Here is a 72,089-nt window from a genome sequence, read left to right on the forward strand (position 1 = left end):
CGAATTCCGACTCTTCTTCCTCGGTGAGCTTATCGGGGAGCTTGAAGTTGACTGGAAGGCGGCTTGGCCTATAACCCTGAAGTTTGTTTTCGCCGGCAGGGGATGTTTCCTTGCAGTAGAACCAAGATTCACCCCAGCCTTTGGGATGGCTAGGCATAGTGAGTGCAGGGAACGGACTGTCCCTGCGACGCTGGACGTTGACCCCGCCGAGTTCCAAACTGGGGCCATTGTGGAATTCTGTCTGGCGATTCAAGTGGAAAAAGTACCAAAACAGAGGGACGGAAGGCTCGATCCGCAAATAAGCTTCGCAAAGAACTTGGAATTGACTTAGGTTGCTTATGGAATTGGGTCCCAAATCCTGGAGTCGGACGTTCATAAAATTCAGGGCGTCTCTAAGGAATTTAGATCAGGGCGGTTTAAAACCCCGTTCTAAGTGTTCCACAAAAACTACTATCTCCCCTTCCTTGGGGTTGGGTAGGTCTTCTCCTAACCCGGTGCGCCATCCAATGACGTCTTGAGGATCCAAGCAGCCCGCTTTCACGTAATTCGCCAAAACAGCATCGTCAACTTTGGTGGGGAGCCAATCACTCTTGAAAACGGCACCCGTGCTACAAATAGGCAAGAAAATGATATTACATGTCTCGAACATTTATTATGTGAGTCGGGACTAGCTTCTGCTTAACCCGCCGGATTGGGAGGCCGGGTTGGGCTGATGTGGCGACCTATCGGAGCAGGGCTATTCTCAGAAGCGACGCTACTGTGGGTGGTAAAATTTATTCTTTCCGAAACGCTAAGGGAAGGACGAGGTTTCCAAACAGCTTTTTGCAAACAGTGAAAGAGGAATGGATCTATTCAACAGATATAAAAGCTTACGGACGTGGCTAGAACATGAACGATGTGTGATCAGGATGGTGCCTTATGTTTAAAAAGACTAGTGTGTTTCGAAAATTCGCAAAGGCACAGATGGATAGCATTGTTCGAAGCACTGGGTGCCCTAATGGCGCTCGGACTAATCAGTTCGACAGCTAAGATGATAACGAGCATAGAGCTTCGGGACTATGGCAATGGCGGCAGCTAGAACAAAAAAGTAAATCTACCCTTAAAGAAGGGGAAACAACGGCCTGACCTGGTGATCTTGGTCGTGGAGGACCGGCGGTGATGGAGGCTGTTGGAGAACGAGGGGACCTTCAGCGGCGGTGGAGCCTGGCGACAGCGACGACGTGCGGGCGGCACTGGAGCTCCTCGAACGGCTCCGGAGTTCCTCGAACGGCGACGGCTTGCGGGTGGCGCCGGAGCTCCTCGAACGGCGACGGCTTGCGGGCAGCACTGGAGTTCTTCGGACGGGGGTGGAGTTCGCGGCCGGCGGCGAAGCCTTCGGGATGCGGAGCGTGTTCTTCTCGCCAAGATGATGGTGGAGGGATTGACGAGACTGGTAGGTGGCCGGTGTCAGCCCTGTCCCTTCCGCCTATTTATCAGGACGGGCGCAGGGATCGAGGCGTTATGAGCGGGAACCGTTGGGGTAAGGAAAGATTCGCCATGATGACGTCCGAAAATTTTGGGATAATGATGCATTAAAAGATCCGTTGGGATTGTGTTGGAGTTCCCGAAAATCGAGGGCTAAGGAAAGTACTGATGGGAAATGTGTTGGCGGCTTAGAGACTTTGTCCGGTACCAGCTGGCGAGTTAAGATTTCTGGTGTACGGAGGAGCACAGAGGGGTGAATCGCCTTCGACTAAAATGGAAGCATTGGCATGAAGATTCAAGTCAATCTGGGGCCTAATGTTGGGGATATTGCCTGTTAAGTGACCCGCCGAGCCTGGGCCGGGTTACTGTTAAGGCGATCCATCCTTTAGGGCTAGTTGGGCCTCAGCCTGGGCGGTTCCAAGTCGCAGGATGGTTATGATTTACGGAAGGACTCTGAGTTTTGCAAGATGGCGACTTAGAGACCGCGGTGGTCACGATTTGTAAAAAGGAAGGGACTCTTGTAAACTCTAAGGCTTCGACCTATATATAAAGGCGAGTCTGGAGGGGGAGAGGCAGGTTAGAAATCATCGAGTGCTAGGTTTAGGCGAGTTACGCTTTCCTTGTAATCGAATCCACATCAATACAAACAAAGCAGGACGTAGGCTATTACCTCTTCTCGAGGGGCCGAACCTGGGTAAATCGCCGTCTCTCTCTCGCTTAACCCCTTTGAGTCGCCACCAAGGTGCGATGGCTCCAGTACTAAGTCCTTTCACGAGGACATCTGCCGTGACAAAACCACAACAGTCTCCCTCTCCTCCTTCCCACCAAAGTGATTTGTGATTTGAGCAAGTTTTGAGCAATTCCCGTGATCTTGTTACTCTTGGAGGTTGGAGACTCCTAGGTGGTAGGAGTCTTCGGAGAGGAATCAAACCATTGTGATTTCCCCCGGAAAGTTTGTGAAGGTTTGGAAGCCACCTCAAGGCTTACCACTAGTGGTTGAGAAATGCCTTCATGGAGTTTTCTCAAAGGGAGAATAGGGTGAGCCTTCGTGGCGTTGGTGTGCCTTCGTGGTAACATCCACCCCTCTAACGGTGACGTAGCTTCCCTCCAAGGAAGTGAACATCGGGATACATCCTTGTCTCTCTTGGAGTTTCGGTTATTCCTAACCCTAACTCTCTACTTGTGTTAATCCTTATTACGTACTTGTATTTGATTATTGTTTACCGCTTGTCTTACTTCACTCTAAATAGCTTACTCCTTGTCGTAGCAATTATTAGGCCTACACTCAAATTCCACATTTTTGCCTAAAATTGCTTAGTAGTTATTAAAATTTGGAACTGTACCTATTCACCCGCCCTCTAGGTCCATCTCGATCCTTTTCAATTGGTATCAGAGCCTCGTGCTCTATTCTTGTGGCTTAACCGCCCTAGAGCGACATGGACGGGGTTCCAGCTACGGTAGCTCTAGTGCAGAGGGACCGGACTTCCGCGGAAGTCAAGTCTTTCACCTCTGAGGACCTGGAACAGGCCCTTGTCAAGCAAAAAGAGGAGCATGATGCTTCTCTTGAGGCCATGGTCCAAATGAGACTAGCATCACTAACCACGGGGACAACCACGTCCCCGAGGGCCTCAGGGCCACATGTGCACGGTTCTTAATTTGGCCAACAATCTCCGGAAAGGAACCAAACCAGTGTTCCATGGCTTTATGCTAGATCTCAAATTGAGAAACCTAAGTACAATCCTGGAGGAAAACCTCCCTTGCTTGATGACAATTCTGATTTTGCTTTGTGGAGAGTTGGTATGCAGGATCATCTTAGGTACGCCAATGATGAGATGTTGGACATCCTCGAGCATGGGTACAATCCTGTAGATCCAAGGTGCCTCACTCCCAGAGAAACTTATGACAAGCATCTCAATGACACTGCGATCATGTGCATAAGAAAAGGAATGAATGACAAGCAACGGAGACCTTACATTCACATCACAAGTGCCAAGGAACTGTGGGATAGCATTATAAGGACCAAGACCGGTACCTCCACTCTTCAGCTTGCTCAATATGAAATTGCCAAGGGGCAATTACAAAATTTCTGTATGGAAAAGGGTGAATCTCCAAAGCAACTACTAGAACGGCTCATGACTCTCGCCGCAGACATTGAGTCATGTGACTCTGACAAGACGCAAGGTGGTTTCAATCTGACCAAGAGATTTCTCGTGGACAAGTTACTTCATGCTCTTGCTCCATATCACCATCAAATGGTATGGGACATGAGGCAGCACCATGGGTTCAAAGAAATGACTCCATATGACATCATATCCACTTTCCAACTATTTGAAGAGTCAAAGGCAAATGCAACAAAGCACCTTGCCATGCATGGCACTTCAACATCAAAGATCAATCTTGCTTTGAAAGCCAAGCATGAATGTGACGAAGAAGAAAGTGAAGAAGAAGAGGGTGATGATGACTGCGAAGATGGTGATGATGTTGACTCTGATGAAAGCCCATCTTATGAGGACATTGCTCTCTTTGTAAAGAAGTTCAGTGCAGGAAAATTCAAGGGAAGATTCCCAAAGAAGAAGGTAAGGAAATGCTACAACTGTGAGGAAACCAACCACTTATCCAATGACTGCACTTATGAGAAGAGAGAAGACAAACCAAGGTTTCCAAAGACCTTTGTAAAGAAGAAATTGCCAAACCCTATGAACTCCAAGATCAAGAGGACAGATGGAAGAGCAATGGTTGCACAAGAAGAATCAGATCCAGAAGATGTTGGTGGGGTTGCCGGAGTAGCTCAGGATACACAAAACACCTTGAGGCTAGTCAACAAAAGTGGTGATGTTGTTCACTACAACTATATGAAGGACTACAAGGGCAACGTTCACAACTGTTTGATGGCAAAGACTGCCATGGGAGATGAGGAAGACCAAAGCTCCCATGATAAGGTTAAGGTAACTCCACGGTTAAACTCCTTCAGTCTGGCTTCTACCCCATCTGATGAGTATCTTGATGCGGAAGATCACTATGAGGACAATGACTTAGATCATCCCATGTTTGCTAAAATAAACAAATTTATGTGCTCTCTTAAAGGAAAGAAGCTCACTATGTTTCGCATACTTATGGAAATGGTGAATGAGCACACCAATACCATCAAGGAACTCGAAACCCTCATCACTGAGGAGAAGGAAAGAAATGAAATCCTTGAGCAGAAAGTCCTGTATGAGGAAGCACAGAATGATGCATTATGCTCAAAAGTAGGTGAAAACCTTGATAAACATGCTAATGATCTTGCCTCCTTGAAAAAGGCTGAATCTATGTGCAAAGAGTTACTAAATGATAAAAACCGACTAGTGAACTCTCATGCTTCCCTTACTAAGGACTGTGAGCGTCTATCCTTGTCTCTCAAATACAAGGAAGAGAAACTCACTGTTCTTACAAAGAGCTTTGAAGCACTCAAGGTTACTTATCTTGACACTTTAGCTAAGGCCTACTCCTCACCTATTATTAATGTTGATACCTGCACTACTAACTCTAGTAGTGAACTGACATCTATCCTTGAGGAAAACTGTTCGCTAAAGGCACAGCTAGACAGAGGCCTCATGACATGTGCACAAGGACAAAAGACTCTCAATGAGATCTTAAGTCGACACAATGGAGGCCTTGCCAAGGAAGGGCTTGGGTTCAACCCAAGCACCGCCAAGAAAAGTGCATCTCCTCTCAAGTGTACCACTCCGCTTAAAGAAATATTTGTATGAGAGGGACACAAGGAGAAAGGTAAGGTTGTGAGTGGGTCGGCCACTAGGGGTTCGCCTACTCACAACAAGACAACTGAATTCATGCCTCCATCCTATGTACTACGCAAATCAAAGGAAGGAGAGGTTTATGCTAAATTCGTTGGTCCCCGTAATGCATTCCGATTCTATGCTATTTGGGTCCCTAAGACTCTTGTAACTAATGTGAAAGGCCCCATGACGAAATGGGTACCTCAAAACAAGTCTTAATTCGTTACAGGCTGTTTTCTCCGGAGGAGCCAAATGGGTGATCGACAGTGGATGCACCAATCATATGACCGGAGATAGTAACTTGCTCTATGACTTCATGCAAGCCATTCGACCATACATGAGCATTGTATTTGGTGGAGGGTCGAAAGGGCAGGTAATTGGGTTGGGCAAGGTGGCAATCACTAATGACATGTCTATTGCAAATGTCATGCTTGTCCAATCTCTTCAATATCATTTACTTTCAGTTCGCCAATTGGCTTCCGTCGGTTATGACACATTATTTGGACTAACGGATGTGAAAGTCTTTAAGAGAGACACTCTCGAAGTGGCCTTTGTTGGAGAGTTGGATGGCAACCTTTACACGGTTGATTTCTCGAAACAGAGCACCTTCCATACAACTTGTCTAATGGCCAAGGCCGACATGGGATGGTTGTGGCATCGCCGGCTCGCCCATGTTGGCATGAAAAATCTTCAAAATCTCTTAAACGGCAATCACATCCTTGGACTAAAAAATGTATCTTTTAAGAAAGATCGTGTGTGTAGTGCATGCATAGCTGGGAAACAACATCAATCAAAACATCCACCCAAGAACATTGTATCCACTTCGAGGCCGTTAGAGCTCCTTCATGTGGATCTGTTTGGGCCTCCTTCATGGGCAAGTCTTGGAGGGAAAAAGTATGGCCTAGTCATTGTTGATGATTACTCAAGATATACATGGGTGTTCTTTCTCAAGTCCAAGGACGAGACAAAGATCACCTTCATTGATTTTGCCAAACAAGCCCAGCGGAAGTTTGACATGGAAATCAAGGCAGTAAGAAGTGATAATGGCTCTGAGTTCAAGAACTACACCCTAGAAGAATTTCTTAGTGATGAGGGAATTGAACATCAGTACTCAACACCTTACACCCCTCAGCAAAATGGTGTGGCACAGAGGAAGAACCGGACACTTGTGGAAATGGCAAGGTCCATGTTAGACGAATACAAGTCACCACATAGTTTTTGGGATGAGGCCGTCAACACAGCATGTCATGCATCAAACCGGCTCTTCCTTCGATCAATATTGGAGAAGACTCCATATGAGCTTCTAACTGGGAACAAGCCCAATGTTAAGTACTTTCGTGTCTTTGGATGCAAGTGTTTCATCCTCAACAAACGGGAACGGTTAGGAAAATTTCAATCCAAAACAACTGAAGGAATTTTTGTTGGCTATGGGTCAAACTCTCACGCCTACAGATTCTACAACAAATCCACTGGATGTGTTATAGAAACCTGTGACATGATGTTTGATGAATTTAACCGCTCCCATGGGGAGCAAGTTGATCTAAATGATGCAGGTGAAGAAGACTCCCCACAAGATATCTTAAACATGGGTGTAGGTAAACTTCTTCCCATGGAACAAAGACCCCATGATGATGATGAAGATGATGAGAGTATTTCTCATCCTCAAGACAGTTCACTGCCCGTACCTCCACAAGATACTAGCACACACATCATGCCAGTTGTTGAGGATCAAGTGGGAGAACATGTCTCTCACTCTCATCACACTCAAGAACAAGTTGATCTTCAAGAGCTAGACCAAAGTATGGGTATGTTTGATGATGAACCTCAACAGGTGCAACGCGAAGAGGAATATCTTCCTCCGCACATAAATGATCCATATGTTGAGGACGTTGATGATGGAAACGAAGTCGAACCTCGTGAAACCCTGACCTCCATCATGCCACGTGTGGCCGGTCGTGTTGATATTGACCAAATCCTCACCGGCGTGTCAGAAGGTAGAGTGACTCGTAAACAATTAACAAACTTTTGTGCTCACTTTTCGTTTGTCTCTAGTACCGTGCCACACAGGGTTCAGGATGCATTGTGTGACAATGACTGGCTCCTTGCTATGCAAGAGGAGTTAAACAGTTTTACACGCAATGAAGTATGGTCATTGGTAGAACGACCAACTGAGGAACATAATGTCATTGGAACTAAATGGATTTTCAAGAACAAGGAAGATGAGAACGGGACTGTCCTACGCAACATGGCAAGGTTAGTAGCATAGGGGTACTCCCAAGTTGAAGGTTTGGACTTTGGTGAAACTTTCGCCCCTGTTGCTCGTCTTGAGTCCATTCACATTTTATTGGCCTATGCTGCTTTCAATGGTTTTACTTTGCATCAAATGGATGTGAAAAGTGCTTTTCTTAACGGTCCTCTACAAGAAGAGGTATATGTATCACAACCACCTGGGTTTGTTGACCCTCACCACAAAGACCATGTATACCAACTTCACAAGGCTCTGTATGGCCTCAAACAAGCACCCCGTGCTTGGTACGATCATCTTAAGAAGTTCCTACTCGATGATGGCTTTGTGGTGGGGGTGATCGATCCCACTCTTTTTACTAAGAGGGAAAATGGTGATTTGATCTTATGCCAAATCTATGTATATGACATCATTTTTGGTTCTCCTAACATCCATTTATGCAAGAAGTTTGCGGCTTCCATGACCAAGACCTTTGAGATGTCACTCAACACGAACTTGAAGTTCTTTCTTGGTTTTCAAATACAACAATTTCAAGAAGGGATTTTCCTGTCTCAAACTAAGTACCTCAAGGACATTCTTGAAAAATTTGATATGACAAATGCTAAACCAATGAAGACACCCATGGCCACAGATGTAGTTCTAAATGAAGACACAAACGGTATTCCTTTTGACCCATCTACTTACCGCTCCATGATTGGTTCGCCACTTTATCTTTGCGCATCTGGACCGGACATCATGTTAAGTGTAGGCATATGTGCTAGATTTCAAGCTTCCCCTAGGGAAAGCCATCATACGGCGGTTAAGCATATTCTTAGATACCTTGTTCACACCCCAAAGTTAGGCTTATGGTACCCTAAGGATGCAAAGTTCAATCTTATTGGGTACTCCAATGCGGATTGGGCCGGTGACAAAGTGGGACGGAAATCCACTTCCGGTGCATGTCAGTTTCTTGGACGCTCCTTGGTAAGTTGGTCCTCGAAAAAGCAGAACTGTGTTTCTCTCTCCACGGCCGAGGCCGAATATATTGCAGCCGCAAGTTGTGCAACCCAACTGCTATGGATGAGGCAAACACTAAAGGATTATGGTATCACGTATCGACACGTTCCTCTTCTCTATGATAATGGAAGTGCCATAAAGATCTCCGAGAACCCCATTGATCACCCTCGCACAAAACGTATTGATATTAGGTATCATTTCTTGAGAGACCATGTGCAAAAGGGTGACATTGATATTACCCATGTGGGTACCGACATGCAGCTAGCCGACATTTTCACCAAGCCACTTAGCGTAGCTAGGTTCTGTCAACTTAGGCGTGAACTTGGTATCTTGGAGCTTGACAACATAACTTGAAACCTTGCACACATACACACACTCACATTATGTTTGTGTCTTGATGTGGGCACGCATTTAGGGGGAGTGAGTCTTAATTTTCTGTTTTTGAGCTTACAAAGTACGCATAAATCAATTGATGTCCACAAGTGGTATATGTAATGCTTGTAGGCAACTATGTTCGTACTTTTTGTGAGAAACCATGAAAAATCATCATCTCATCATCAAAAATTTCAGAACCAGCCTCTGCCTCCTCTCTCTCGGTCGTCCGACGTGTCTCGGACGTTCGGCGGCAAATCTCATTCCGGTCGTCCGACCAGTGTGGGTCGTCCGATGGCACAATCCTCTCCGGACGTCTGACGCCTGTCGGACGTCCGACGCTTCGGGGCCTATAAATAGCTGGGCGCGGGGCTGGGCTTTGCCCTAGCCCTCACGCGGCCCCTTTTTCCCCTACCGCGCCGCCGCCAGCTCTGGAGCACTCGCCAGCGCCGCCCCTTCCGAGATCTGCCCGATCTCCTCCGCGGATCCTTCTCTCCTTCCTCTTCTTCCTCCGCGGGATCCCTCTACAGGTATCTCCTATGTTTCCCCTCGCGTTTGGTTCCCTCTCTCCCAAGTCTCCATGTTCGTTCCTATGGTTTGACCATGTTCGTTCCTCATTTGGGGTTTCCATCCGTATAGTTTGGTGTGCACCATGCCCAAGACCAAGCACGCCGCACGGAAGAACGTTGTTGGGTCATCCTCTCGCGCCCCTACTAGCACGGGGTCGGACTCCGACGGGCCACGTCGTCCCTTCAAATGGACTGCCCGGCGTTCTCCGCCTCCACAGCTCCCCTCGTCGTCTGATGGTGATGACTCCGACTTCGAGGATGAGCTTGCCGCCGAGGACCTTGCTGACCAGCCCGCCGATCGGAGGTCCAAGCCAAAGCCCAGGACTCGCAGGGCGTCCTACATGCGACCACCTCCTCCTGCTCAGCCCGCAGGTGAAGCTCGTCGCATCTCACTAGAACCCCCTGCTACCTTAGGTCGTGCAATCACGAACTTCACACACTTGCCAAGTCGTCATACCTCACTTTCCGCCGCGACATTGATCAATACGCTGTCGTACGTGACTCTACGAACTCATGTTTCCGCACACACGTCCAGGCAGACATTTTGACTACAGTCATAGTTCCTAAGGGATTATCTGTTCATCTCTATATAGATCCTGAACATATTCGCATGACCCGGCGAAATACCCGGGTGCCATTGAGCTTATTAAGGCATCGGGGCTTGCCGCTCCGTTTGCCTTTCATCGCGACTTTAATGCTGCTGCCATTCACCAGTTCTATGCCACATGCTTCTTTGCTCCAAACCACACTGTTAGCTGGATCACCTCTGATGTTCGCTTCACAGCTTCTTATGATACATTTGTTGCCGCACTTGGTTTCCCCAACTCCGGCTTCAAAATACATAGGGATGATCCTAACCATGCGCCTAAGTCCATTGAGGCGTGTGGGTATCTTCTCAAACCACTAAGTGAGCTTGATGCGGATGAACGCATGAAGGACCTTAACCAGGTATCCATCTGGCGCTCACCTTACTTCATCATTTTTAGTGTCTCATCCGCACCATCTATCCCAAGATGGGTGATAAGGGCTCTTGCGGTGGCTATTGTATTGACATCATGTCTCACTTGTACGAGCACCCCAAGAGGAAAATTAATGTGCCTCATTTTCTATGGCATGAGATTCGGCTTGCTAGCTTTCAGTACAACCGAGCCTTTCCTCATGCCCCCTTCATCCAGGCTCTTATTAATCATGTTGCTGATTTCTCTGTGGCTGTCACTCACACACATCGCAAGTGGGTCATTCCCGCTCACATGGCGGATAACTATGCTCCCAAGAAAACCCCATCCTCCACATCCACTCGCCGCACTGCTGCCCGGTCAGCCACCCCCTCATCTAGCTCCGCTCCTCTCGGTTGCATTGCCAAATTCCTTGGCAAGGCACATTCTGCTATGATGAAGGCCGTCTCTTTCTAGTGTGGTCAAACCCATGATGTGGTTTCTCGCTTAGTCTCCTCCAAGAATGCCCTCAAGGCTCGTGTGAGAGCCTCAGGCGCTCTTGATGTGAGTGATGATGAGGCCCCTCCTGCTGCTCCTCCTACTGACTTTGGCCTCCCATCTGGTCCTGAGTGGGCTGATTTCCTTGACGAGGCTGGTGGCAGTGGCCTGCCTGACGATGGTGATGATGCTGATGATGATGCTGATGAGCTCTGAGCGTGGTTGGTGCTGTTGGTGCCTCCCTTTTTGGTACTTGGTGCCAAAGGGGGAGTAATGTATCGTAGCTTTTTAGTCTTTGGAGATTTAATGTAATGGATAAACTCATGTATGGCTACTTATGAATGATTGTGATTGCTATGGATTGCTATGACATCATCATAGACTATTATGTTTTGCTCCACTACTTCTATGATGATCTATTGTCTTTCTATGATGATCTATTATCTTTACATGTTGATCCATTATATGTTCGATAAACACATTAAAGGGGAGCTCCGATATTTTATCATGCACATACTAAGGGGGAGCTCCGTACTAAATATCTCCTAGGCTATAATGTATGTTAAATCTTTTTGAGACCTATGTATATGTTGTCATCAACTCCCAAAAAGGGGGGGATTGAAAGTGCATGCTATGCCCCTAATCGACTTTTGGTGTTAATGACAACACATACATAGGAAACTAATCCTATTTGTTGAGTGTATCTCAGGATGGCAAGTACTTTAGTAGATTGAGAATTATGTGCCAAAGGTGGTCTGAGAAGATCGGGATTTATATTTCAAGAAGGCTCGGGATTGAGAAAAGATGATGTAGACTATCCTTTTGAGTTTACTATTATTGAGTATAGGGATCCTGCACTATTAAGAGGGGATCACAGGTTTTGCGATAAACTTGCTCATACCACATCTTCACTATCCTACCCAATACCACATATTCTCTACTCTGTTCCTATCTCAAAACAGGTCTATTGCCTCGGACTTCCGGCTCACTCCGGACGTCCGAGGGCCGGACGACCGGCAGGCTTCGGACATCCGGAGCCCTCCACCAGAAGAATTTGAGTCATATAACTCGGAATTCCGGCTCCCTCCGGACATCCGAGGGCCGGACGTCCGACCAGCTTCGGAAATCCGGAGCACTGCACCAGAAGAACATGAGCTCTATAACTCGGATTTCCGGCTCCCTCCGGACGTCCGAGGGCCGAACGTCCGTCCCCTTTCGGAAATCCGGAACCTCCCACCAGAAGAAGTTGAGTCGAATAACTCGGATTTCCGGCCTTCTCCGGACGTCCGGTCGCTGTTCAATTCACAGTGTTTCCAGTCATAGCTACAGCCCTCGGACGACCGACCCCTGTCGGACGTCCGACCCCTTGCGGACGCCCGGACTTTCGAGAACTGCCGGACGTCCGGACCCTGTGTGACTTAAAGTGTCCGCAACGGCTGTTTTACACTCCCCACTATATATACCCCTCACCCACTTCGTGAGAGGGTGTTCAACACAGCTAGAATACATCCAAGAACACCTTTCTTCTCACTCACTCTTGTCTACACCAAATCTTAGATCCCAAGAGCATTTGTGAGTCCCTTTGAGTGTTGTTCCAATCAAAAGATAGATCGTCTCCCTCTCCTCCTTCCCACCAAAGTGATTTGTGATTTGAGCAAGTTTTGAGAAATCCCCGTGATCTTGTTACTCTTGGAGGTTGGAGACTCCTAGGCGGAAGGAGTCTTCGGAGAGGAATCAAACCATTGTGACATCCCCCGGAAAGTTTGTGAAGGTTTGGAAGCCACCTCAAGGCTTACCACTAGTGGTTGAGAAATGCCTTCGTGGAGTTATCTCAAAGGGAGAATAGGGTGAGCCTTCGTGGCGTTGGTGTGCCTTCGTGGTAACATCCGCCCCTCTAACGGTGACGTAGCTTCCCTCCAAGGAAGTGAACATCGGGATACATCCTTGTCTCTCTTGGAGTTTCGGTTATTCCTAACCCTAACTCTCTACTTGTGTTAATCCTTATTACGTACTTGTATTTGATTATTGTTTACCGCTTGTCTTACTTCACTCTAAATAGCTTACTCCTTGTCGTAGCAATTATTAGGCCTACACTCATATTCCACATTTTTGCCTAAAATTGCTTAGTAATTATTAAAATTTGGAACTGTACCTATTCACCCCCCCCCTCTAGGTCCATCTCGATCCTTTTCAACAACAACATACAGCATATCAAAATACCGAACGAATATCAAATTCACATGACTATTATCAGCATGACTTATCCCATGTCCTCAGGAACAAAAGTAACTACTCACAAAGCATAATCATAATCATGATCAGAGGTGTAATGAATAGCATCAAGGATCTGAACATAAACTCTTCCACCAAGTAATCCAACTAGCATCAACTACAAAGAGTAATCAACACTACTAGTAACCTTACAAGTACCAATCGGAGTCGTGAGACGGAGATTGGTTACAAGAGATGAACTAGGGATTCGAGAGGAGATGGTGCTGATGAAGATGTTGATGAAGATGCCTCCCCTCCGACAAGAGAAGTGTTGGTGATGACGATGGCGACGATTTCCCCCTCCGAGGGGGAAGTTTCCCCGGCAGGATCGTCCTGCCGGAGCTCTAGATTGGATCTGCTCAAGTTCCGCCTCGTGGCGGCGGCGAAACCACAAAAAAGCTCCCGATTGACTTTTTCTGGAACGAAACCCTTCATATAGCAAAAGAGGGGGCCAGTGGGCCACCAGGGAGCCCACAAGCTTGCCATCCGCCACCAGGGGGTGGCCGTGGCAGGGCTTGTGGCACCCTGGTATCTCCCCTCTAGTACTTCTTTAGCCCAGTATTTTTTATATAATCCCAAAAAATTCCACGTAAATTTTCACGGCATCTGGAGATGTGCAGAATAGTGGACTAAGATTTGCTCCTTTTCCAGTCCAGAATTCTAGCTGCCTGAATTCTCCCTCTTCAAATAAACCTTGCAAAATAAGAGAGAAAAGGCATAAATATGGTACCACAAAGTAATATAACAGCCCAAAAAGCTATAAATATCAACATGAAAGCATGATGCAAAATGGACGTATCAACTCTTCAATCTCATGAAAACCAAGAATATCACATAAAGACTTTGGAATCGCGGAAACACTAGCACCCAAATCACACAAAGCATTGCATTCATAGTTTTTGATTTTGATCTTGATAGTAGGTTCCCACTCATCATGAAGTTTTCTAGGTATAGAGACTTCTAATTCGAGTTTCTCTTCAAGAGATTTCATCATAGCATCTACGATATGTGCGGTAAAGGCTTTGCTTTGGGTATAAGCATGTGGAGAGTTTGCAATGGATTGCATCAAGGAAATGCATTCAAACAAGGAGCAACTATCATAATTGAATTCCTTGAAATCCAAAGTGGGAGTTTCATTACTACCCAATATTTTGATTTCTTATACTCCACTCTCCACACCTTTATCATTAGGATCTAAAGGAGCGTTTCTACTAGCAACCAAATTCATCAACTCGTCCATCTTAGCACTAAGCGAGTTTATTTCTTCTATAGCGTGTACCTTTTTGCTAGCAGGTGACCTTTCAGTGTGCTACTGAGAGTAGTTGGTCATGATATTGTCTTGGAGTTTTGTACCTTCTCCTAATGTGATTTCCATGAACGTTCCATCTGAGGCGGAGTCCAAGATATTGCGAGAAGCAAAATTCAAACCAGCGTAAAAGATTTGTATAATCATCCACAAACTCAAGCCATGAGCGGGACAATTTCTAATCATTAACTTCATCCTCTCCCAAGATTGTGCAACGTGTTCATGATCAAGTTGCTTGAAATTCATGATATCGTTAGGGAGAGAGATAATCTTAGCCGACGGAAAATACTTGGATATGTAAGCATCTTTACACTTATTTCAAGAATCGATACTATTTTTAGGGAAAGAAGAAAACCAAGTTTTCGCACGATCTCGCAAAGAGAACGGAAAAAGCTTCAATTTAACAACATCATTATCCACATCTTTCTTCTTTTGCATATCACAAAGTTCAATGAAGGTATTGAGATGGGATGCGACATCTTCACTAGGAAGGCCATAGAATTGCTCTTTCATAACAAGATTCAGCAAGGCAGCGTTGATTTCATATGATTCCGCACTAGTGGCGGGAGCAAACAAAGTAGTAATAAAATCATTATTATTAGTATTCGAGAAGTGGCAAAGTTTGGTGTTTTCAGCCATGATGACTTCAACAAACAAACAAGAACACAAGCAAGCAAGAAAACTGGCGAAGGAAAATGGAAAAAGGCAAATTAAAACGGCAAAGGAGAAAGGGAAATGAAAACGGCAAATGTGAAGTGGGGGAGAGGAAAACGAGAGGCAACTGGCAAAAAAGGTAAATGCAAGAGATGATTTTGTGACACTTACTTGGATAGATCTTGACCTGATCTCTCCCCGGCAACGGCACCAGAAATCCTTCTGCTATGGCGACAACAGACCTTTCCTGGCAACGGCGCCTACAGGGATTTCCTTGGCAAATATGCAAAGGATTCCCCCGAGGCCTTGGAGCCTTGCGTTGATGTTCCCTTGAAGAGGAAAAGGGTGATGTAGCACTGCAGCGGTAAGTATTTCCCTCGGTTTGAGAACCAAGGTATCAATCCAGTAGGAGGATTGCGTCAAGTCACAAGTACCTGCACAAACACAAAGAGCTTGCACCCAACGCTATGAAGGGGTTGTCAATCCCTTATAGATTGTTTGCAAAGTGAGAACTGAAAGCAAAAAGTAAACAAAGCAAAGTAAAAGTAAAAGTGGAGACGATAGTTGTGAATAGACCCGGGGGCCATAGTGTTCACTAGTGGCTTCTCTCATGAAAGCAAGAAGACGGTGGGTGAACGAATTACTGTCGAGCAATTGATAGAACCGCACGAAGTCATGACGTTATCTATGGCAATGATCATATCTATAGGCATCACGTCCAAAACAAGTAGACCTATACTTTCTGCATCTACTACTATTACTCCACACGTCGACCTCTATCCAGCATGCATCTAGTGTATTGAGTTCATAAGAACAGAGTAACGCCTTAAGCAAGATGACATGATGTAGATGGACAATCTCAAATCTATGATGAAAGCCCATCTTGTTACCCTTGATGGCAACAACACGATGCGTGCCTTGCTTCCCCTCTGTCACTAGGAAAGGTCACCGCACGGTATGAACCCTAAACCAAGCACTTCTACCATTGCAAGAATCATAGATCTAGTTGGCCAAACAAAACCCAAGACTCGGAGAGACTTACAAGGATATCAAATCATGCATATAAGAAATCAGCAAAGACTCAAACATAGTTCATAGATAATCTGATCACAAATCCACAATTCGTCGGATCTCGACAAACACACCGTCAAAGAGGATTACATCAGAGAGATCTCCATGAAGATCATGGAGAACTTTGCATTGAAGATCCAAGAGAGAGAAGAAGCCATCTAGAACCTAACTACGGATCTGTAGGTCTGAAGTGGACTACTCACGAGTCATTGGAGAGGCGATGATGTTGATGTAGAAGCCCTCCAACTCCAAAGTCCCCTCCAGCAGGCCACCGGGAAGGGTCTCCAGATGAGATCTCGCAGAAACGGAAACTTGCAGCGGCGGAAAAGTGGTTTCGTGGACGCCCTGATTTTTTCTGGGATTTTAGGGAATATATAGGCCAAAGAGCTAGGGCAGGGGAGCTCCAGGGAGGCCACAAGCCTGGTGGCCGCGGGCCCCCCTGGCCGCAACGACAGGGCTTGTGGGCTCCCTGTGGGCCTCCTTCCTTGGCCCTCAAGTCCCCCGATCTTCTTCCGTTCTGGAAAAATTCATTTCGGGGATTTTATTCCGTTTGGACTCCGTTCCAAAATCAGATCTGAAAAGAGTCAAAAACACAGAAAAAACAGGAATTGGCACTTGGCACTGAATTAATAAGTTAGTCCCAAAATATATATAAAAGGTACATAAAACATCCAAAGTTGACAAGATAATAGCATGAAACCATCAAAAATTATAGATACGTTTGAGACGTATCAGGGGTGAGGCCTCAAAAGGGAAAGGGGCGCATCTAAACGTTTCGCAAGCGAGATAATCATAACATTACATAACTGAAAGAGTGACAAGTAGGGCATACACTTGCCATCTGATAAGAGTATAGCATTAAGCTTACAGACACACATTATTCAGAGCATAGTTTAGTCCCGCTACGGACAACATGAAACAAGTAAAACTATGACATCCCGCATGCTGGCCCACGATCACGACCACGGCCTCAGTCCTCTGGATAGGTCACGTACAGACGGCCAGAGTCCTCATCGAACTCCCACTTCAGCTGGTTGTCATTAGGATCTCCTGCGTTGGGTGTACCTGTACTTGTTGGTGTTTGTAGTAATCTGTGAGCCACGGGGACTCAGCAATCGAATGACCTTGGCATCGAATCTAGCCAAGTTATTGGGTGAGGAAGGTTAAGTGTATGGGTTTGCAGCAACCTAAGAATATATGATGTCTACCTTACGTTGATGAGAGTAATCATATGGTGGTCTACGCGAGGGATCGAAGACTAGATTGATCACTAAGTGATCCTGAACACCTACTTACGTCAGACATAACCCCACCGTGTTCTCGATCAGAGAACGATCTCTGAAAGAGACAGTCGCGGTTAAGCACACAGTAGGCAGTTTTACTAGAGTTACTTCAAGTTGTCTAGAACCGGATGTTAACAAAATATCCACATTTTCCACATAAACGCGGGCACGGCTTTCCGAAAGATTAAACCATGCAGGGGTGCTCCAACTAGTCCATCACAAACTACCACGGGCCGCAAAGTAATCCTCTATCACGAAACTCGTGATCTCGTCGGATTCCTTAGAGGAAAACCTCAACTTTGAGGAGAACCAAAGTTTCACCGGAATCCCTATACGCAAGATATATCGCTAAGGTAAGACAAATCTAGCAGGACCTCATACCTGCAACTAACAAACCTCAACTTTGCCATGATACCAAAATACCCATGTTATCAGATGTAACAGGTGGCACCTGCAACTAACAAAGCTACTCATTAGAGGTTGAGCAAGCCTACTTAGCCAAACAACATTTGCTAGGAGAGGGAGGTGTTTGGGGTTCATGGCAAAGACAGGTCGCATTATATCAAGTGGTAGGCAGCGAGCATATAACGAAGGGGACGTTATTCTAAGCATAACAAAGCTAGATACGGTGTCAAGGTCACGGTTATCTTGTCTCTGATGTCTTCGGCTTGGAACTGCTCTTGTTCTTCCTGCACGTACTCTCCAGAATCCACGTACTCGCTCTCCGTTCCTGATGCTACCCAAGATAAGATTACAACTAATGAACACCGGCAAGACATAATGCAACAATCAATATGATGCATGTGTTAAGAAGGAAGCATGCATCGCTATTCTAGTCACTTTCATATGCATTAGTTGAGTTAATTGTATTCTGGGCAGAACTTTATATTAAGTTATCTTGACATGCATGAATATGGCATGAGCATGTGCATCACGAGAAAACGATGCAAAAACATATAAAGAATGTAGATAACGGAGTCACGGATCAACCGAAAACTACAAAACAAGTTTCAAAGGCATACGGGCCAAAACAGCCGCAAACACGCCCTAATGGGCACTCCCTCGTGTTATCAGGTTGCCACATGATCAAGCAACAAATTATAAGTGGGGTGGTGCATGGGAACACACCACACCATCAACAATTCCCACACAAGCTTCAAAACAATACAAACAAAAATCTGTTTCCAACAGCAACATAGCAGTTTGTCTACAATATTTAAAGTAGCTACAACCCTCTAAATGAATCGAACAAGACATGCGACAGAAGCCATCCAAAATCTCTACAACCCTGTACAAGAAGCTAATGCAAAGGAATCACCCATGAGCAGATCTACAAACACTAACTTGGACAAAATATCACAGTTTCTGGGACTTAGTGGAAATCACAGATTTTCACCAGCTGCTTATGCTCCGAAGCATTTTGGCAGCCTCCAAAATGATATCCACCGGAAGTGTATTAGCATGAAATTTAACAGGGAGCTAAACAAATATAAAATCTCACAAACATTAGTGTATTGCATGGGCTAATTCCCAACACAAGAGCTAATTCACACAAGACAACACGGGAAGAAAATAACTCTAGTTTCCCTAATCTGTCACTTTCAGCCAAGTGCCCATTTTGACAGGGCACAATAGGTGCATACAAATCCCTAAGAACAAAACAAAGGCCCCATGCTGTAGAGGGGTTCACCTACTACCATTCCATCAAGGAATCATCCACAAAGGGCCAAAGCATCACCTAATGTAAAGGCCTAAACATGGCATCATATCAGAAAATAACAGTTTTATGAAGTTGCTCTAAAGTGAAATCTGACTGCACCAATGGATTCCTCGGATGATTCTACCCCAAAATCGTATATCATACATGGGTACTTGCATGTAAAAACAATGCACAAAGCTAGCTTGAAAATGTCACATAGAATCCTATAAGCTACAAATAACTTTCATCACATGTGGAAGCTATCACATATTGCATCACCTACACATGCACATACACTAGGACAAGAACAACCTATCTAGGCATAGCATGGATTCACTAACATGTCACACTAACATATAGAAATGTGGTCATCCACACACACACATGTGCAAGACATACACATGCACATGTATATGTGGACTCGGTCCACACACACCTACCACACACAAGAGGGTGGAAGCTATCACATATTGCATCACCTACACATGCACATACACTAGGACAAGAACAACCTATCTAGGCATAGCATGGATTCACTAACATGTCACACTAACATATAGAAATGTGGTCATCCACACACACACACATGTGCAAGACATACACATGCACATGTATATGTGGACTCAGTCCACACACACCTACCACACACAAGGGGGTTACTCACCCACATACACACATAGAAGATTCACCCAACAAATATATGTGGAGGTGCACACATACATATGGTGTGCTCACTTGCACAAGTGTGTGTGTGCAAACATGTGCACACATGCACACACACCTCCACCTACACCTAATCTACTCACACACAAGCCTACACTCTAGTGCAACATGGGAAAAGAAATGAAACCCTCAAGCTCATGCCCTAATAGTAAAAAAGAAACAACACAAAAAAAAGAACAACAAGAGAAAAAAATGAAATCAAAAAACTTTCATCACATGTGGAAGCTATCACATATTGCATCACCTACACATGCACATACACTAGGACAAGAACAACCTATCTAGGCATAGCATGGATTCACTAACATGTCACGCTAACATATAGAAATGTGGTGATCCACACACACACACACACATGTGCAACACATACACATGCACATGTATATGTGGGCTCAGTCCACACACACCTACCACACACAAGGGGGTTACTCACCCACATACACACATAGAAGATTCACCCAACAAATATATGTGGAGGTGCACACATACATATGGTGTGCTCACTTGCACAAGTGTGTGTGTGCAAAGACGTGCACACATGCACCCACACCTCCACCTACACCTAATCTACTCACACACAAGCCTACACTCTAGTGCAACATGGGAAAAGAAATGAAACCCTCAAGCTCATGCCCTAATAGTAAAAAGAAACAACACAAAAAAATAACAACAAGAGAAAAAAAATGAAATCAAAAAATAAAAGGGGCAAGCCTACACTCTAGTGCAACATGGGAAAAGAAATGAAACCCTCAAGCTCATGCCCTAATAGTAAAAAGAAACAACACAAAAAAAGAACAACAAGAGAAAAAAATGAAATCAAAAAACTTTCATCACATGTGGAAGCTATCACATATTGCATCACCTACACATGCACATACACTAGGACAAGAACAACCTATCCAGGCATAGCATGGATTCACTAACATGTCACACTAACATATAGAAATGTGGTCATCCACACACACACATGTGCAACACATACACATGCACATGTATATGTGGGCTCAATCCACACACACCCACCACACACAAGGGGGTTACTCACCCACATACACACATAGAAGATTCACCCAACAAATAGATGTGGAGGTGCACACATACATATGGTGTGCTCACTTGCACAAGTGTGTGTGTGCAAACACGTGCACACATGCACACACACCTCCACCTACACCTAATCTACTCACACACAAGCCTACACTCTAGTGCAACATGGGAAAAGAAATGAAACCCTCAAGCTCATGCCCTAATAGTAAAAAGAAACAACACAAAAAATATAACAGCAAGAGAAAAAAAAATGAAATCAAAAAATAAAAGGGGTGGGTGTGGGGATCGAACCCACAACCTCTGGCTACACACACACGCACACTACCACTCGGCTATGCCATCGAGGCTTACCAGAGAGGGGGCTATATGCAAGCTAACCCTCTCTGGCGCTGCACCTGCCACTTAGGAAAAAAAGAAAGAAAAAGGGAGCCCGAGGGAGACTCGAACCCGCGACGCACGACGCTGGCGCACAACTCGATTGCCACTGCGCTACGCTTACGTCTCTTAACAAAGAGGGCGCATGTCTCCTTTTGAACAGCCCCTCTGCACCTGCACACTACCACGGCGGTGGCCGGAACAGGGGAGGACGGAGGCAGTGCTACGGGCACTAATCCACGGGTAGCTACTGGTGGGGGATGCGGCGACCTAGGGGAACTCGTTACCGTGCCTAACTCACCGAAAGAGGGAACCCAACGGCGGCGCAAGGAGCTGCAGCTCCCGGCCATGGCAGACCACGACGGCGGCGACGCACTACGCACAGATAGGGAACAGGCACGCGGGGAAGGGGGGAAAGACGACGGCTCACCCAGTGGCACGAAGACGAGGACAATGCGGCTGCTCGAGGAAGAGGAAGAAGAGGCGAGGCGGAGGAAGAGCCACTGCCCCGCTCCGGCGACACCGACGCGAGGGAGGAAGATCCACCTCCCCTAGCGACGAAAATGGAATGAGGGAGGATCCAACATCCTCGCGGACGCCACAGACGCCGCGGGGGAGGCTGCCGACGACGAGGAGATGGAAGGGACGGCGGCGCTCTCTCTGAAGTCCTCTCTCTCTCTCTCTCTGAACCTCTCTCTCAGATCTTACCTTCTGAGGGGAAGAAGGATGGAGAAGGAGGTGGCGGCGGGGAGAGGGAACCCTAGGGCGGACACACACATCGAGGGGGTTAAGTAGGCGACGGGCTGACGGCCTCGACGTCCGTGAAGCCACGGAGGCTAGCTCTCTCTCACACGCGCGACCTCTCTAACGGAAAGAAGGGGAAAAGGGGAAGCGGCGTCAGAGGAGGAAGAAGAGGGACGGGGAGAAGGCCGCGCGGGCAAATCAACGAGGCGAGGCCCAGGTGGTGAAGGAGTAAGCCAGCCCACCTGGGCTTCTCTAGCACCTGGGCGAAAAGAAAAAGGGTTTCTAAAAAAATATAACAGCCACAAACAAAAATTGACAGAGACAAGTAGAGGGGTTTATTTAGAAAAATAAAAATAGCTAGGGGCTGAGGGATTTATGACCTATTTAAATAAAATATAAACCATATTTTTAGACAAACTAAATTACACATGAAACAAGGATTTATAAGGCTGTTTTTATAAAAAAAACAAATGACTTAAAGCTTAGAACAACAAGACAACTACCCCCCTCAACCACAAGTGAATTCACTGAATGTTTAACATTTTTAAAACAGGTTCCAACAAAGTTTAACACACAAGTTAAAAATAACAAAAGGGGAAGGGATTTGCATTGTTTGAAAAGCATTGTAGTTGAAAGCATGTTTGGAAACAATGTTGGAAAATACCACAACATCACACCACCCAAAGCAAGCTATCACAACCATGATGGAGTTGAACACAATGCAATTGAAAGGGATGTCATGATGCAAGATGATGACATGAAATGAAGCCACATGAAATGATAACTTTATATAATATCCAAATCATGGTTCCACAAAATAGGAAAGTATCCAAATATGGAAAGGATTACATCTGGGCTGTTACAATGTTCATCATTTTCCTCCTTGAATCCACCTCCAATTCGTGAAGATCGGGCCACCCTCGGGTTTGCCCCGTATCAATTGGTATTGTATTTGTTGACATATGATGAATAGTTACTTTATGCTCAGATCGTTCACTCGATTATATTGAATCTCTTGTGAATTTTGTGTTGCGTGATTGAGTAGTCAAATATGTGATCCGATCTATTTGTCAACTTTGGCCAAGTTTGATGGGTAGTTCTTCAGAGGGAGTAGTGTATGGTAGTGGGTTCAATCTTACAGTGATTCATCCTAACGAGGGAAGAGAACAAACGTGTATTATATTGTTGCTATCAAGAATAAAACGATGATTTCTTTATCACAACTTGATGATATTTTTGCTGTCCATAATATGCCATCTTGCTTATTGAAATGCTATGTTTGTTACAAACTTAGTACCTCGAGATGCATCGTGGATAGTGATCCTTAGGTGGATTAGCAGTTGTAGATGTAGTTCGATAACGTTCTACGTATCATAGACGTAATGCATATATAAGATTATGCCAAAAGTAATTATATTCATCTATACCTAATAATAAAGGGGCTATTGCTTTTTGTGGTACATCACTAAAATTCCCCTAGAATTGTAAATCAATGTCACCTACAAGTTATAAAAATGTTTCACACATGGGAATTCCTAGCCTGGGCGTCCCATGCAGTATGAACCTCCTATGCGGCGCTCTACGCGGTGGGAGAAGCGTAGCGCCCCCATTAGGGCCAACCCATGTTTGGGCGGCCTCTTTCCAAAATTTCATCTTTTTCTACTTTAAAGAATTTGGGACCTCGAAAAAGTTTTGAAAATTTAAATATAAGAATTTTGAAACAAATATTTCATAATTCATAATATATATATGTATTAAAAAATGTTTGTGATATTATAAAAATGTTTGGGAAATCAAAATAGTTTCATGATCTTTTTACATTTTGTCTATTAAAAAAGGTTAATGAAAGTGAACAAAACTTCGCCAATTCAAAAACATTAATGAATGAAAAAATATCCTAATAATTCAAACAAAATCAATCAGTCAAAAAATGTTCGCAGATTCAAAAAATGATCATGCATTTCAAAAAATGCTTGTTAAATTAAAAAATGATCGTTAAATCAATAAAATATTCGTATATTTCAAAAATTGTTCCACCAATTTCCAAAAAAAATGATGATCCTATATATGTTCGCCGATTCAAGAAAATTGTGCACAATTTAAAAATAATGTTTGCAAATAGTATAATTTTTTTATGAATTTAAAATGTTCTCGATTTTAGAAAATGTTCTAAAATTTGGATAAATGTTCACGAACTAAAAAACTGTTCACAACTTTAATTATGTGCACGAGTTTAAAAAACAGGTCATGATTTCAAAATTGTTCATGATTTCATAAAATTGAGAGTAATAGTGTATCTCGGCGATGTAGCAAAAATATGGTCATGGCCATTACAAATTATGTGTTTTTTCTTCCGCTGCAACGGAGGGAGACCACGAGGTGCCTCACGCTCTGGGCCTGGACTGCCAACCCCGACGCGATCCCGAAGGTCAAGTGGCTCACTTTGCCGGCGCGCGGCGAGCGCCGGCGTGGACGGCGGAGCCTACGACATCGCGTGCTCATCCTCCTCAACTTGCACGAGGATCACTCCAGGGAGCGTGAAGATGATGACAACTCTCCAGCCCCAGAAGTGAACGAGTTCACTTGGTAGAGTGGCATCATCGACGGTCGTCCCGCTCCGGGTGGCCGGCGCACGCTTCCTGCTGCACCTGCTCGGGATGACCGTCGTAACGAGCGGTGCGACGACGATGACGACCGCAACGACCATCGTGGTAGAGGGGGGTCAAGAGGCCAGCCTGGGCTGGGCGATCGCATTCGTCGGTCTTTGTCCCGCAATGCGTGGGAGCGCCATCGCGGGGCGGACTAGGACAGCTCCCGCGACCGCTCTGGTGCCAGCCGCCGCCATGACGTCGCGCCCACGGCTTCGCTTGCGCCAATCAACACCTTGGTCCAGGACAGGGGGCGCAGCCCCGTGCGCCAAGCATCGCCACGGTCTGCTCGTCCTCTCTCGTGTGATAACCTCACGCCGCCCAACTCCCCGACGTCGGTGCTGACATCTATGCGAGGCTAAAAGGAGGGGGCTTTGACCCCATCCCGGATGTTTGGAGCGGTGTAGGACGCCGTGCTATTATGCACTCCGGCTCGCCTAGTCTCTCCACTGCCATCACCTACTCCGCCTTGTCCCCCCGGCTTCGAGGCATCCCCAGCCACACCGCCCCTGCCTGCCGGAAGGCACGGCTGATCTATTCCAGGCGCGTCCAGATCCACTCATCGTGAATCCACGGGCGGCGCAACACAAGAAGACAATGGCGGGGTTGGACATTGCTCGTGATACCACTGGTGGTCTCACTCTCCGTCGCACCAGTGCTCGGCTGCGTATAGGTGGAGGCTGCAGGGCCATTCCGGCTGCCAAGGCAGCAGAGCTGCTGGTCTGCCGCAACCTGGGCATCCTCCAGGACAGCGAGGACGTCACTGAACAGGCTCTGTTGCAATTCTCAATAGTGTTCAAGGAGCAGCTACCTTTGGACGTGCTGGCGGCCCTGAGGGCCCTTTTCAAGGTAGATGATGAGAATGCAAATGCGATGGAGGACGCGCTCATCAGCCACGGCGGCGCCGATGGCTTGGCCCATGAGCCGGTCTCTGGAGAGGTAGCGGTGTAGGCACAAGAAGAATAGCCAGTTGCTTCAGTTCAGCTTCCGTGATTCTGTAGTTTGCAATGTTAGTTCATCTTCTGTTAGAGCATCTCTAGTAGAACCCTCAAACCCTTAAAACAAAAACCAGTTTTAAGGGTTGAGAATTGCACATTTTTGACACTTTTAAGGGTTGAAAAACAGGGGCAAAGACTAGAACCCTCAAACCCAACCCTTATAACGGAATTATAAGGGTTGGGTTTGAGGGTTCTAGTCTTTGCCCCAACCCCAAAACTTAAAACTGTCATTTGGCATTGCATAATTTTCACAAGACAAACATAATAAACCTTCAAACAAACACGGAAATAAAGATCATTGATGCATGGTTTAATAGTTTTTACATCACACAATCATCATCTTCTCCCTCTCATCGGCACCATCACCAAAAAGTTGCACTTGGCGCCATTTCCTAGACCACTTGCACGTCCATCAAGCACCTCCATTGGAGTCATCCACACTGCCATCGCCACCACCACTCATCGGAGTGTCACCTCGAAGAGTAGAGGACGCACCACGGAATATCCTCTTCCTCTCTGCGATGTCCTCCTTGTAGTCCTTCCACCATTGCAATTGTTCTTTATCCATGTCCTTCTTGGACATGATCATGTGCTCCTTCTCTTCCACCATGAGTTCTTTCCATACCTTTGCCTCTTTCATCTTGGTCATCCTCTCCTCCAAGTCGGCCTTGCGCTTTGCTTCTTCACGTTTTGCTTCAACTTGTGCAAGCTTGACCTCTTTCTTCTTCTCGGTGATAAGAATCTTCGTCTCCAATGTCTTCCTTGTCAATTCCTCTCTTGCCTTCATCATTTGCTCCATCTTCTCCCTTAGGCTTGATGCCTCTCCTTCCATCTTCACCCTTTGCTTGCCCTTCTTGGTTCCCTCGGGCTTGCCCAAGTTCCTCTCCTTCTCCTCATCTTCACTATCATCCATCCTAAGCATTGCCTACTTCTTGGGTGCGGTCTCCTGATCCCTCAACTTCCACTTGTCAAAGGTTTGAAGAATTGCCCAAGCATGCTTAAATGGGAATGGCTTGCCCTTGGAAGCGGCCATCTCCTTATACCTCATGCCGGCAATTGTCTCCTATCAACCACACATAATCACATAAGAACCCACATAGTACACACACATAATCAAAATAGTGAAGAGATATGTACTCACGCGAGGAGACCTTCGGCCGACTCTTCTTCGCGGGGGCGGGCTGGACGGTGGTCGGGGTAGCCGCGGTGGCCGGGGCGGGCGCGGCAGCGGCCAGGGTGGGAGGAGGCGGTGCGAGGCCCGCCCGCCGCCGCTTGGCCCCGACGTGGGTCGCCGCCACCACATCGGCCACGGTGCCCGGTGCGTGCGGGGCGGGGGCGGGGGCGGGCGGGGCTAGCGCGGCGGCGGCCTGGGCGGGCGGGGCCGGTGCGGGGGCGGGCGCGGCATGCGCGGCGGCAGCCTAGGCGGGCGGGGCAGCTGGCGCGGCGGCGGGCGGGGGCCGGGGGATCCATGGCGGCGGGAGGAGCTGGGAGGCGGGCGGTTTTCGCTCCCGCGCTGGAGAGGAACAGGAGCGCGGGTTGGGATTGGGTTTTCCCTCCCAACCCTCACTTCTACAGGCTGGGATTGGGTTCGCAGGTTCGACCTTTAAATTTTTTTACGGGTTTAAGGGTTTAAGGGTTCTAGTCTACGTCGTTTTGTCGACGAAAACTGTAAAAAAGCGGTTATTTTTAAGGGTTTGAGGGTTTGAGGGTTCTACTAGACTTGCTCTTAGACTTTTTGCTCAAGTGTGTCGGTTACCTTGGATGGGAACGTCCATGCTGTGCTACTGCTTTGCTCCTTGCTGCCGTGCAAACCTTCAGTATTTTCTGGCTTCTTTCATGCCTAGGTGCCTCCTTGGTTACAATATGGTAGAACAACCAGTGAACATCCTTAGCTAGAATGTTAGAGGACTAAATGAACCTGATCATCGGGCTGTAATCAATGAAACCATTGCCGCGTCATCGTGCCAAATCGCCTGCTTGCAAGAGTCGAAGCTCGACAACGTTGATAGCTACACGGCGGCCTTCCTAGGAGGGAAAATGCTTAAAAGATTCGCCCAATGCCCTGACACTCGAACGAGAGGAGGGATCCTGGTCCTTTGGGATGATCTCGTTGTGGATGTGAGCAACATCACCATCCCGACTTACTGCCTTTTGGCCATGATACACGTCAGAGGAACTGACGTGCACTTCAAACTTACTACTGTCTACGACCCGACCAATCACGCGAGTAAAGATGCCTTGTTCAACGAGGTAATCAACCAAAAGCCGCCCAATGGGGATTTCAACCAAATCATCCGTGCTAGCGACAAGAATAAAAGGAATGTTAATACGAGACACACAAACCGCTTTCGGGCTGCCTTGAACCATTGTGAACTGCAAGAGATCCATCTACAAAATAGACGTTTCACATGCAGTAATGAAAGAGAAAACCCAACTCTATGCAAGCTGGACACCTTCTTCTGCACCGCTGATTGGGATATCCAGTTCAGTACCCATGTACTACATGCCCTATCTTCTTCTCTGTCCGACCACTGCTCCCTTTTGCTTGTGGATGACAGAAGGCCACGGACGCTTAGGGTATTCAAATTCGAAAATTTCTGGACGACGATGCCAGGATTCTTTGTCATGGTGGACAAGGCCTGGAATGAGCCTTCAAACCACACCAAGCCTTACCACGTGCTTCATCACAAGCTCAAGAAAACGGCCCTCCGTCTGTCAGAATGGAGTAGAGGACTATTCTCCAAGGCAAAAATTCACCTCCACGCCGCCCTTCTTGTGATCCTCCGTCTTGACCAAGCCCAAGAAGAGAGACCCCTTTCCGTTGATGAGAGCAACCTGTGGACCAAGCTCAAGAGGAGGGTGGTTAGCCTTGCGGTATTAGAGAGAGCTCGCAAGAAACAATGCACGAAAATGACCAACCTCAAGGAGGGTGACGCAAATACAAAAAATTCCATTGACGGGTCAATGCTAGGAGAAGGAAGAATCACACCCATAGAATAAAACACAATCAAGGATGGGTTACAAAACATGAGAAGAAAGAGGAGATTATTCATGACCACTTCTCCAGCGTTATGGGGCAAGGGACCTCCAGTGCGTTAGACTTCAACTGGGGGCAACTAAATTTAAAGAGATTGACTTGTCCACCTTGGATGACTGTATCACCGAGGAGGAGGTGAAGGAGGCCATTAACGAGGTGCCAAAGGATAAATCACCTGGGCCTGACAGTTTCACCAGCATCTTCTTCACAAAATGTTGGGGCACTATTAAAGAAGACGTGTTGCGGGCAGTGCACCTCTTCCAGGACCTCCATCGAACCAACCTTCACTGGCACAACTCGGCGAGTGTGGTTTTGCTCCCGATAAAGGAGGGGCGGAGGGCATCACCGACTACAGACCTATTAGCCTCATCCACGGGTTTGCAAAAATTATTGCTAAGATCCTAGCGATCCGTCTACGCCCGCACATGGATGCTTTAGTTTCCAATGCCCAGAGTGCCTTCATCAAGCGAAGGAACATCCATGATAACTTCATGTACGTGCGTAACCTCGCACGTCGGCTACACAAAAGTAAGACCGCGTCACTCCTGTTGAAACTTGACATCCGCAAGGCCTTCGATTAGGTGCGTTGGGAATACATCCTTGATCTCCTACGTAAAAGGGGATTCACGTGCAATTTTCGCAATTGGGTGGCTGCTCTCCTCAACTCATCGTCGTCCAGGATCCTACTCAATGGGGTGGCCGGCCCCCCAATCTTCCACCGTTGTGGGTTCAGACAAGGGGACCCCCCCTTTCACCTCTACTTTTCGACATTGCTATCGACCCCCTCCAACAACTCCTTCAGTTGGCCACAAGAAAGGGGCTACTCCACAAGATTCGAGGTAGAGGAACTATGTTGCGAACCTCCCTATATGCCGACAATGCTGCAGTGTTCATGACGCCCATTAAGAGAGACATTGATAACCTAGCCGCCATTCTCAAAGGTTTTGGAGAGGTCACATGCCTTTAAACCAACTTTAACAAGAGCTCGGTCGTTCCAATCAAATGTGCGCACCTTAACCTTGAGCATATTACCCAAAGCTTACCAGCGGCTAGAACATCCTTTCCGATGAAATACCTGGGGCTACCACTCTCAGTGTGGCAACTCAAAAAAAGTCGACTTTCAATTTCTAAAGGACAAGGTGGCGGCCAAGCTCATTCCTTGGGAGGGAAACTACATCACCACCCTTGGGCGCACCACACTTGTCAAATCTTCTCTAGCATCGCAACTGGTTTACTATATCACGCCACTGAGAGTCCCCCCGAGCATCCGAGCAAACACAAGCAAGATTGAGAGGGCTTTCCTCTGGTCTGGAGCAGACAAGACATCTGGTGCCAAGTGCAAGGTCAACTGGGATATGGTATGCCGGCCTTTCGAGAGGGGAGGTCTCGGAGTTCTTAACACAACAAAATTTGCGAGAGCTTTAAGACTGAGATGGCCTTCGTTCGAGTGGAAAGAACCAACAAGAATGTGGGTTGGTATGGGCAAACCTTACAACGACATGGTTCTGAACCTCTTCTACGCATGCACAACAATCACGATTGGTAATGGGGCGCGAACACCCTTCTAGGAAGTTCCTTGGGTACAAGATCGGAAGCCAAAGGAAATAGCGCCCCTTATCTTCGAGGCTTCCACGAGGTAGAACTGGAAAGTCAAGGATGCGCTCCTCAATGATGCTTGGATCTCCAAGATCAAGCTCACAATGAACTTTACTATCGAGCACATTAGGCAAAATCTCTAGACTCTCATCAATGCCTTCCATCTTGAGGAGCACGTCGAGGATGAGATCATCTGGAAGCACACAGAAAACGGTCAATACTCGTCGGCCACCGCTTAGTTGGCCCAATTCTTGGGCTCCACATACTCTCCGATGCCGCATGCGGTGTGGAAAGCCTCGGCGCCTCCGAAAGTTAAGTTCTTTGCATGGCTAGCTATCCAAGATAGGATTTGGACTGTTGATAGATTGGCAAAGCGTGGGTGGCCAAATTGCGACCGTTGTCCCCTTTGCAAGAGAGTGCAAGAGTCAGGTGCTCACCTATTCTACAAGTGCAGGTTTACTCTTCGCCTATGGACTTTGGTCAATTCATGGCTGCATATGGAGCACAAGGACACGTCTACATGGCATCTTGAGCAATCGGTCCAAGATTGGTGGGTCAACCGCTCCAACATCACCATGCCAAACCGCAAGGCACGGGCCTCCCTCACTATGCTAATATCTTGGGTTGTCTGGAATGAACGAAATGCTAGGGTCTTCCGCAACAAGTTCACACCGACAACAACCTTGCTCAACAACATCAAGATAGAAGCTAGGCTTTGGGTCACCGTTGGCGCCAAAAAGTTAGGGACCATCATCCCGGGAGAATAACATCCTTGTAGTCGGCGGGTTTGTAACACAATAATTATTCCCCTCCTTAATTAGTATATGCAGCAAATCTTTTCCCGTCTTTTCAAAAAAATATTTTGATTTAATTGCTGCCTAATGTAATTTGTTCACCACATCTCCCCTAATAATAAAGCACGCATCGCTTCTGTAGTCCGTTGTGGCATGTTTGCAAAAAAACCCTCCTATTTTTGGTAAATCAACCCGCAGTCCTTTCTTAAGTGGTTCTGAGAGAACGCTTCATTGTTTCAAAAAGCCCCCTACATTTGTAAGAATTTCAATGGGCATCATGGCTTATCCATTCCCTTCTCCACCGTCGGGCCGACAGGCAAGGAGGCGATGGAGCTTGGGGAGCCTCCGGAGGGGCCTTCTCGCCGGCGAAACGAGGCCGAGGGGGCGGGCTGAGGCCGAAGCGGGACGGCGCGTGAGGCCAGCGGCCAGGGGCGGTGCGGACGGCCGGGACCGTGCGACCGCGCGGAGGCGGAGAGGGCCGAGCGTGGCGACGCGGACGGCCGGGCCGAAGCGGGGCGGCGCGGCAGGCCAGCTCGCCGTCGGCGTTCTCTTGTTTCCAATGTTGGGGAACGTCGCATGGGAAACAAAAATTTTCCTACGCACACGAAGACCTATCATGGTGATATCCATCTACGAGAGGGGATGAGTGATCTACGTACCCTTGTAGATCGTACAGCAGAAGCGTTAGTGAATGCGGTTGATGTAGTGGAACGTCCTCATGTCCCTTGATCCGCCCCGCGAACAATCCCGCGATCAGTCCCACGATCTAGTACCAAACGGACGGCACCTCCGCGTTCAGCACATGTACAGCTCGACGATGATCTCGGCCTTCTTGATCCAGCAAGAGAGACGGAGAGGTAGAAGAGTTCTCCGGCAGCGTGACGGCGCTCCGGAGGTTGGTGATGATCTTGTCTCAACAGGGCTCCGCCCGAGATCCGCAGAAACGCGATCTAGAGGAAAACCGTGGAGGTATTTGGTCGGGCTGCCGTGGAAAAGTCGGCACAAATCAGCCCTAAAACCTCTGTATATATAGGTGGGACAGGGGGCCTTGCCTTAGGGCTCAAGGAGCCCCAAGGGGGTCGGCCGAGCCAAGGGGGGAAGGTCTCCCCCCCCCCTCCAAACTGAGTTGGACTTGGTTTGGTGGGTGGGAGTCCTTCCTTCCCTTCCCAACTCCCTTTTTTTTCTTTTCTCTTTGATTTTTCTTCCAATGCGCATAGGGCCCTTTTGGGCTGTCCCACCAGCCCACTAAGGGCTGGTGCGCCACCCTCAAGGCCTATGGGCTTCCCCAGGGTGGGTTGCCCCCCCCCCCCGGTGAATTCCCGGAACCCATTCGTCATTCCCGGTACATTCCCGGTAACTCCGAAAACCTTCCGGTAATCAAATGAGGTCATCCTATATATCAATCTTCGTTTCCGGACCATTCCGGAAACCCTCGTGACATCCGTGATCTCCTCCGGGACTCCGAACAACATTCGGTAACCAACCATATAACTCAAATACGCATAAAACAACGTCGAACCTTAAGTGTGCAGACCCTGCGAGTTCGAGAACTATGTAGACATGACCCGAGAGACTCCTCGGTCAATATCCAATAGCGGGACCTAGATGCCCATATTGGATCCTACATATTCTACGAAGATCTTATCGTTTGAACCTCAGTGCCAAGGATTCATATAATCCCGTATGCCATTCCCTTTGTCCTTCGGTATGTTACTTGCCCGAGATTTGATCGTCAGTATCCACATACCTATTTCAATCTCGTTTACCGGCAAGTCTCTTTACTCGTTCCGTAATACAAGATCCCGCAACTTACACTAAGTCACATTGCTTGCAAGGCTTGTGTGTGATGTTGTATTACCGAGTGGGCCCCGAGATACCTCTCCGTCACACGGAGTGACAAATCCCAGTCTTGATCCATACTAACTCAACTAACACCTTCGGAGATACCTGTAGAGCATCTTTATAGTCACCCAGTTACGTTGCGACGTTTGATACACACAAAGTATTCCTCCGGTGTCAGTGAGTTATATGATCTCATGGTCATAGGAACAAATACTTGACACGCGGAAAAACAGTAGCAACAAAATGACACGATCAACATGCTACGTCTATTAGTTTGGGTCTAGTCCATCACGTGATTCTCCTAATGACGTGATCCAGTTATCAAGCAACAACACCTTGTTCATAATCAGAAGACACTGACTATCTTTGATCAACTGGCTAGCCAACTAGAGGCTTGCTAGGGACAGTGTTTTGTCTATGTATCCACACATGTAAATGAGTCTTCATTCAATACAATTATAGCATGGATAATAAACGATTATCTTGATACAGGAATTATAATAATAACTATATTTATTATTGCCTCTAGGGCATAATTCCAACAGTCTCCCACTTGCACTAGAGTCAATAATCTAGCCCTCACATCATCATGCGAATTACATTGTAATAAATCTAACACCCATACAGTTCTGGTGTTGAGCATGCTTTGGCCGTGGAAGAGGTTTAGTCAGCTGGTCTGCTACATTCAGATCCGTGTGCACTTTGCATATATTTACGTCCTCTCCTTCGACGTAGTCGTGGATGAGGTTGAAGCGTCGTTTGATGTGTCTGGACTTATTGTGAAACCGTGGTTCCTTTGCTAAGGCAATGGCACCCGTGTTGTCACAGAACAAGGTTATTGGATTCAGTGCGCTTGGCACCATTCCAAGATCCGTTATGAACTGCTTCATCCAGACACCCTCCTTAGCCGCCTCCGAGGCAGCCATGTACTCTGCTTCACATGTAGAATCTTCTACGACGCTTTGCTTGGAACTGCACCAGCTTACCGCACCCCCATTAAGAATAAATACGTATCCAGTTTGCGACTTAGAGTCGTCCGGATCTGTGTCAAAGCTTGCATCGACGTAACCTTTTACGGCGAGCTCTTCATCACCTCCATACACGAGAAACATCTCCTTAGTCCTTTTCAGGTACTTCAGGATATTCTTGACCGCTGTCCAGTGATCCACTCCTGGATTACTCTGGAACCTGCCTGCCATACTTATGGCCAGGCTAACGTCCGGTCTAGTGCACAGCATTGCATACATGATAGAGCCTATGGCTGAAGCATAGGGGACGGAGAGCATATGCTCTCTATCCTCATCAGTTGCTGGGCACTGAGTCTTACTCAATCTAGTACCTTGTAAAACTGGCAAGAACCCCTTCTTGGACTGTTCCATTTTGAACCTCTTCAAAACTTTATCAAGGTATGTGCTTTGTGAAAGTCCTATCAGGCGTTTTGATCTATCCCTATAGATCTTAATGCCTAGAATGTAAGCAGCTTCTCCTAGGTCCTTCATAGAGAAACTTTTATTCAAGTAATCCTTTATGCTCTCCAAAAACTCCATGTTGTTTCCAATCAGCAATATGTCATCCACATATAATATTAGAAACGCCACACAGCTCCCACTCACTTTCTTGTAAATACAAGATTCTCCAACCACTTGTATAAACCCAAATGCTTTGATCACCTCATCAAAGCGTTTGTTCCAACTCCGAGATGCTTGCACCAGTCCATAAATGGATCGCTGGAGCTTGCACACCTTGTTAGCATTCTTAGGATCGACAAAACCTTCGGGTTGTATCATATACAATTCTTCCTTAAGGAAACCATTAAGGAACGCCGTTTTGACATCCATCTGCCAGATTTCATAATCGAAAAATGCAGCTATTGCTAACATGATTCTGACGGACTTAAGCATCGCTACGGGTGAGAATGTCTCATCGTAGTCAACTCCTTGAACTTGTGAAAAACCCTTTGCCACAAGTCGAGCTTTATAAACGGTCACATTGCTGTCAGCGTCCGTCTTCCTCTTAAAGATCCATTTGTTCTGAATAGCCTTGCGGCCCTCAGGCAGTACCTCCAAAGTCCACACTTTGTTCTCATACATGGATCCTATCTCGGACTTCATGGCTTCTAGCCATTTGTTGGAATCTGGGCCCACCATTCCTTCTTCATAATTCGCAGGTTCATTGTTGTCCAACAACATGATTGATAAGACGGGATTACCGTACCACTCTGGAGCAGCACGTGGTCTCGTCGACCTGCGTGGTTCGACAGAAACTTGAACCGGAGTTTCATGATCATCATCATTAACTTCCTCCTCAACCGGCGTCGCAATGACAGAGGTTTCCCCTTGCCCTGCACCACCATCCGGAGGGATGAGAGGTTTGATAACCTCGTCAAGTTCTATCTTCCTCCCACTCAATTCTCTCGAGAGAAACTCCTTCTCGAGAAAAGTTCCGTTTTTAGCAACAAACACTTCGCCCTCGGATTCGAGATAGAAGGTGTACCCAACTGTCTCTTTTGGGTAACCTATGAAGATGCACTTTTCCGCTTTGGGTTCCAGTTTTTCAGGCTGAAGATTTTTGACATAAGCATCACATCCCCAAACTTTAAGAAACGACAACTTTGGCCTTTTGCCATACCACAGTTCGTACGGTGTCGTCTCAATGGATTTTGATGGTGCCCAATTTAAAGTGAATGCAGATGTTTCTAATGCATAACCCCAAAATGATAACGGCAAATCGGTAAGAGACATCATAGATCGCACCATCTCTAATAAAGTACGATTACAAAGTTCGGACACACCATTACGCTGTGGTGTTCCAGGCGGTGTCAACTGTGAAACAATTCCACATTGTCTTAAGTGAGCACCAAACTCGAAACTCAGATATTCACCCCCACGATCAGACCGTAGGAACTTGATCTTCTTGTTACGATGATTTTCAACTTCACTCTGAAATTGCTTGAACTTTTCAAATGTTTCAGACTTGTGCTTCATTAAGTAGACATAACCATATCTACTCAAATCGTCAGTGAAGGTGAGAAAATAACGTTATCCGCCGCGTGCCTCCACGCTCATCGGACCACACACATCGGTATGTATGATTTCCAACAAGTCACTTGCACGCTCCATTGTTCCGGAGAACGGAGTCTTAGTCATCTTGCCCATGAGGCATGGTTCGCACGTGTCAAGTGAATCAAAGTCAAGTGACTCCAAAAGTCCATCATCATGGAGTTTCTTCATGCGCTTTACACCAATATGACCTAAGCGGCAGTGCCACAAAAATATGGCGCTATCATTGTTAACTCTAACTCTTTTGGTCTCAATGTTATGTATGTGTGTATCGCTATCAAGATTCAATATGAACAATCCTCTCACATTGGGTGCATGACCATAAAAGATGTTACTCATAGAAATAGAACAACCATTATTCTCTGACTTAAAAGAGTAACCGTCTCGCAATAAACAAGATCCAGATATAATGTTCATGCTCAACGCAGGCACTAAATAACAATGATTTAAGTTCATAACTAATCCTGATGGTAACTGAAGTGAAACTGTGCCGACGGCGATTGCATCAACCTTGGAACCATTTCCTACGCGCATCGTCACTTCATCTTTCGCCAGCCTCCATCTATTCCGCAGTTCCTGTTTCGAGTTGCAAATATGAGCAACAGAACCTGTATCAAATACCCAGGCACTACTACGAGAGCCAGTTAAGTACACATCAATAACATGTATATCAAATATACCTGATTTTTCTTTGGCCGCCTTCTTATCTGCCAGATACTTGGGGCAATTGCGCTTCCAGTGACCCATACCCTTGCAATAGTAACACTCTGTTTCAGGCTTAGGTCCAGCTTTGGGTTTCTTCGTCGGATTGGCAACAGGCTTGCCACTCTTCTTTGAATTACCCTTCTTGCCTTTGCCGTTTATCTTGAAACTAGTGGTCTTATTCACCATCAACACTTGATGCTCTTTACGGAGTTCAGACTCTGCGACTTTCAGCATCGCAAACAACTCGCCGGGTGACTTGTTCATCCCTTGCATGTTGTAGTTCAACACAAAGCCTTTATAGCTTGGCGGCAGTGATTGAAGGATTCTGTCAGTGATAGCCTCTTGCGGGAGTTCAATCCCCAGCTCAGCTAGACGGTTTGAGTACCCAGACATTTTGAGCACATGTTCACTGACAGACGAGTTCTCCTCCATCTTGCAAGCATAGAATTTATCGGAGGTCTCATACCTCTCGATCCGGGTGTTCTTCTGAAAGATAAACTTCAACTCCTGGAACATCTCAAATGCTCCATGACGCTCAAAGCGACGTTAAAGTCCCGGTTCTAAGCCATACAAGACTGCACATTGAACTACTGAGTAGTCCTCCTTACGTGCTAACCAAGCGTTCTTAACATCCTGATCAGCCGTAGCGGGTGGTTCATCTCCTAGCGCAGCATTAAGGACATAATCCGTCTTCCCAGCTTGTAAGATTAGCTTAAGATTACGAGCCCAGTCTACAAAGTTGCTTCCATCATCTTCCAACTTAGCTTTCTCTAGGAACGTATTAAAATTCAGGGTGACTGTCGCGTGAGCCATGATCTACAACACAAATATATTCAAAGTGGACTTAGACTATGTTCAAGATAATTTAGAGTTTAACTTAATCAAATTATTCGCTAAACTCCCACTCAAAAAGTACATCTCTCTAGTGATTTGAGTGGTTCATGATCCACTTACACTAGCTCAAGTCCGATCATCACGTGAGTTGAGTATAGTTTCAGTGGTAAGCATCCCTATGCTAATCATATCATCTATATGATTCATGATCGACCTTTCGGTCTCATGTGTTCCGAGGCCATGTCTGCACATGCTAGGCTCGTCAAGCTTAACCCGAGTGTTCCGCGTGCGCAACTGTTTTGCACCCGTTGTATGTGAACGTTGAGTCTATCACACCCGATCATCACGTGGTGTCTCGAAACGACGAACTGTAGCAACGGTGCACAGTCGGGGAGAACACAATTTCGTCTTGAAATTTTAGTGAGAGATCACCTCATAATGCTACCGTCGTTCTAAGCAAAATAAGGTGCATAAAAGGATTAACATCACATGCAATTCATAAGTGACATGATATGGCCATCATCACGTGCTTCTTGATCTCCATCACCAAAGCACCGGCACGATCTTCTTGTCACCGGCGCCACACCATGATCTCCATCAACGTGTCGCCATCGGGGTTGTCGTGCTACTCATGCTATTACTACTAAAGCTACATCCTAGCAAAATAGTAAACGCATCTGCAAGCACACACATTAGTATAAAGACAACCCTATGGCTCCTGCCGGTTGCCGTACCATCGACGTGCAAGTCGATATTATCTATTACAACATGATCATCTCATACATCCAACATATCACATCACATCGTTGGCCATATCACATCACAAGCATACCCTGCAAAAACAAGTTAGACGTCCTCTAATTTTGTTGTTGCATGTTTTACGTGGTGGCCATGGGTATCTAGTAGGATCGCATCTTACTTACACAAACACCACAACGGAGATATATGAGTTGCTATTTAACCTCATCCAAGGACCTCCTCGGTCAAATCCGATTCAACTAAAGTTGGAGAAACCGACACTTGCCAGTCATCTTTGAGCAACGGGGTTCCTCGTAGCGATGAAACCAGTCTCTCGTAAGCGTACGAGTAATGTCGGTCCAAGCCGCTTCAATCCAACAATAACGCGGAATCAAGAAAAGACTAAGGAGGGCAGCAAAACGCACATCACCGCCCACAAAAACTTTTGTGTTCTACTCGAGAAGACATCTACGCATGAACCTAGCTCATGATGCCACTGTTAGGGAACGTCGGATGGGAAACAAAAATTTTCCTACGCACACGAAGACCTATCATGGTGATGTTCATCTACGAGAGGGGATGAGTGATCTACGTACCCTTGTAGACCGTACAGCAGAAGCGTTAGTGAACGCGGTTGATGTAGTGGAACGTCCTCACGTCCCTCGATCCGCCCCGCGAACAATCCCGCGATCAGTCCCACGATCTAGTACCGAACGGACGGCACCTCCGCGTTCAGCACACGTACAGCTCGACGATGATCTCGGCCTTCTTGATCCAGCAAGAGAGACAGAGAGGTAGAAGAGTTCTCCGGCAGCTTGACGGCGCTCCGGAGGTTGGTGATGATCTTGTCTCAGCAGGGCTCCGCCCGAGCTCCGCAGAAACGCGATCTAGAGGAAAACCGTGGAGGTATGTGGTCGGGCTGCCGTGGAAAAGTCGTCACAAATCAGGCCTAACACCTCCGTATATATAGGTGGGAGAGGGGGGGCCTTGCCTTGGGGCTGGTCGGCCGAGCCAAGGGGGCAAGGTCTCCCCCCCCCCAAACCGATTTGGACTTGGTTTGGTGGGTGGGAGTCCTTCCTTCCCTTCCCACCTCCCTTTTTTTTCTTTTCTCTTTGATTTTTCTTCCAGTGCGCATAGGGCCCTTTTGGGCTGTCCCACCAGCCCACTAAGGGCTGGTGTGCCACCCTCAAGGCCTATGCTTCCCCAGGGTGGGTTGCCCCCCCCCCCCCCCCCGGTGAACTCCGGGAACCCATTCCTCATTCCCGGTACATTCCCGATAACTCCGAAAACCTTCCGGTAATCAAATGAGGTCATCCTATATATCAATCTTCGTTTCCGGACCATTCCGGAAACCCTCGTGACGTCCGTGATCTCATCCGGGACTCAGAACAACATTCGGTAACCAACCATATAACTCAAATACGCATAAAACAACGTCGAACCTTAAGTGTGCAGACCCTGCGGGTTCGAGAACTATGTAGACATGACCCGAGAGACTCCTCGGTCAATATCCAGTAGCAGGACCTGGATGCCCATATTGGATCCTACATATTCTACGAAGATCTTATCGTTTGAACCTTAGTGCCAAGGATTCATATAATCCCGTATGTCATTCCCTTTGTCCTTCGGTATGTTACTTGCCCGAGATTCGATTGTCAGTATCCACATACCTATTTAAATCTCGTTTACCGGCAAGTCTCTTTACTCGTTACCTAATACAAGATCCCGCAACTTACACTAAGTCACATTGCTTGCAAGGCTTGTGTGTGATGTTGTATTACCGAGTGGGCCCCGAGATACCTCTCCGTCACACGGAGTGACAAATCCCAGTCTTGATCCATACTAACTCAACTAACACCTTCGGAGATACCTGTAGAGCATCTTTATAGTCACACAGTTACGTTGCGACGTTTGATACACACAAAGTATTCCTCCGGTGTCAGTGAGTTATATGATCTCATGGTCATAGGAACAAATACTTGACACGCAGAAAAACAGTAGCAACAAAATGACACGATCAACATGCTACGTCTATTAGTTTGGGTCTAGTCCATCACGTGATTCTCCTAATGACGTGATCCAGTTATCAAGCAACAACACCTTGTTCATAATCAGAAGACACTGACTATCTTTGATCAACTGGCTAGCCAACTAGAGGCTTGCTAGGGACAGTGTTTTGTCTATGTATCCACACATGTAAATGAGTCTTCATTCAATACAATTATAGCATGGATAATAAACGATTATCTTGATACAGGAATTATAATAATAACTATATTTATTATTGCCTCTAGGGCATAATTCCAACATCCAAAGAGTCGGACGCGCGGCGTCGAAGGCGGGGAGAAGGCGACGGCGGCTCTGCTCGACGTCGCCGGCCGGACTAGAGGAAAAAGGTTTAGGTGAGAAAATCAATCCGACTAATGACGAACTGAAAAACAGGCGGCTGCTGAGGCTTTCACCTGTGAGTAGCAGCAGTGTGCCGTTGTTGTTGTCAAAGTTCATACGATCTTCAGTTATTTGCTATGCTTGCCTGCACATGATAAGGTGAGCATGCAGTGCAAAATTAAATGCCTGGTTTGACAAAAACTCCGTCAAGATTGTGGCATCAAAGACTGGCAAGGGATACCAGAACTTTCGTTCATCGAGAGGAGCAGCAAGGGGGTGGAGATCGGGGCAGCCGTGTCCATCTCCAAAGCCATCGAGGTCTTCTCAGATGGCACTCCGGTGTTCAGAAAGATTGCCAGTCATCTCAGCAAGGTGGCCTCGCCATTCATCCGCAACACGGGGACCATCGGCGGGAACGTAATCATGGCGCAGCGGCTGCCATTCGCTTCAGACATCGTCACAGTTCTTCTCACCGCAGGTTCGACGGTCACAATCCAGACTGCTTCCAAGATGGTGTGCCTGACACTGGAGGAGTTCTTGGAGCAGCCTCCCTGTGATGCCAAGACCATACTGCTCATCATATTTGTCCCTGATTGGGGTTCAGACAGTGTCATCTTCGAGACCTCTCGTGCAGCTACCAGACCATTCGGCAATGTTGTCTCCTATGTCAATTCTGCATTCCTGGCAAGGACTTCACAGGATGCAGCCTCAGAGGGGTTCGTAATTGAGGATATATGCCTCGCATTTGGCGCTTATGGTGTCGATCATGCCACCCGGGCTCGGAAAGTTGAGGAATTCCTAAAGGGAAAATCAGTGAGTGCACCAGTTATACTTGAAGCAGTTCAGTTACTGAAAGATGTTATCTCGCCGTCAGAAGGCACGACACACCCTGAGTACAGAGTCAGCTTGGCTGTCAGTTTCTTATTCAGTTTCCTTTCTTCACTTGGTAACAACCTGAATGCTCTCAATGGGTCTTGTGTTAATGGCTCCGAGAAGCATGGTAAGGTTGCCAGCAATGACTTGCCGATTCGCTCAAGGCAAGAACTGGTTTTCAATGACGAATACAAACTGTCGGCAAGCCAATCACGAAATCCGGGGCCGATCTGCAAGCTTCTGGTATACTCCTACACCCTGATTCCATTTTTTATTTAACTTACGAGTGTTTACTTGAATTAGTTTGTATGCTTCAATCATAAGTGGCAGTAGTACTTGAACCTTATAATTTAGTATTAATTTATGCGCTGACACTTCACTTCTTAGATTTTTGTAGCTTGAACAAGATCATTTCGGAGTTCTTTTTATTTATCGTTGGTACACTGCTTCAATCATGCTAAACCATCTGATATGCTTCATTCCTGAATATATTTATTCAGAATAAAATAAAATACGTTGGCACATCTAACTTCTGTCTTGAAACATGGGCTTGACAATATTCCTGCTTGATTACCAGGGGAGGCTGTGTATGTTGATGACATCCCTGCTCCTAGAGATTGCCTCTATGGAGCATTTATCTACAGCACACAATTACTGAGCACAACGATGGGTGTGAAAGAGTATGTGCAAAGCGAATTCGATAATGTCGAAGCTGGGATCATAAACGTGAATAAAGACCTTTTCCCTGGTACAATAACATTTGATGATTTCCTATGGGCGTTCGGAGTACTAAGGTCGAGGGTTTTCCCGGAGCTCCGTGGAGATAAGCTTGCCCTCATACCATTTGCTGATCTGGTAAGATCTTTGAACTCAAAACATGCCTACATGTACTGATGTTGCTTATCCAAAAGGTTGCAAGTCAATTCTCATTTTGTCAAGATTTGAATTCAAACTCATTTGAATAGGAAGTAGATATTTCTAAGGTCCGGAAAAAGTTCAAATATTTGGTGGGGCTTGGTAAGGTGACAAAATAATTTATTGGCAAAGTTTGGGGACAAAGTTTAAGTAGAAGTGACATTCAATTTTTAACTATATAAGTTTGTTCATGGGTGATTCCAAACGACTGGAATATTTATTATGGCTTCCAAAATTATTATTTTTCGTGCATACATACGAGCAATACTACTTGCTGATCTCTAGAAGAACCATGGCTGCAAGCTCTTCTGATCCTAACTCTCATCTCAATCTATACATCTAAAACTCCACAATCTCTTCCTCTCTCCATTTGCTTGAAATCTCTATTCTCTTCCGACCCTAAGAATATATTTGTTCCTGCTCCGTAGATTGTCCATACATACTTTCATCTCATCATGGTTGTATGTAGGTTATAGTCAGCAATTTGATGTATCTTCCTGAAATCCTGATAGGTTTATTACTCATCTCTGGCATGTATGATTTAAGGTATGCGTGCAAAAGCGTAATTTTATCAGTTCATGAAGATAACACCTGTTTAGGCAGTGAACGCCAAAGTTAATATAGATGTTTCAGTTGGCTAATCCTTGAGAGCCATGACAATGGCTTATCTAATCCAAATCCTCTTTATGTGATTCTGTGGTTTGCTTAGTATTTTAGATGATGTGGTTGTATCTTATTGCTTTCATCTGTTGACAAAAGAGACGTGCTCCACTCCATGTTCCTGCTGAAAAAAAATACATGAGTTGACATCATTAATAATCCAATCCATGAACCTCAGGTTTTTCATGTATTAATACTGGATTTACGCACATGTGTGGCACATCTTTAGTCCATATATTTTCTTAAATTTTAGACAATTTATGTAACCATATACTGTCAAATTGGCAGCAGTTCAAGTAAATACATTTTATGTGATTATTTATATTTATTAATACGGGTGCATGTTATGGTCTTTTTGCGGCGAACCGACTTTGGTTATTTGCACATCGGATGTACGAACCCAGCGTGAAATATGTGCACCCGAATGGCTAACATGGAATTGCTATGTGTTTTTGTACGAACATGATATGTTATTTTAACTCCTAAGGTTATAAATACTTTTGTGTCTAAAATTACATTTAGGGAACGTTCGGACTCCCTCCGCTCCGCAACTTCGTGCCGGAGCGGAGTGGCGTCCAGTGTTAATTCAAAAAGTTTCTAAAATGCAGCTCCGACCACTCCGGTCCGCGGAGGGCTGCCGAACAGGCGCTTAGATAGATCTAGACAACCGAATTACATTCCAAATTTTCATTCCAACTTTCACATTCTGAATTATTGCTTTGTCTTTGTGGCATTTATTAATGTGTTTATAATAAGACTATGAAGATACTGATCAACTCTTAGCTATATGTATATAAGACTATGAAGATACTGATCAGCTCTTAGCTATATGTATGGCTTTAGTCACATTTGGGTTGTGCTTCATTTCACAAAGGTTTGCATCATGCTTCCAGGTTGAGGAATTTGCACGCTTATGTTAGTATCAATAAATTTTCAGTATAACTTGCTTAGACATATTGACAATGGTGTTGGACGGGATCTTGACGATACTTCTCCCTTCATTTATTCACAATATAAATATGAAACTTCATTGTCGTTCATTTTCTGTTGACATGCCTGCAAATCAACGGCTAGAGCAATTTGAGACAACTATCATGTAGCAGCGTGCCAGATCAAACGGATCAAGGAGGTAGCGGCTAGGAAATGCATCAGGAAAGCTTCCCAAACGTACAACATATGTATGTATCAGGAGAAACATACCTACATGCAAGCAATGCCATGGAAGGAAGGAAAGAGGGGAAGCGTACACGCCCTCTGTTTGGGTGCTTGCTCACATGCTCTCGTGGATTATTTCATGGGTTCGGACTTGGATGATTTCGTACCTGTATTACCAAAACTTCTCTTTTCCTGCTATATCAATGGATAGATATGCGTAACTTTTGCATATTCGCAAAAGAGAAACATATTGTGGCAATGTTACAATGTCAAGTGAATGGTTATGCATGATTATAAGATAATCAGTGCCTTACTAACATTAAGATTAAAAATAGATCTTTATTTATTGTGTACCCGTTGCAACGCACGGGCTCTTTTGCTAGTCATATTTATCTTTCTTGGAGAGACGCCTCTGGTGATGCTATGACCATGGGTCTACTTTTTCTGAATTGCATATATACACCATTAAAATTTATTTTCTTTCTTGTACCCTATTATTTATTTGACATATCTATCAATTTCTATCATACCATACAATTTACCATTGTAACTGGGAGGACAAGAAGCATGCGAACCTGGGTGAAGATTCCTCTAGAAATACTGAGCCCTACTTGTCTTAGGACTTGGGAAAGAACCCTATCTTGTTCCATCTTTCTTTTGGGTGCGATTTGGATCAAGGATCTATCTATGTGTATTTTTTTATCACATCTCCAGTGTTGATTTGAGCTAGTTTTTCTTGCGATTTCTCCCCTTTTTCCTTGTGTTCTTTATGTTTTCTGTGTTCCTCCTCAAATCCACATCCAATTGATGAAGATAGGGCCACCTCTACAGTTTGCCCCGTATCGCACACCATTTTTAGCACGAGTGTGACACAAAGTCGTCGAGGATGCACCTGAGCCGGTCGGCAACTGCATGGTCACAGGATGATAAGCATGTCATCCTCATAGTGCAAGACCACCGGCAACACCCTGCCAAAGAGGTGGTGGCCGAGGATGTCGTCTTGCTGAATCATGTGTTACAACAAGCCGACCACGAGGAGGAAGAGGTACAGGGAGAGGGGACCTCCTTGCCGAAGGCCTCTCTGCACAGCAATCCGCGACGAGTAGAAGATGAGATCCAACTAGTCACCGGGGGAAGCCATATACCTCCATAATCTTCCTCAAGCTGCGCCTTCCGGAAGTCGAGCTTCATAACCAGAGTTGGGACGGCATGCTTGTGGCAGTATTGCACCATCTCGGGGGCGTAGTCAATGAGGCCACTGATATGACGTTACAACTGGTTGCTTTTTTTCCCAGCTGGTTGGTAAGGCTCCTGCAAAAGAATGTTGACATCACGATTCTGCAAGGAGATTCGGTGTCTCTGACCACTGTGTCTTAGGCAGCTTGCACAAGCCCATCAAGGCCTGGGGCGCTGGAGCTGTCGAAAGCATCCACACACTCCATAGGAATGAACGTAACTTGTAGGGCACTGGTGGTGTATGTAACCACGAAGGGAAATTATGTATAGAGTGGAAAAAATGGTGGAGATTTCACTGGGCCTTTAATTAAGCTGTATGATAGATCACGCATGGTTTGTGCGCGTAGGCACCTGAATAAACATACTTAACGAGGAAGTCCTAGTGTAGTTCAAACGCAAAATTTATGAGCTCTCGTGATGATCCAACTATGTCGGGGGCCAGTGCCTGTCCACGCCGCCGTGCCGGAAGTGATTGAACTCCAGGTCGCAGATACGTGGGTCTCACCTGCTGCCGAGCCCCCTTAGCAGGAGTAAGAATTCGGGCCGTCGGAGATTGCCCTGTCTGGCTCCCCCTCAATCTGTATAACCTCCTGGAGCAGCGCCTTAGGTTTAATCTTCTGAATGATTTGCTTCAGTCGACGACACTGGGCTGTGCCGTGAATGCCGTCGTTGTGGTAGTCGCACCAGTTTTCCCGGGTTCGCTTGGCCCGTGGGATCCAGTTCTTATACTGCTTCCTCTGCGGCAGGCGGTCGTCTTGGGGGGAGGAGGAACTATCGTGCAGCTTCCGCTCGTCATTCTTGTGTTTCTTCTGCTCAGGTCCATACCCCCGGTCGACCTCCAGGCGACGAGCAAGTGAATTCTCGACAGGGAACTGTACGCGAGGCGGCTCCCTGTTGTGATGGTAAGGCTGAGCTGCAGGTGAGGTAAAGTGTACACGATTCGGCTCCCTGTACTGCGCCGGAATATGCCGGACACCGTACGAGCCACCCTCCCCGCGGCGTGGTCCGGCGAACTGCTTTGAAGGAGAAGAATTACCCTGTTGCGGTTGCGGCCGAAAATTTGGGGTTGCGTAGCCACGTCGAGCTCGGTAACCATGCTGCCTCTCGTCCCCATGGTATCCCTGTCGCCTCTGATCATGTTCATTGTACGGTTGGTATCTTCGAGACGCTTGCTGATCGCACATTGCCTTCTGATCATGAAGATTGTTGTACGGCTCGTACCTTCGATGCATTTGCTGATCGCGCATGGCCTTTTGATCGTGATCGTTGTATGGCTCGTACCTTCGAGCCGCTTGCTGATCGCGCATTGCCTTCTGTTCATGATCGTTGAACGGCTCGTACCTTCGAGCCGCTTGCTGATCGCGCATTGCCTTCTGTTCATGATCATTGTTGTACGGCTCGTACCTTCGAGCCGCTTGCTGATCGCGCATTGCCTTCTGATCATGAACATTGTTGTACGGCTCGTACCTTCGAGGCGCTTGCTGAACGCGCATCGCCGGCCCATCGCGGCGCAGTGGGTAAGCCGGCGGAGTACGGCGCCTCTCTCCGTGCGAGGCCACGCCATAGTTACCGGGATCCTTCGAGGTAGCCTCGTCACGGCGCACGAAGGGCCGCCTGAGGCGCCGTGACAGTTGTGACGATGAAGTGTCACTTGTCCCCTTGGCGTGAGCGCGCGATGGCGATGACCCCGACGACGACCGCGCCGCCGCCGGTAGAGAGAACGGGGCCGCGCCCTGCACGACCACACGAGACGAAAGGCGCGACGTCGGCATGTCCAAGGCATCCTGGCTGTACGCGGGCGCCGTGGGTGGAGAGACGGCCACCTCCGCGAGATACGTAGGAGAGGAGCTTCTCTCCATCTTCGCCGGCGAGCATGTTGGCGCCGCCGAAAGCACGGCAGCGAACTCACAGGACGACGGCGGCTGCAATGCGATCTCACCCTCCTCTTCCTCCTCGTCCTCTTCGTCGTGACCCATGAGTGAATCCGAGCCGTCCAGGTCTAACATCTCAGGCGTTCTCCAGTTCGAGGCCTCATCACCCATGCCGTCATCTCGCGGAGGAGGCGGCGGCAAGGGTTCACTCACCGCTGAGGCATCGCCCATGCCGTCATCTCGCGGAGGCGGGGGCGGCAAGGGTTCACTCACCGCTGAGGCATCGCCCATGTCGTCATCTCGCGGAGGCGGCGGCGGCAAGGGTTCACTCGCCGCTGAGGCATCGCCCATGCCGTCATCTCGCGGAGGAGGCGGCGGCAAGGGTTCACTCTCCGCTGAGGCATCGCCCATGCCGTCATCTCGCAGAGGAGGCGGCGGCAAGGGTTCACTCGCCGCTGAGGCATCGCCCATACCGTCTCGCGGAGGAGGCGTCGGCAATGGTTCACTCGCCGCTGAGGCATCGCCCATGCCGTCATCTCGCGGAGGAGGCGGCGGCGAGGGTTCACTCGCCGCTGAGGCATCATCCATGCCGCCATCATCCAGAAGCGGCGGCGAGGGTTCACGCGCCATCAAGGCATCCCCCGTGCTGCCGTCGTCCAGAGGCGACGGCAAGGGTGCATCGGTCGTCTGGGCATCGACCGTAAAGGTGAAGCCATCGTCCGTAGGCGGCAGCTCGTTGAGGTCGAAATCGAAGACCGGCCGTGGATCCATCTCTGTTGCGGCAAACGGCGGCGCAGGTGTCTCTTAACCTGGATCTGGAATTCTGGATGGAGAAAGAAACACGCAAGGCCTACGTTTGTTTCGGTGGATCGATCCGTCTAGGTTTACGCATATATAATGGTCGCCACGACTCCAAATCCGAAAAGAAACACAAGCCGGGATTCTTCGATCAGATAACATATCGGTTGGGTCAACCGGTATGTTCGCCATATCGACTCGTAAGAGCATTTCCAACACGCGAGCTTCGACCGGCGTCCAAAAAAACTGATTTACAACGTGTCCATCGTCAGATTTGGCGTGGCGTAAATCGCTGGCTCCAGCAGCCGCGCTGAAATGCAGCACGGGCGCGCAGCTCCAGCAGCGTGTGCTAAAATGCAATTTGGACACAAAATAAATTTCACACATTCACAAAACAAAGGTAAAACATTCGCCTCATTGATTAATTAAGCAAAAAGTTGTCTGGTTAATTAATGGAAAACCGGATAAAAACCGATACAAATCTATGACATGAGGACTACGCACATAATATGCAATCCCATAAGCACACAATCAGCTCGACAATCATACCCAACACATAACGACCACCAACCTCGACACAGCTACATCGTAAACACATACGGCATACCCAATAAAAGTACGTCCGCCGAAGATCAAGAGCACCACCAAGACCATAGAGACAAGTCGGGCCATCAAGACAACCGAAGAGACTAATGATGATCCATCAAACAGCTGCGGACGCCTTTCCTGGCTCCCCCATTTTTCTTACTTTTGCTCTTGATGAGAGCCTCCTCCACAAACGCCTTGCCAGATCCAAGACAAGTCGCCTCCATACGCTTGAGAAAGTTGTGAACCTCTAACTCGAAGAGAATCTCATTGACCTTGTTACGCATAGACACCACCTTCCCCACAGTCATGTGCGAGTGGTGACCACAATGTCAGAACCTCCATGGTCCACAGAGGCAAGCGTGTGAATGCCCCAAGTGTGTTACCTTCCATTTTTGGAACCTTCTTCATGTGGGTCCAACTTGTCATGGACATGAGAGTTATCTATGCTATGATTCCATGTGATGTCACTTGTTATTCTTCCTTGCATGCCATATCATATCATGTCCATGTCCTTGTGATGTTGCATTGTGTTCTTATGAGGTGAGGTGATGCTTGTGATCTTGTGTGATATGTGGTTTTATGATATGTGTGGTGTGGTGCAACTCTAGTAGTTTGCATGTGATAATAGGAATAGGCATGTGGCTGAAATTCCAGATTAGTGAAAATCTTCACTAAGTCTGAGAATCTGTTTATATTTTCTTCTCCTGTTGATGAGCTTGTGCAGGTCAATGTGTTGTGATTCAGCCTTAGCTTTCAACTGGAAAGTTGAAGCTTATGTGTTTGTCTAGCTCCTTGTCAATTTTCATTCCATTTGGAGTCATGTAGATATTTTTTTGGCTGCTGTCAAAATGCTTCAGAGCATAAACAGATAGTGAGAATCTTGAATTTTCACTAAGTCCCTAAAATCTGATATTTTTAGGCAAGTTTGCAGCTGTGTAACTTTCTGTGTTTAACTACTTTGCGTGATATTTTTGCTTGTGCTTGTAGTACTCTTGGATAGATACAGCCACATATCTTATTTGGCATGTTTAGGTGGTTGTAGGTGCTTTGCATGTAGCTCACAAAAGTGCTATGATGCAGTTTATGGCAGATTGTGTAGTTTTGGTATTTCGATGTTTGTGAGTGCAAAGTTGATGGTGTGGTGATATTCTTTGCTCCACCCCATCCATGTTGGTTTGTTTTATGTCTTGGCTACCTGGAAATACCAGAGTTGAGCCATTGGAGCGTGTGGTAATGAATTTGACACGTAGGCCTTCATTTCTTGTTTCGTTGTTTCACGTTGATCCGTAGCTCCGATTGTAATGTTCTTTATATGCTTTTGCATTGTTTTCGCGAGACACATCTGATCATGTCATTTTCATGCAGGTCAAGATAGCTTAGAATGCATTTCTGTCTAGGAACATGTATTTACTTGTCATGCTTCTGCTAGTGATAGAAATAGTGATGCATGCTCATATACATCTCATGCATCATGTGCTTGTTGCATCTTGAGGTGTTGTTGTTCATTGGATGTTATTCTTATGTTGGGTAGCACCGGGATCGGAGAACGAGTACGTGGATTCAGGAGAGTACGTGCAGGACGAACAAGAACAGTTTCAAGCTGAGGATATCACACGCAAGATGATATGACCTTGATTCCATCTCTAGACTTGTTATGCTAGATTACGTTTCTTTATCATATGTGCGCTGCCTACCACTAAATTAATTGCCTCCTGATATGCCATGAAACCAAACACTTATCCCTTCCTAGCAAATCTTGAATGGCTAAGTAGGCTTTGTTAAGCTTCTAATGTTAGCTTGCTAGTTGCAGGCGCTTTGTCTCATGTGATAGCATGAGCTTGATATCATTATCTTAATTCTATTATTTAATTAATGCACCTATATACTTGGTAAATAACGGAAGGCCTAGCCTTTTGTCGGGTGCTTTGTTTCGTTATTGCCGCCATAGTTACCGGCTACCGGTGCTTGATTCCATAATGATCGCTCGCCTAACACGTTCGGGGTTGTTATGGGGACCCCTCGATAAATCGCGTAGTGTTAAGACTTGTCCGGAAGGACCCAACATTGGTGTTAATTTGCTAATCACTTAATAATAATCTGCATAGGGAATAGCTACCCCGAGGAATTTAATCAACAACCCGGGCCAGCGCTCCTCATGAGTGTTGGTCCAACCCAGAGCAGCTTATTACGCTCCTCGGGGCAACTCGGTATTTTGGCGTGGTAACCATCGCTCATCCGGCGTGTCCTGAGACTGAGATACGCGGCTCTTATCAAGGTCGTCAACACGTCGGGAGGTCCTGCTAGTCTTGTCTTACCTTAGCGATATATCTTGCGTATAGGAATCCCGGTGAAGCTTTGGTTCTCCCCTGAGTTGAGGTTTTCCTCTAAGGAATCTGAAGAGATCACGAGATTCGTGATAGAGGATTACTTTGCGGCCCGTGTACGTTTGTGATGGACTAGTTGGAGCACCCCTGGAGGGTTTAATCTTTCGGAAAGCCGTGCCCGCGGTTATGTGGCAACTTGGAATATTTGTTAACATCCGGTAATAGATAACTTAAACATAAGCTAATAAAAATTGCCAACAGTGTGCGTAACCGTGACTGTCCCCTTCGAAGATCTCTCTTCGATCGGGAACACGGTGGGGTTATGATTGACGTAGGTAGGTGTTCAGGATCATTTAATGATCATCTATCATCGACCGCTGGAATAGACCACCTTCATACATGTTCTACGTAAGTTAGCCACCATATAAAGCTTAGGATGCTGCAACCTAAATACTCCACCTTTCCAACCTAATAACTTGACTAGTTCTGGCATCGAGGTCATAGATTGTTGAGGCCACGTGGCTCACAGATTCCTTCACAACCCCCAACAGGTTCAGGTACCCCCGAGACAGGTGATCCCGACGGCACGCAGCTGGCGTGGCAGTACGATGAGGAGAACGACCGCCTGTACGTGAACTTTCCAGAAGATTGAGGCGTGGTCGTGATCATGGGCAAGCTTGCAGGGTAGCATAGTCATTTCTCATGTTTTGTAGTCCGTAGCGGAACTACCTTGTTTGGATGTGTGATGTACTCTGATATATTAATGTGATGACAGTTGAATCCCTTATTGTCATTCAGTTATCATTATGTATGTGCTATGTTACCGTGCTTGCGAAACGCTTAGATGCGCATCTTTCCAATTCGGGGCCTCGTTCCCCAAATCTGAAAGGACCGCATCTTAGTCGTTACAAGTTGGTAATCACACCCTTATGACCATAGGAGCCTTTGTGTGATCGTACTTGGCCGAGTCGAGTCTAGTAAATTTTTTGAGTCCTAGTTATATCGGAGAGTAGGATTCTTTTTTTTCCTCTTCCATGCTCTGGTGAGGTTCCCGTCTTAGGAAATCTTAATTCTACTCCTCTACTCGCTCAAAAAAAATTAGGATCACGCGGGTATTTGTGAAATCTATATGATTTCGATGTGACGGAGTTCTGTCTTGGTGCATCCTGTCTGCCTTGATTTCTTCCGGGGAGTTGAGCTCCAGGGGATTCTTGCGCACATCGCTATAATTCAGATTTCTGAGTATCTAAGAATGAAGGATGTTTGTTATCGCTTCAATACTAGTAGTGGCGAGATAACCCCGATGTCCCCAGTACTGGTGCAGATTGTTCGGGAGTACTGCCATACTTGGTATCGTTGTGATCACGAGGGGCTGTTGTAGATGAAGGTCCGAGATGCTGGTTGTGTGTTGACAGATGTGATACAGGTGACGGGTTAGTATAGGAGTTGTGTGATATTACTCCTTGTATCCGTGTACCAGATTGCATGACCAGTTATTTCGGGAATTCATAGGTGGGATATCAAGTAGTATCTTATAGGACTATCTTCCTACATATGCATGATGGAGGTTGGGATTCGATGTTCAGTGGGTGTGTTTGTTCACGGTCGTCTTACAGCGGTTCTCGTTGTGTCTTAAAGAGTCCTTGTAGCTCGCTACGACTCGGGGATACTTCGTATGTCGTGTGCACTACCTTGCACAGGATGGCTACTGTAAACTCGAGCCCGTGCGATCCTATCCACGAAGATATCGGATGAAATCTCGATCATATGTTTGTTTCGAGAAGTTCTAGCTCATACTTGTTTGCAGTGGTCTTAATGAGAATTTTGTCGACCGTCACTTTCAGGAAGCATTCTTACTATTTTGTTCGAGTGCAATTGATATATTCCTGTTCAAATATTCCTATCATTTTCATTCAGTTATGTCTTCAATTTATTTTGTGGGCTAATGTGTTGTCCGTCTTCAGGATGGCTCCACCGACTCGTCAGAACCCAGGGCGTGAGGATGTGCCGCCACCACCTCCTCCTCCGAAGAATCCTCCACCGCCACCTCCTCCTCCTGCTGAGGCTTGGCAAGAGGTGATGGCTGCTACTAATGCAAATACTCAGATGCTGCTACACTTGTTGCAAGAGAGGGCCAATCACCAGCAAGGCAATTTCCAGCATGGTGGCAATCAGTTTGCTAATCTGAGTCAGTTTCTGTCGAATCAGCCAAAGACTTTCACTTCCTGTGACCAGCCATTTGATGCCGAGGATTGGATCCGTGATATGAACAAGAATTTCGAGTGTAGCAATGTTCGCCCTGAGGATTTTGTCAAATTTGCAACATTCCAGTTGAAGGGGCAGGCTTCTATCTGGTGGCAACAGTTGAAGGAGTCCAGAGGTGCTAGAGTGATCACTTGGGATGAGTTCTGCCGTGACTTCAGGTCCCACTACATTTCTTCCAGCTTCATAGAGGAGATGCGTGAGAAGTTCAGGCGTTTGAAGCAGGGTGGTAATTCCGTGTACAAGTACAACATTGAGTTCCACGAGCTAGCCCGATACGCCTTGTAGGATATCCCTGATCAGAAGAGCAAGATTTATCAGTTCAGAGGTGGCTTGAAAGAAGATTTGCAGTTAGCTCTTGCTTTGCACGATCCTGAGGAGTTCGACAAGTTCTACAACTTAGCTCTCAGAGCAGAGGCAGCCTTGCTCAGGGTGGAGAATTCTGAGAAGCGCTTCAGAGATTCCAGCTCTTCCTCTACTCAGGTGGTTCAGAAACCACAGAAGTTTTGGGTGTCTCCTCCTCCTCCTCGGCGCTACAAACGTATCTATAATTTCTGCTTGTTCCATGATATTTTGTGTGACATTGTTATAGGTTTTGCTACACTTTTATATCATTTTACACATATTTGGATTAACCTACTAATTCAGTGCACCTAGTGCCAGTTTCTGTCCGCTGATGTCTATTTTGCAGGGGCTTTTACCCAATTTTCTGAAGCACAAAAAATTCCAGGAAAAATATATAAAAAATCAGCGAAATAGAATCTTCTGGATCACAGAAGATGGGCTAGAGGGGAGCAGGGGCTGCCTAGCCGACCTGCTGGCGCGGCCAGGCCCTAGGCCGCGCCAAGAGGCACCTGGGTGGTCCCACCTCCTCCGGTGCCCTCCTTTGGCCTATATTTAGAGTCCCGAGAGGAAACCCTTCCACAACTTCCAAAATCGCGAATTTCTCCATCGTTCCACCGCCGCAGCGCTTCCGAGATCGGGAGCGTCAGGAGACCTCTTCCTGGCACCATGCCGGAGGGAGGATTGACCTCCGGGAGCTTCTCCACCGCCATGGACGCTTTCCGGACGTGCCGTGGGTAGTCCTCCTTGGACCATGAGTCCATGTCCAGTAGCTATGTTATGTATTCTCTCCAATCTTTTGCTTCGATGGTTAGTCCTTGTGAGCTTCCCTACATGATCAAAGCATCTATGTAATTCTCTTGCTATTGCTATGCTCGGTTTGTTGGGATCCGATGGATTATGAGATTATGTTCAGATTGTTATGAATTATATATTTGATTATCCTTTTATATTATATTCCTTAGTGATTCATGCATGTTCTTCATTGCTATTTATTACTTTGGCCGAGTAGTATATTGTAACTCCAAGAGGGAGCATCATGCTTGATTGTGGGTTCATGCCCCTCAATGTCTAGCTTGAGTGACAAAAACATGAGACTAGGGGATGTGATGTTGCCACCAGGGAGAAAACAACGGTGCTTGTGACCATGGTTGCAAGGATTGTTTACCTTACGCATAGTTCATTAATGAAGTTGTCCGTTGCTTTGAGTTTACACTTTGGATGGGGCTCGCAACTTAATATCGGAGAGATGTTCTGGATAGATATCTCAAGGTGGATGATTAGTAAGTAGATGCTGATGAATAAACGGTCTACTTGTCTTGGCGTACTGCCCATTACTATTGAACCTCTAACTATCAAGTAGCATAATTAGCATTGCGGTGTGTTCATAATTATGTCAATTGCCCAACTACAATTTGTTTACCCAAGCATAGTTGTTTATCGTCTTTTGGGAGAGAGAGACATCACTAGTGAACATCATGTGACTCCGGTCCATATCACCATCATTGTTTACACCTCCATCATTTACCGCTTTCATTTACTTTCCCGTTGCAATCACTATTACCCTCCCGCTTGTGTTTTGATCCTTTGCAAACTACAAGGCCGGAGAGATTGACAGCCTCTCTCTACTCATTGGGAGCAAAGTTATTTGTGTGTGTGCAGGTCCACGTCTTCTGCTAGCGCCAGGGTGGAAGACACCTACTTGTTGAGCCTAAGAGTCCTCTTGGTTTGACAAACCTTACAGTTCCCGTGTGAGGGAAAACTTGCTGCTGACTACATCTCAACCTTCCACTTGGGGTAATCAATGGGGTGCGAGAAGTGTATACATCATCTCATCATCAGCGGCTTCGGGCCAGGAGGGCCGGTTGCGGGCCAAAATGGGCCGGCGGATGAGGGGAGAGAGGGCGCTGGGGTGGTGGCTCTTGAGGCTGGTTGGCATGGGAATCGAGGCAGACGCTAGGGTTTGCCTTATTAGGCAGGTTAGGACATCTATTTATAGGCAAACGGGGCTAGGGTTAGGTTTTTAGCCCCGATTTCGACCATAGGATCGGAATCGGATGTTCCCGGTTGCGGGGAGTGGATAGTTGGGTTGTGTAGAGTGGCTAGGCGGGTATGAGAGGGAAAATGGGCACCCGACACGATATTTTTAAAACACCGAAAAACGTCCGACGATCAACCGAAGACGGTGCCGCTATGGTTGATCATTCGGGTACCAGACGGACTCGGATTGCGACAAAAATTGGCAAGCGGCATACCTATATTAAAATAAGGCCGCACGCCAAGTTTCATTGCAAACCAAGAATATTTTATACATAATTTTAAAAAACAAGGTTTTGACAATGCCGCATGCGCGTGCGAGTGTGGTCGGGCTGAAAACGGGCGACGACGAGAACAGAGAGAACTGGCAACTAATAACGGATGCATGTTTGAAAACTGGCGGCAACAGAGTACCGGTGCAATGCGGATGATGTCAATGATGCGATAACTAATGCGGCAAACAAAATAATAACACAGCGACAACGAAAAAGAGAGGAATCTTCTGGAGCGTCGGTCTCGGGCTATCACAAGCGATTATGGAGTAGTGGTGATATGCAATTGGATATAAAGCTAAAATGGTGATCATCTATTGCTGTTTTATATGCGGAGAGGCCTATGATAACACTAATATGGAACAAAATTTATTGACTACAAATATTTATGATTGGAACTCTAGCAAGCATATGTAAATACCAAAGATTCATTAAGATGAAACTCAACCATAGTATTAATATCTAAGGTCCCATTTATCCTCTATTCAACAACTCACAACCATGGTTTAGCTCTCTATCTCTCCAAGAACCCATCATAACCGAATATACACATGTGCAAAAACGGTGGGAACCATAGGACATAACCATATCAATACGCAACTCAAATCAACAATAAAATAACACAACGGACCCATAGAACAAAAATAAATTACCCAAACATAGTATCGATGAAACAAAACATTTTCTAATAATTCATAGAATCAAAAATCATGTTATAGTAGGGGATTCTAATGGGTAGTGGAAGAGTGAACCATTGTATAGAGAGAGAGGCAGGTGATGCAGATGTTAAGGAAGATGGTGTAGTTGGTCGAGACGATCATGGTGATCATGGTTTCCCTGGCGGCACTCTAGCGCCACCAAAAGATAGGGACGAAGAGCCCTCCTCCTCGTTATTGTTCTTCCTTTGTCTCTCCCCTTGATGGGGTGAGGTTTTCCCCACTCGTCCTTGGCCTCTATGATCCCCAAAGGGTGAAACCACCTCTAAGATTGGATCTCATCTCTCTTTGTTTCTCTATATTTCCGTTACTTTTCTGGGGAAGATCACCGCTTCTTTTGTAACAAAGTCTGTAACTCCAATCGACCGAAATTTTAGGGTTTATTATTATTCTTTTTGTAGCTTTCTTTTGGTAAAAGTAGAGCCCTAGTGACTTAAGGAACCTTCATATGGGCCCATGGTGCTCCCTTATGGGGCCGCGCAGGCAACTGATAGCTCCCCTTGGCCTCATATTTTGAATGACAAAGTCTATTAGGTTAAAAGTATTTCTAGGATTTTTTTTCCAATTTTTTCTGGTTCTTTAATTTTATCATCAAAAAACCAAAAACACTAGAAAATAGGAATTGGCCTTTGTCCCTCAAATAATGGGTTAGTCCAAACAAAGTGATATAAATTGATGCCAAAAGTATATAACAATAATATAAATATAGCATGAAACAACAAAATTAAAGACGCATTGGATACCTATCACTGGCCCCGCAAGTGCTTTGCTTGAATGAGCTACAACCATAAAGCCCCTTCCTCTCTAATGATTCGCCATATCCAGTGCATCATAAGGGCCACATATTTGCGATGTGACGCTAGAATGCATGTCCCTCCCAAGTCTTTTGGGAGGCATTTGTCGACCCACTTTGCCATACGGTAGTTTTGTCGACCATCCATCGTCTGCCAGAAGAAGCAGAAGAGGTATTTATCAAAAAAGCTATGTACCCATTTATGTAGGATATACCAACCATAATATACATGGGGCGACTAGAGAGGTTGTAATCTGTAAGGATGGTCTTACTCCCTTTGGATGTAAAATGAATACACCAAGGTTCCTCTCTAGACTTGTCCCGCCCCATAAGTGGGTCAAACTCGCTCAATAGAACCCTCAAGTCAAACACCGTCATCCCTAAGTATAAAATAGGGAAGGGGAACAACCTGCAATTCACGTTGTTTGGTATTCCATGTTACTCGGCCTCGGGGTAGACTAAAACCACTACCTCACTCTTGCCGATGTTCATCTTAAGACCATACATGACCTCAAAATAGTGGAGAAATTTGAGATTGATGATGTCAAGATACGAGCCCTACCATAATCATGGTATGATCTACATACTGAAGGTGTGTGACACCACCCCTAGGGATAAGATGCCCAACCACCGAGAGATGTCCGGACAACCTAGCTTTGTACAGGATGCCCGCAAGGGCATCGACCGTGAGGTTAAAGAGAAGTGGGGAGATAGTATCCCCTAGTATAACCCACATGACGACCTAAAAGAAGAGTCCCACCTCACCATTAATATTGATCGTCCTACTTCCACTCTGAACCAACTGCTTGATTGAGGAGCACAAATGATCATCAAACTCCCTTCACTCCAACACCAAACGGGGGAAGGACCCATGAAGGCGATCATAAACCTTTTGGAAGTCTAGATTAAGTAAGACACCCTTGTGGTGCGACTCCTAAGAGCATCTCCAACAATTCTCGTGTCTTTGTAATAACTGTAAGAGATGGTTAAGGACCTCAGAAGATAGAAGAGACTGCAGGCCCATATTTTCGGAATACTTCTACAAGGAATGCTCATTGAATGAGCATTCTACATATTATGCCTTGAACGGGACTCGAACCTCCACGCTCTTCAACACAAGATTTTTAGTCTTGCATGTCTACCATTTCACCATCTTTAAAGTGAATTGTGTTCCATGAATATGATATCTATCTAATGTGATATATGGAATATATGACAAAGGTCGAGTCTTGGAGTATTTTACGAGAAGTTAGGGCAAAACCCTCTCCAACAGTTCCCTTAAAGTGACCTTAACTTTACATGGTACAAAAAAAATAGACATCCCCGCAAGTTTGCTAGAAAACAACCATATCGTAAAATTTTGGCTGGCAGAAATTTCAGCAATTACCACGTGTGACACACACACACACACACACACACACACACACACACACACACACACACACAGCTGCCAGATACCGTGCTATCATCGGCCTGGCGGCTACCGTCGCTGCAAGAGTGTGCTATCATCGGCCTGGCGGCTACCGTCGCTGCAAGAGTGTGCTATCATCGGCCTGGCGGCTACCGTCGCTGCAAGAGTGCGAATACGACTGTTGTCGCTAGCGAGTGCGCCGCAACCGACTGAAGCCACGTCCCAGGTGCACAACCACCGATCGCCGGGTCCGCCACCGCCCCTTGCCGCACGTCTCCTCCTCCCCTACATCGCCTCATCCCCTCTGTGGCCTCCTTTGCTACCCTGCTATAGCCTCCATCTCGAAGCCCTAGCTCAAAAAACCGACGCAACAAAGGTATCCGGAGAATTGTTTCACCCAAAAAGAAAATATGCTTCAAAGAGTTTTATGACAATGTGTTTGGCCACATTTTTTCTTTTGGATTATAGATGAAAGTCTTTGTTTAATCTTTTTTCGAAAACTCATCTTCAGATGAGGATGAAGAAATCGATCTTCAAATGCATCAACGTGTAGAAGACCGCACTGGTCTTTAACAACTCCGTGATGATCAAGTTGAGCATTTATAGGCGCATTATGGTCAATAATCTTTATAGTGTGTTCTATTTGCAATGTTTTGATCGATCGGCTATGTTTGAATTGGAATGTCGTACTAAATTTTATATGGTTTAGCTCTGAAATTATTATCAAGTACTCTTTCTGTAAACTAATATAAGAGTGTTTAGATTACAAAAGTAGTAATCTAAACGCTCTTGTATTAATTTGCGAATGGAGTATCGATGTACTGTTGGAGTATCATTGTTTCAATTATTATGATGATGCAAATCAACCTGTGATTGGATGGTTAGAGAGACTATGGTATCCCCAACCCTCCAGTGTTCAAGTCTTGATGCTTGCATTATCTGAGTCTCTCGGAGATGCTCAATGCTCGGGTAAGGTATGCGTGTATGCGTTTATAAAGGTGAGTGTATGCGTGTGTATATGAGCACTTACATATGTACTATGTTCCAAAAAATATTGTGTCGATATTAAACATATGCATGTGTCATTTGTATTTATGTTTAACAGAAGATATGACGAGAAACTCAGGTAACTGACAAAAGTTGCTCCAAAACCTCCCCTTAATTTTACGGAACTGATGGAGATTTGGAGTTGCTCTAGCCGCGCTGTGTGTTGATCTGTCAACAGACTGAAAACTAACAAACCCACTACAAAAGGCATCTAAAATAAGCACACCACCAATTCAGAAGAGAACAAGAGGTAGCCATCCACTTCACTACGCGTCCAAATTACAGTCAAGTGTACATACAGATACAGGTAAATGCTGCCTATCTTGACCTTTGCAAACAAAAATAGTTATATCCTGTCCACTTTGACTTGGTTACGCGCAACAAAATATGTCGTTGTTATTTCAATTTGCACAGCGATTTCACCAATGGAAGCAACACAATTTGCGCAGCGATTTCACCAAGCGGGTTAGCTCGACAAATTTACTTGCTAGGAAGGAAGTGTACGAGGCCTTCTTCTTCAGTAAGGCATGACATGGATGGTGCGGCTGTCGTAGGAGGAGGAGACCATGCCCTTCCTTTCCTGCTCCATCCTCACTGCTCTCAGCAGCTCGCCGGCCATCCTCGACGTCGCCGGAGAGCAGTCCCCTTGCATCACCACCAGCAGCTTCCCCACCGCTTCCGGCGCGGCTGCTAGCGCTTCCCTCATCTTCCGCTCGCCGCCCCCCGCGCAGCAGGACAGCCACAGCAGCGCCACCGCGGCCTCGCGTCCCATTTGCCCGACCCGTATCATCCTGCCCATCACGGCTGCCGCCACCTCCGCGGCGTCCTCGGCGATCGCTGCTTTACCATCGCTGCAGCGGGCCGCCTCTACTAATAAAATCAGCGCGGACTCCGCCGCGGCCGTGGGCGCGGCCGCCACGGCCAGCGCGAGCGCGGGGACGGCGCCGGCTCGGACCATCGACGCTCGGGCGGGCCGCCCGCGTACCTGAACGGCCGCGGCCATGCACAGGATGGCTGCCGGCGACGCAGCCTCCTTGAGGATCCTCACCAGATCCGGGAACAGCTCCGACCTGTCGGCAATTGCGGTCTTGACGTCGGCGTCCGGCACGGGCGACGTCAGGATCGACTCGAGAACCACGACGCCGGTGGGACCTGCGGCGAGCAGCGTCGTCACGATGCGACCCAGATCGCTGGCCACGAGCACGGTGATGACGGCTTTCTTGGCATCTTCGCTGACTCCGCCCGCGGACAAGACGGCAGCCAAGGCCTCCACGGCCATCTTGACCCGTCCACGCTTCTCCGTGCCGTCCACGGTTAGGTAAGAGGCAATCTCCGGCGCCACAGTGGCCAGGATCCTCACCGCGTCGACGCGCGCGTCGGTGCCGGCGCCTCCCTTGGCGAAGGAGAGGAGCGCCGGCACGGTGGAATCGAGATCAGCGGCGACGGCAGACGCGACGGAGGCCTGCTTCCCTTTCTCGGGCGCAATCTTGGCGGCGAGCGAGCGCACGGCCTTCTCCGCCGCGGCGGGCTCACCGTGCGAGGCAGCGAGCTGCGAGAGCGCCTCCTCTGGCGAGGGCGAGGGCGGCAGCGTGGCGGCGTGCAGATGGATGAGGCGGCGGAGGAGCAGGTTAGGCACCAGGTCGGTGGACGCCAGCGGCAGCCGCGTGGCAGGGCACGTGCGGTGGCCGGAGTCGAGCCAGCGCTGTATGGACGCCCGGTCGTAGGTCGCGCCGGTGGGGAGGCTCACCGGCGACCGCATCACCTCCAGCGAGATCGGGCACCGGAACGCGGCCGGCGTCGTGGGAGACGCGGCCATCACGAGCGGCTCCGGCGGGCGGATCCGCCGCCTCGCCTGCTGTCCGGCGACGACCGCATCCATGGCGATTGGCGGAGCGAGGATTGCTGAGCTGTTGGGGACAGCGGGGGGGAGTGCGAGCCGAGGCCTTAAGAACGCGAGTGGGGGATGATGTCAGCGGGTCAACGGTCAAAGTCAAGTGGGTGGGAATGGTGGTGTTGACGTTTTTGCTCTCGATAAGGATGGCCATCGCCCATTGGGTATAGCAGCCTCGTGCCATCACCAATGGAACAAGCATGGAGGATTGCAAGGATGGGGACGAAGATGCCAATATATTTCTAATTTTTTTGCGGGACCTGCTTCGAACTTTGTTCATTTATTAGAGTGTGGAGACTATTGAGACTTGGCTGGTGACTTGGCTGGATCGAGAGCCATGCTCCTTCATCCAATTTTTATTTATTTTTTTGGAAAAATCAACAGAAGAAAATGACTCTTTGTGTGAATATCAAACTTTCTCAAACGCTTGAGTGCCAAATATTAGGACCTCATACTTCCTGTGAATATCAAACTTTCTCACACGCTTGAGTGCCAAATATTAGGACCTCATACTTCCTGTGAATATCAAACTTTCTCACACGCTTGAGTGCGCCGGGTGTGTGCAAAATTTTATTGGTAAACGACATTTAAGGAACTCGTAGCAAAAAGGGCAACATAAACATCGAATAATGTGTTTTTAAAACTTTTTCACATGCCTGTTCTTTTTTGTGTGAGAGCTAATCAAATGTACAAACATCAGCAATTTGGGCATGGGCTTCATATATTGAAGCATGGTACATTTCTGAACAAGAAATCATTTTTCATTTAATTTTTTTACTGTTCATACACAAGAGCATCTGAATTCGGGAGCCAAATAGTCGCGTCCATAGACATATCTACAATAGATATACCATAATATAAATACAATCATTTACTAGTCACTATGTAGACCTACATGAAGACAATAAAATTTCAGTGTATATAACTTCCTCAAATTCTCAAATGATACAATTAAAATACAATTATATATATAATATCATTCAGAAAAATACTATTGTTACATTGAACTGAATACCTTCATTACCAAGTTTTAATGCTGACATGAATATGATAATCACAAAAAATTGAAAGATACTACTCAAGTACTTGCAAAATAATAAAGCTCGTTTAAGATTTTTCGTAGCTGCAACAAGATACAAAAGTTTCCCTTTATTGTGATCCAGTTTCAACATATGTCAGAACATTTGTAATCGGGAAATCTGAATTATGTATTGCAAAACAAGATTATTTCATTGTGTGGATGCTTGTATATATAATTTCAGTTTCACTCGTACAAATTTTAATAACTATGTTAGGTTGTGTGTACTTTGTACTTAACATGTTCGTTATTTATTTGAGTAATGCTCATTGTGATGTTTAAGTATGAACTATCCAGATTAATTTCACTAATACCAACTACAAACTTACAATGCCTATGCTAGGTTGTTGTTAACACTACTAGAGAAAACATTATACACACAAGCTTACGAGTAGCGTTTTTTAAAAGGAGGCGTTACTGCTACTTAGCAGGAGCGCGTGTACAAAAACAACGCTATTAATAAACTCATATCAGTAGCGTGGTAGTATAATACGTGCTACTACTATAATTACCACACCATTCCCGACAGGCTAGGTATAGTAGTAGCGCCCTACCTAAACCAGCGTTGCTACTATTCTACTTAGTTGTAGCGCTTCGCGCCAACCCGCGTTGTTGCTATGCCCACCTTATCCACCCCGTGCGCTCCCTCTCTCTTCCTCACTCCCGTCCCCTCAGTCCCCCGCCGCTGTCGCTCCCTCTCTGCCCCCCGCCGCTCACCGCCGCCATCGCCTATCCCTCCTCCCTCTGTCGTCGTCACCTTCCCCTCCTCCCTGGACTCGGTAATCCCCCCTCCTCCCTTCTCCCCGCCCTACCTCCTTCCTCCTCCCTCCCCTCCTCCATTCGCCGCCGGTCGGCCCTTCCTTGCTCCGCCTTCCTCCTCCTCCCTCCTTCAGTCGCCCCTCCTTCTCCCTCCTCCCTCCTCCACGACCCACCTCCTTCGTACTCCCTCCGCTGCTCCATTTGCCGCAGGCCGGCCACTCCTCGCTCCGCCTCCCTCCTCCGTCCTCCTTTCTCATCCCTCCTTCAGTCGCCCCTCCTTCTCCCTCCTCCCTCCTTCATCCACAACCCCTCCTCCCTGCTACATTTTGATTTAGTAGGCTGATAACCCACAAGTATAGGGGATCAATTGTAGCCTTTCTCGATAAGTAAGAGTGTCGAACCCAACGAGGAGCTAAAGGCAGGACAAATATTCCCTCAAGTTCTATCGACCACCGATACAAATCTACGCACACTTTACTTTTGCTTTACCTAGAACAAGTACGAAACTAGAAGTACTTTGCAGGAGTGAAAGGATAGGCTTGCAAGAAAGTAAAGAACACGTAAATAAAACTAGGAGCTGGTTAGAAAAAGAAACAACTACGAGTGTCTAACGAGTGTGGAAAAGTGGTGGTAGGAGTTGCGGAATTGTCCCTAAGCAATTGACTACGTTACTAGATCGATAGCAAGTATCATGTGTGAGAGGCCTCTGCTAGCATGTCATCCCTTACTTGGAATTCTATGCACTTATGATTGGAACTATTAGCAAGCGTCCGCAACTACTAACGTTCATTAAGGTAAAACCCAACCATAGCAATAAGATATATTGGTCCCCCTTCAATCCCATATGCATCAATTTCTATGCTAGGTTTGAAGCTTCTGTCACTCTAGCCTGCCAATACGTAGTCGTATCGACATACAACTAACCCTATGGTGTGATCCACGTGCGCGATCATATGAAAGGCATCAAAGGACAACAACATAACCACAAGAAAATTAAACCAATCATAGCAATTCATCAATCACCGATAGGACAACGATAATCTACTCAGACATCATAAGATAGCAACACATCATTGAATAATAATATGTAGCATAAAGCACCATGTTCAAGTAGAGGGTACAACGGGTTGCGGGAGAGTGAACCGCTGAATATAGATGGGGGAAGATGATGGACATGTTGGTGAAGATGATGGAGGTGTTGGTGTAGATCACCGTCACACGATGATGTCCCGGACAGCGTTCCGGCGCCGCCAGGAGAGAGGGGGAGAGAGCCCCCCTCCTTCTTCTTCTTCCTTGACCTCCTCCCTAGATAGGAGAAAGGTTTACCCTCTGGTCCATGGTCTCCATGGCGGCGGAGGGACGAGAGCCCCTCCAAGATTGGATCTCTCTCTCTGTGTCCTTCTGTTTTTACGCTCACAGATTCTGCGTTTCACCGTTTCTTAAATTCCCAGAGATCCATAACTCCGATTGGGCTGAAATTTTAACACGATTTTCTTCCGAATATTATACTTCTTGCGGCGGAAGAAGGGCTCCAATGGCCTTAAGGAGTGGCCACAAGCCTGCCAGCCGCCTCCGTACCTCCTGGTGGCGGCTACAGGGCTTGTGGGCCCTCCGTGCATCGCCTCGCGTTGATTTTTCTTCCCAAAAATCATAAATATTCCCAAAAAAATCTCCGTAAGTTTTTATTACGTTTGGACTTCGTTTGGTATGGATATTATGCGAAACAAAAAACATGCAAAAAACAGGAACTGAAACTAGGCACTGGATCAATATGTTAGTCCCAAAAATAGTATAAAAAGTTGCCGAAAGTATATGAAAGTTGTAGAATATTGGCATGAAACAATCAAAAATTATAGATACGACGGAGACGTATCATAGGCTAGTTGATTTTTCTTGTTGATATGCAACATTTTGATTTACTTAATAGTTTGTAGTTGATATATAACAATTTTGATTTAGTATGATTAACTGATTAGTAAAAATTAAGACATAGTTGATATTTTTTAGTTGATATAAGCCTCTGTTCATATATAACACTTTGATTTAGGATAGTTTCTAGGGTTTAGTTGATAGTTTCTAGTTAACTGAATTATTACTAGGGTTTTAGTATATTATTTTTAGACATAGTTGATAGTTTCCAGTGATCCTGAAACTATTTACTCATTTTCTAGAATGAACATGTCATATTTGTTAATATTACTCAGATACATGTTGATAGAATATATTTTGTTTATGCAGAAATCAAGTATTTGCCCTGCCTCATCCCCGTAGTCGTCCCCATCGCCGACTCCCTAAGACCTCCAGGTGAGAATAGCCAAATCCCCATGTTGTTCATATAGATGATAATGTATTGTAAATGTCGATGATGAAAATGCTAGTGCTAGTCGCCATGTCATTGATGTCGATGATGATGCATTCTGAATATAGAGGATGTCTTGGTGTTCTTGTTTGCAATGTACCTCCGAGTGGCCTATGTTTTGCTGGAATGTTGATTCGTTTCCATTCCAGCAAATTTCAGGCGCTCGATATGTCCTGTTTTTAGTAAATGTCATGCCGATTTTTTTTCATGAATTTTAGCATGACTTGTGCTATAATGTAGGACATATCGAGTGCTTGTGATTTGCCAGAACAGGAATTCAATGATATTCCGGCAAAACGTAGGGCATTTTTTCTGTGTCATTGCTCGATGTATGGAACGGATTGACTTTAGGTGTCGTGGGGGTCGCTTCTCCTTCTTTTCCTTGTATCATAGATAGAGGAAGAATCCCGACTATTGTCGTGGGGGTCGCTTCTCCTTCTTTTCATTGTGCTAAATATTTGTAATGCACTAGGGAAAGGAGGAGTAGCGACCATCAGCGACGGTCAAAATATTAGAGGGAGTGCCCACCATATACGTGAGATGAGAGTTTAGGAAGGAAAGACTCGACAGACCTAAAGTCAACCCGTTCCATATATCGAGTAATAGTGATCTATGTGTTGATCAGTTTTAGGAAGGAAATGTCTGACGACGAAAGGGAATTCGTTATGTGCGAATACTGTGAAGACGAGCGCGGCTTGTGCGACACGCCTCACCTAGTTGGTGGTAGGCGCTTCAGCATCATGCTGGATAAGAACTTCGAAGTGGATACAGTAAGTCACAACGACAAGTCTTTTTTCGTAATTAAGCATGACTTCTTTTGCTTCAACTTATAATTTTTATTTTTTACTATTCTACTAGTGTATCCCCTACCATGCAAGAATTTATGTCTTGGATAAGATTGGTTTCAGTACTAAAAAAACTATGGAGGTAAAGAGAGTTCACTTGAGGACCGAGCATGATTATACTTTTGCCGTAAAGTTGTACAATGCAGACACCTACTCCTATTTTGAAGGCACAAATTGGCAAGCACTATGCAAGGCTTATGCATTTGAGCCTAATATGCTTATCACCTTTGATATTCGCCCGGAAGATGAAATTAAAGGTAATATCGACATCTGGGTCGATGTGCAGATGCCTCCAGTTCTACCATTATGTGAGTTTCTTAACCATATTTAATAAGTAATTTATATTGTTTATTTAAAAATAGTTGACAACTTATTTTCATTGACAACTTATTTTTATTCTTCAAAAAATGTACAAGAGATGATAGATAGAACTTACTACTACAATTATGAAGCAGAATTAACTTATAGGGAGAAAAATGATCTTATTGCATTTATTAATTATGTTGAGAATTACAATAGCTATTACCAACCTCCTCCATATTATGGTCAATACGTGCCACTAGTGCACGTGGTGAACTACGGTAACATCCATGGAGATTGCATGGTAAGATTTTCTACTATTACGACATCCGTGCATCTTTTGCATAAATTCTTCTAAAACTAAACTACATTGCTAACTACAAAGTTATTACTATGTTTTTCAACAGAAAATCCTGAAGGATTGTGTGCCTTATCTGATGTTTCCGAGAGGTCACGTTGTTGTTATGAGCTTAGGGCCAGCACGGCCAGGTCAGCCTACGCATCACTCCTGTCCATACCGGATTTCTAAAACCGATGAAGTCATGACAATCAAAGATTGGAAAAATGTATGGTCAATCGTAGAGAGCTACTTGAAAGCAACATTGTGCGTAGGCCAAGAATTGGAGACAGGATGATCTTCATTCTCCATATTAGAGAGTCAGGGCCTATCTTGTTTTAGGATATTGTACCTAAGAGAGGGTAGAGTAGGTCCTATGAGAGAGAAGTAGGTCCTATGTATAATGTGTTATTATGTGCTACAATGTGTTAGAGTTGATGATGATGAGGAGGAGGAGTTGTGATTATGACTAGTGACCAACTTGTTATATGATGTCTCATTGACGAAAATGATGATTAAATAGTGTTGGTGGTAATGACTATGATGATTATTAGCTATAGTGTTGTTGGTGATGATATGATGCAAGATTTTTTATATTAATATGATGATGATGTTGATCATGATGATTTGTTATTATGATCATGATTGGTTATTATATCATTAGAGGAAGGAAAGTGGATTAGATTCATGTGGATGGATCAAAAGTGATCAAAAGTTGAATTAGTAGGATCGTCGTCCTACTAATTCAACTTTTGATCTGTTTCTTCCTCACAATGATATAATAGTTCATCATGAACATAATGATATAACAACTTCTTAATTGGTACTGTATCAAATTTGTATAACAGCATATAAATACACTAAAAATTAAAAATAATGAAAACCAGATTACTAGTAGCGCGGGTTTGCAAGAACGCTACTAATAATTGTCTTATCAGTAGCGCTCGTATGATACACGATGCAGCTATATGTCTTAGCAGTAGCTCGTCTTACACGCGCTGCTGGTAAGTAATAGCTGTAGCGCCTTCCTAGTAGCGCAATAACTCGCGCTACTAGTAGCGCCTTCCTAGTAGCGCAGTAACTCGCGCTACTAGTAGGCACTAAACCCGCGCTACTACTAGGCTTTTCCCTAGTAGTGTAAGCTTGTTGTAGTGAATAGTTATATCCTTTTTCAATGTTGTCTCTTCAGTACCGTGCTACTCTTTGCAATGAAGATATCACTCGAGATGTTGTCCTTTCATTATCATTTGCTATTTCTGGTGGATGTTAACCGTGTGGTAGTTAACATACATTTCCATGTACTTACGAGGATCACAATGCACGATGATGTTATTTATCGTTGAGGTTAGTCGCATTTCAATATGTTATAGTATTTGACATCATTGTGCAATTGGAGTTTACCTTCTCACATTAACTTGTTGCTTGTAGGTACATATGTTAGCGGTACTTATTCATGTTTCGACTCGCAGGAACACCTCACTGTCGACTGTGGGCGGGCTCTGGCCTAGATGAAGTGGCCTAGCAAGTACCCCTCAGGATTTACCATGTATGAATTGTCCAGTTTATTTTTACCAATACCAGTTGCAATGGTCTGTTTTATACGGTTGATGTGTTAAGAATGTTGTAGTAAACACGCCTAATCCATCTTAACTATTTTTCCTACCTTTTTTCTAGGCAGCTGGGTCATTCTCTGCTCTAGCAGCACCTGCTTTGTGATGTTTAACCGTGTCAATTTCAGTTTCACCGGTACAACTTTTAATAACTATGTTAAATTGTCTGTAGTTAACTCGTATCTTGCTTTTGAGTAATGCACACTGATGTTCAAGTATGAACCGTTCAGTTTAATTTCACCAATACCAATTACAAACTTACATTGTCTATGGAAGGTTGTTGTTAAGCATGTTATAGTGAACAATCATATTCATTTTTAATCTATCTCTTTGCTACCGTCTTATTCTCCGCAATGAAAATATCACCGGAGATACTTTCATTTAATTTATATTTTCTATTTTTGGTGGATGTTAACCATATCGCATTTAACATGCCTTGCTATGTACATACGCAGGGCTACACTGCGTGATGATGTTGTTTACCATCGAGGTTAGTCACATCCCAGTGTCTTATAGTATTATACATCATTTGTGTAATTGCATTTTAGCTTCTAACATTTATTTGTTGCTTGTAGGTACATATGTTAGTGGTACAAATCCACGTTTAGACCCCCTTTGCATATGGGGCAATGAAATATCAAGTGAGAAAACTAAGAAAAAATGTTAGGTGGAAGAGAGAGGTGGTTGAAATTAAACTCTTTATTTATATTTTATTAAATACATGGTTGAACTTTAGGATGGTAAGTAATATGTTTTCTTTTTTCTACCCACAACAATTTACTCTATTAGACAGGAATATCTGAAAGTTCTCTCTTTTCAGTGGTTTTTGAAACAATTTACTCAAGATTACCTTGCAAACTACCCGGCCGGAGTGGATGCAGTGAAGGTTATAATATATAATTCATGCTACCATGATAATGGTCTAGAAATCTTCCTGAAAGCGGTGAAGGATGGACGGACGATCATCACAAGGGGTTGGACAAAAGTCGTGCACACCTTTGACATGGATGAGGGCACATTATGGGTATTCCGCTTCTTCAACACCATCGACAGCCAAAATGATTTACAATTATCTCTTTATCTTTACCACCTATAGTACTATATATTGCGGTTCATCATATTTAATCTTCTACCAAATTATGTAACCATCGAACATGTATTGAGCTTTTGATTTATGCATTGGTTGTTGAAACTTGAACCATTGTAAATAGGGATTTCTATTTCCGTGCCCTTCCTTTCTTAGTTCACCTCAGTTTTGCCCCACCCAACTCACGGTGCTCACTTTCCCCCTCGTCCACTGACCCATGCCTCACGAGAGGACAAACGGTGTCTTGTCGTCAAGTCAAAGCCTTTGACCGTAACTACGCTAGTGGTGTCGTTTGGTGCGCGACGCTTCGAAATGCTGGGACGCGGTGGTACTTTGCCGGCGGGTGCAGCGATTGCTGGTCTTCTTCTCCTTATCAATCTGCCGGTGTTGGCATTTGTTTCTCTTTTGTTTCTTTTATTTTTTCCTTTTGGGCTTGTTTGTGTTGTAGCCTCGGCGAGCTGGATGTATCCGATGGTTGCTTTATAATATAAAGCGGGGGGAAACCCTTTGTCCTCAAATCAGTCCATGTATAGTCCCGATTATCCGTTTGGCTTAGCCTTTGCACAAATGCAGTATATATCCCATCATCCATAGCCTTTGCACAAATGCAGTATATACCCCATCATCCATAGCCTTTGTGCAAATGGGTTTCTCTTATATATTAGTTTTATACACTTTCACATACATTGGCTCATAATGTTTTATCCAAACACCGAAGCAATAAATATTGTCAACAATAATAATTTCATAATATAGAAATTCAACATTGATAAAGAAGGTTTGGGTACGAGTCAAATTCTTATTTTACAATGCATAAAATACATTCCTTTAGATTTGTACACTCTATCTTTGTTGCGAGCTTGGAATGCATTGTATGAAATATTAAATTACATTTCACATCAATAGAACTCACTTGTCCTACCACAATATCAGAATCACAGAAATCACTCAAGTTAATATCCCGAACTTCAGAGGTCCGCGGTCGTACGCGTTATGGCTGCGCCGAGCTAGCCAATTATCCTCACCTGCGCAAAAGCGGGACATGAGGAAGGTAAGGGCGTACATAGTTCTCGACCTGTCCTGGCCGAGCTGACTAGCCAGCCATTCGTCCCGGATGTTGTGCCGAAAAGAAGCTATTGCTTCGGCCTCTGGGCAGTCTACGATTTGATTCTTCTTGGTGAGGAACCGGTTCCAGAATTCGATTGCTGATTCTCCCATCTTCTGAACGATGTTACTAAGATCCGATGAATCCGGTGGCCGAACATATGTTCCCTGAAAGTTGGATAGGAAAGCCTCCTTGAGGTCTTCCCAGCATCCAATAGAATCTTCAGGCACGTTGTTTAGCCAATGTCGTGCCGGTCCTTTGAGTTTTAGTGGTATATATTTTATGGCATGGAGATCATCTCCTCTAGCCATACGAATGCAGAAAAGGAAATCCTCTATCCACACAGCGTGATCTGTTGTCCCGTCGTATTGTTCGAGGTTTACGGGTTTAAACCCTTCCGGAAACTGGTGTTGCGTGTCGTCATCTGTGAAACACAGTGGGTGAGCGGTGCCTCTGATTAGGGCTATGCTGTGTCGTAGATCGGCTCCGGGTTGAGCCTGGTATGTTTCCCAGCCTCTGCTCTTGTAAGAGACCCGAGGTGGTTCGTCATCCCATCGAGTGGGAGCGTATCACCTGGATCCGTAGATGGACATGTTGCGACCCGATTTGACGTATCATGGGTCAGGTCTGTCCCCATGGTGCATATGCTCTTTACCTTCTCGGCGGAGGTTCGGGTCTATAGCCGTTCTCTCCGGTCGTTCTGTCGCGCCCTCTAGGTGGGCGATCAGGTTGGTCGTAGTCGGTGCGTTGG

At 46.0% G+C, this 72,089-nt stretch overlaps 2 protein-coding genes and 1 pseudogene across 2 annotated transcripts; 2 read left to right on the plus strand and 1 right to left on the minus strand.

Moving 5' to 3' along the window:
• The first annotated feature begins 24,351 nt into the window (after nt 1-24,351).
• Nucleotides 24,352-24,983, plus strand: LOC123401053 (annotated as a pseudogene).
• A 2,159-nt stretch (nt 24,984-27,142) lies between these two features.
• On the plus strand, nt 27,143-43,132 carry LOC123401060 (indole-3-acetaldehyde oxidase-like). Its single transcript, XM_045094776.1, has 3 exons — nt 27,143-27,260; nt 40,879-41,783; nt 42,118-43,132. Exons 1-3 carry the CDS (start codon nt 27,143-27,145, stop codon nt 42,196-42,198), a joined length of 1,104 nt encoding a protein of 367 aa, XP_044950711.1. The 3' UTR covers nt 42,199-43,132.
• Nucleotides 43,133-60,199: 17,067 nt separating this feature from the next.
• On the minus strand, nt 60,200-62,218 carry LOC123415535 (U-box domain-containing protein 27-like). The gene has a single exon (XM_045106742.1). It carries the CDS (start codon nt 61,844-61,846, stop codon nt 60,485-60,487), a length of 1,362 nt encoding a protein of 453 aa, XP_044962677.1. The 5' UTR covers nt 61,847-62,218; the 3' UTR covers nt 60,200-60,484.
• Nucleotides 62,219-72,089: the final 9,871 nt, after the last annotated feature.

The sequence above is a fragment of the Hordeum vulgare genome, chromosome 1H, assembly GCF_904849725.1.
Source record: "Hordeum vulgare subsp. vulgare chromosome 1H, MorexV3_pseudomolecules_assembly, whole genome shotgun sequence".
NCBI lineage: Eukaryota > Viridiplantae > Streptophyta > Magnoliopsida > Poales > Poaceae > Hordeum > Hordeum vulgare.

Coding starts and splice junctions, on each gene's coding strand:
- LOC123415535 (XM_045106742.1), bottom strand. CDS start 61,846: ATGGATGCGGTCGTCGCCGGACAGCAGGCGAGGCGGCGGATCCGCCCG.
- LOC123401060 (XM_045094776.1), top strand. CDS start 27,143: ATGGCGGCGGGAGGAGCTGGGAGGCGGGCGGTTTTCGCTCCCGCGCTG. Junction 27,261..40,878: donor CTTCTACAGGCTGGGATTGG/GTTCGCAGGTTC, acceptor AACTCCGTCAAG/ATTGTGGCATCAAAGACTGG. Junction 41,784..42,117: donor GGCCGATCTGCAAGCTTCTG/GTATACTCCTAC, acceptor CTTGATTACCAG/GGGAGGCTGTGTATGTTGAT.